Source organism: Colossoma macropomum, unplaced genomic scaffold (assembly GCF_904425465.1).
Source record: "Colossoma macropomum unplaced genomic scaffold, Colossoma_macropomum, whole genome shotgun sequence".
Lineage (NCBI taxonomy): Eukaryota > Metazoa > Chordata > Actinopteri > Characiformes > Serrasalmidae > Colossoma > Colossoma macropomum.
The window spans coordinates 27892531-27964619 of NW_023494787.1; the positions used below are offsets into that span (position 1 = coordinate 27892531).

General features: G+C 38.2%; 3 protein-coding genes across 4 annotated transcripts; 2 read left to right on the top strand and 1 right to left on the bottom strand.

The window, feature by feature from the left end:
* The first annotated feature begins 2742 nt into the window (after positions 1–2742).
* Positions 2743–26395, top strand: snx8a (sorting nexin 8a). The gene is made up of 13 exons (XM_036566750.1): positions 2743–2865; positions 5032–5159; positions 5431–5560; positions 6812–7002; positions 10921–11041; positions 11326–11462; positions 15550–15630; positions 15740–15900; positions 18344–18473; positions 18556–18624; positions 20387–20536; positions 21837–21986; positions 24736–26395. The coding sequence occupies exons 1-13, from the start codon at positions 2829–2831 to the stop codon at positions 24826–24828; spliced, it is 1578 nt and encodes a 525-aa protein (XP_036422643.1). The 5' UTR covers positions 2743–2828; the 3' UTR covers positions 24829–26395.
* A 1481-nt stretch (positions 26396–27876) lies between these two features.
* Positions 27877–31420, bottom strand: nudt1 (nudix (nucleoside diphosphate linked moiety X)-type motif 1). The gene is made up of 4 exons (XM_036566753.1): positions 31298–31420; positions 30609–30760; positions 29000–29145; positions 27877–28888 (listed from the first exon to the last, which is right to left on the bottom strand). Exons 2-4 carry the CDS (start codon positions 30758–30760, stop codon positions 28716–28718), a joined length of 471 nt encoding a protein of 156 aa, XP_036422646.1. The 5' UTR covers positions 31298–31420; the 3' UTR covers positions 27877–28715.
* A 290-nt stretch (positions 31421–31710) lies between these two features.
* Positions 31711–42677, top strand: mrm2 (mitochondrial rRNA methyltransferase 2). Of its 2 annotated transcripts, XM_036566752.1 has the most exons (4): positions 31712–32180; positions 37218–37429; positions 41102–41224; positions 42320–42677. In XM_036566752.1, the coding sequence occupies exons 1-3, from the start codon at positions 31877–31879 to the stop codon at positions 41174–41176; spliced, it is 591 nt and encodes a 196-aa protein (XP_036422645.1). In that variant the 5' UTR covers positions 31712–31876; the 3' UTR covers positions 41177–41224; positions 42320–42677. The 2 variants fall into 2 exon arrangements, with proteins under 2 accessions (XP_036422644.1, XP_036422645.1); XM_036566751.1 differs by lacking the exons at positions 41102–41224; positions 42320–42677 and having other exon boundaries at positions 31711–32180; positions 37218–40243.
* Positions 42678–72089: the final 29412 nt, after the last annotated feature.

A 72089-nucleotide genomic window follows, 5' to 3' on the forward strand; every position in this document is an offset into this window, starting at 1 on the left:
GTTCTGTGTAGAACCCTTTGCATGATTAAAGGGTTCTTTGCATGGTGAAATGGTTCTTCAGATTGATGGAGAATGTGTTGTATATATTTCTATATAAAACTTTTTTGAAAAGGGTTCCATGTAGCACCAAAAAGGATTATTCTACTGTTACAATGTCAATCTTGAAACAATAAAAAAATACCATAACAGAATTGGTGCTATGTAAAACCCTTTTCTAAAAGGTTCTATATAGAACCATCTGCAGCACATTCTCCATCAATCTGAAGAACATTTCACCATGCAAAGAACCACTTAAGCATGAAATGGTTCTATATAGAACTCATGGTCCTAAATAGAACAATTCTCTTTACTAATGTAGCTAATTGGCAACAAGCAAGCTTATGCTTCACTTATTAGTGTTGTGCAAACTGCATGACTAAATCATCAATACAATATTGGCTCAAAATAAAATGGACAAATCCTCTGCAGGGACATACTTTGCACATTTTAAGGCACAATTACTCTTTATTTGCTAAATTCGACATACTGTGAGGGATAAATAATAAATTGTGGCCTATGCAAAAGTTATGGCAAACATTTTATCTTTTATTTTTTCCAATATGTTAAACTCAGCAAATAAACAGAAATTGTACTCTAAATTGAGCAGAAAAAATATTTAAGTGTGTTCTCTGTAGAGGATATGTTAATGTATTTTCACTTAGAAAATCAACAGAACGTGTAATTTCTCCAGAGGTGTTCAAACTTTTGCAAACAGCCGTATAATAACAAGGTCATTTAGGGACAGTGACCCTCAGTTCCTTTAGTCAGTATGTTCTGCGAGTATGACACAGCATCCTGTTCTACTACCTCATTGTATTACATATTTTATGGAATAGAATGTACTTTTACTCAGTTGCATTTTTGTCATTAACATTTAGTTACTAATTCTTTTTTCTGTTTAATTTTATCAAGTTACACTAGTGACAGCATCGATCACACCTATGACTATGACTTTTTTTGTGGAAAGGCACTTTCACTTCTTCTCAAGTCATTATTTCACTGAATTAACACCACTTTAACACCTCTTTCAACACTTTTATCAATATCTTATAAATGAACGCAAACAATAAGAAGGCCTTCAATTAAGCAATGCCTAATAAAAATTGTCTGGTTTTGACTGGTGTTGGTGTGATCGAGTTTGCAAGACACTACAACCCTTCCAGCAACACTTCTACTCTTATCAGACTAACATAAGCATCTGGTGTTCACTAACCATCTCTGGAACTTTGACTGGAAATGGGTTCCAAACACCAAACACCACCGCCTGTTCTTTCAGAGACCTTGTGAATATTGTTAGCATTCATAGTAGGGATGTGCAATATTCCAATATTTTATCAATATTGTGATAAATGATGTTACAATATGCATTTCTGAGTCTATCCTGGATATCGTCAGTACCTAAAGAACACTGACCAACTGCATGTGTCATTACAAAGAGGGCAGGGTGTGACATGTTGAACAACAATCATTGTATAATCACCATATTCATTGTTTTCACAGCATTTCTGTAAATGTGGCACTGCTGGGGCTGTTTGTCTGGTCTAACTTATCAAACGTATCTGTTCTACTTATCAAAAACATAATATTGTGATATGTATCATGTATCCTGAAAACATTTTCAAGTATTGCGATGCTGTGTTTTTGGCATATCACCCACCCCTAACAGAAAGCATCATGTTCTTTCTTACCTTCCCGTACTTAGAGCAAAAAGGGCTGCTCCTACAGAGTGGCTAAAACTGGGTTGTCTTTGGACTCTCTGGTCCTTTCTGGAACAAAGATCCAAAGCATTCATCTAGATCCAAACCACAGAATAAAGCTTTTGAAGTGACCATCCCAGTCAAATAAAGTAAACTCAACTGAAAATCTGCAGAGAAAATGAGCTGAAAAGGAAAGCGCATAAGCGAGGTAATAACTGTGACATGCTTTTTTCAAGAAAAAGTTTTTCTTTCACACATAGCCATGAAAAGGGCCCTGTTATCCACCTGACAGCAGCCTCTAGCTGCTCGGCAAAGAAGTCTTTCAATACAGTGAATTTTATCTGGTCTTTTGATTATTTTTATAGGATATCACCTGTTTAAACAATAACCTGGCAAAAGCACATTATTACAAAATATTGACTAGGTAATTATAATGAACCAGGGAAATATCTATTTACAAATCAATTGCAAAATATTACAGCAAACGTAAGTGTTTTCATCCTACAAACTATTTTATAGCTTTTAAAAATAGCTTAAAGTAAAGGAGGCTTAGGAGGCCTGGAAATTTTTAAAAATCCCCCTTTTCATCGTGAACAGGCCGTTGATTGTTTGGCCGCGGTAATAACACCACAGAGTGGTATTACCTCTCTGCACCTATGACGTCTTGCTTTCAAATCCACATCAGTGCACCACAGTCAGTCGTTCAAAAACAGATGTGAAACTGCGCACAGGATGGTGAGAAACTACCACCAGGCTCTTCACGCGCAGTGACGAGGCGAGCTGGGTTTTCTTTAACTTCTGCCCTGCGACGTGAGACTCCGCCCACACACTGTTTTCCCCACCCATTTTCCGGTCAGGGCTGGGATTGGGCTTGGATTGGCTGGCGTAAGCCAATCCTAGCGCTGGAGAGGGGACGCTAATGGTACTAGCCAATCGCAACGCAGGCGATGGAACACTCTTAGCCAATCCTGGCTGAGGGGGCGGGGCGTTTCTGAATGAAGGTGGGGGAAAAATAACCGCCGTTCGTTCCAACTCCAACTGCTTTTTTTCGCTTTTCCTCAGGAAATCACATGGAGGTGTCGATGTACTCACATGACAACCTGGACTATGGAAGGAGAGATAAATGAAGGTAATTCGTAAAAAGAGCTCGTTTTGGGGAAATTGTTTTGCCATGAGCGATTTGAGCTGGGGTTGGGGTCGTTTTCGGTCGCGAGGGCGTCTGCACACTTTCTGGTCGTTTTAGTGCAACGTGTTCGACCTATAATTGTCGTTCTTGAACTGGCGAAAAAAGAAGATACGACTGTTATTGTAATGTAACAAAGCCGTTATACAGCTGGGAAAGTGAGGGGAAACTGCACTGTTTGTGTTGCTTCTATAGCTTCACCTGTTGAAGAATGTTGGCGATCAATAGGCATTGAAATTTAAAGGTAGTGATGACTAGACTGGGCTTCATATGAAAGAAGTGTAATTAATCCAGAAAATATAGAGAGAGGTGTACAGAGAGACTGTGACGCATTGGCAAAGCGTGTGTCCTGGTGTTCCAGGAGTTTGCGAGAAAGAATTTGTTCTGGCTGGCTCGGCTGTGTTTACCACAGTGACCTGCTGGTTGTCATTCTGCGAGGGTCTCATCGGCCTATACGTGTTGCCAGGGTTTCCACAGTGGGGATCTATGCAGGCAGTGAAGATGCATTGAAGCGCGGGAGGGGACAACAGACAGTGTCCCCACAGCGAGAGCGCCACGAAACCAAGAAATCCAGGACCTGTTGCGTAACCGTGGATCGGGATGAACGTTCTGGTCCAGAGCTGAGATCACAGCACAGAACACAGACGGATTTACAGGCAGCTTCAGCGTTACGCTGTGACACAGTTGTTGTTTCTGTGCAGAGGTTTGGTTTAGCAGGCGTCATAGGACGGTTAACTGTGTGCCTTCAGGATAATCATTATCAACACTGGGTTAGTTAACTTGGGACACGTTCATGTGGACTAAACAGCTTTTGGGTGTCATTCTTGTGTGTGGTGTAGCCTTTGGCTGGCAAATACACACTTTCTATTTGTGGTTTTTATTGGAAATTAAGCATCTGTTTCACTTTAACTCCTGCAAGTAACTCCTGTTATATATTGGGTGTCATTAAGATTAAAGGGGAATTCCGCCAATTTTTCAGAAATTTTGCATAATTCAATCGTTGAGAGTCATTCAGAGTGGTTTGGTGTGAAATGGTTTGTTGTAGAGATTTAGATTTCTTTACAGTAGTGCTGATAGGAACCAGGGGTCACACTGTCTGCAACACTAATATAGCCATTTCATTTACTGTCCAAGACCACCAGTGAACCTGCACATGTCTTCTGAGTTTCATATGTAACACTGATGATGGTAAAATAATGAAAAATCTGAAAATAATATGTTTTCTTTTGGGACTATTTTGCCTTACAGCACCCTGCACGTATCCTTCCGCCATAAATGGATTAAAATACATGGATTAACAAGATGTTTTAGACCAAAAACAATGTCTCACACATCAGGCAGTGTATGTAGACCCATTTTGTGTAATAACTCTTCAGACGTTTGGTTCCTATCACCACCAAATCTGAATAATTCTCAGTAAGTGTCCCTAGAACGGAGCTGTTCATATCAGCCCCCACTCTGAATGACTTTGTTTACATATTATCCATTTTTTTTACATAATACATCCATTTAATTAGATAGAAATTTTGAAAAATTGATGAAGTTCCCCTTTAAGATTAGGGTTCATTATTTACAATAAGATGTCATTTGGAGCAGATTTACAGATGTTTTCAGTAAATAAATATTAAATGCAAAATTACATCATACAAAAGCTAAAAGTCTAAAATCTTAAAGTGGCAGTAATTTAACTGCGTTCACAGTAGATAATATGGTAAATGCCCAGGGTTAATAGCTAAGTGCACAGTGGTGTAGATATACAATCCTGCCCACTTTTGGCTAAGTGAATGGTCATAAATGCAGTGTACAGTCTTGTCCAGTAATGAATTACCACAGAGGTATTCATGGTAACAGACACAGTATTTAAACACAGTATTGCACGGTGCCATTAAATCAGGGGTGGGAACTGAGAGATGGAGTTTGGTGATTATCCTGCTCAAACACATCAGTCAAACCTGGTAATTAGCTGTTGAGTTGTATCAGTTGTGCTTGAGCAGGAAAGTCACCAAACTATGCAGGAATCTGGCCCTCCAGGACTGCGTTATGTGTACTCAGGTATAGAGCCTGTTATTGCAGTAAGTCACTCATTTTTTAATGTCTGTCTCCCAATATCAGGATCTGTCCCCCTGTATTATCGGGAAGTGCATCAAGCTATCAGCAGTAGGACCGACGAACGAGTGCAAATCGAAGTGTTCCACAGACTTCTCAACAGAACCGATCTCTCGATAAACCAACAGAACCAGGTTGGTTATGCAGTAGTAAAGCTATTAACTGATCAACGGTTGTTATTTATGTTATTGTGTATCTAAAGAATATATTAGCAATTCTGGAGAAGACTTAGTAATTCAACTTCATGCATTCTCTTATTTACATACACTCTCTAGAACATGTCATGAAGTTCTGTGCCATGATGTGGGATGTGTATGAAAGCTGTAATGTTCATTACAGTAGCTTGGACGGTTCTGACACTTATCCTTATTCCAGATAACAGAGACACTTTTGTCTTTATTCCAGATAACAGACCATATAGATCATGGCGATGGCTTCCTTAGCAAGGTATCCTTCTATAAAGCCTTGGCTTTGATTGCACTTGCTCAACAAGGGAAGCAACCAAGTCCTAAACTCCTGGAGAACTGCATACAAGGTAAGCAGCAGCTCGTTTCACCTCTACAGCAGAAAACTGCATGGCATTTTATGGACAATAGCCCCAGTCACCCGCCATAAATGAATTACTCCATATAATATGTCATGTGGTACCGTAGTGTCTTGCTAACTTGTTCTGGCAGCGTAGTTTTCTGCTAGTCAGCATCCAGAAAATGTTTCATTGTCCACGTGTCCAGAAAGTTCATACGGATATTCATAAAAATGAAGTTTTTTTTTTTTATCTGAAGTTGTGTAATCACTCCCTTCCACTGCCCCCCCTCCACCAATTCTGAGTAAAAAAAACAGCCAAACATCTATGTCAGCACTTTCTGTGCCTTTGCCTGACTGTGCTCTCATCTCACCTTGTGGAACTCTCAGCGTCACAGTGATTATGTTGCGGGCCGTTTTGATTTGCTGTGAATTTGATATTGGACTCTGCCTTCTACTATTTATAATGGCTGCTTTGATTTATGTGCTTGCGGTCGGACAAGATTTTAAGTACAGTTTCCTCTTGTTTTTAAAAGCAGGCATTGTTTCTGAATGATGGGCTTTTTTGTCTTTCTCAGCAACCTCAAGTTGAAGCTCTGTTTCAGAAATGCATAATTTTAGGGCCCCTAGTGTTATTTCAGGTGCTGCCCGTGTGGCAGCTCAGCTGCGTGTAAGTGAAGCTGATGTGTCATGTTTCTTCCTGAAGCATGAGATTTCCCGTCTGTCACATGCCGCTTTACTCCACCCCGGAGTTTGCGTGGAATGCGCATGGAAGATCAGGCTTTGCATCACTAAGTACAGCCTCGGGCTGTTGTTTGGCTCCTGCATCTTAAATAAATTATTCTCTAAGTTTAATATCTTTAGGTTTGAGGTTCAAAGCCATTGGGAAGTCTGGTGAAATCAAGACAAACCAGATGCTTGTACAAGATTGAAAAGGCCTTTTTTTACCTTTACCCTGTGCCCTCTTTGGGACTTTTGCAGAGTCAACTTCCCATCTTGCTTCTCTTGCCCTCTGAACCATTATTTTATGCTGTCCCACGGCTGCCATGGATCCTGGGTTAAAGTAAATAAGTAAATACAGCATTAATCAGCATCTGGGAGGCTTTCTGATGGCCTACACTAATCAAATGTGACCTTATGACTCCCTGCTGTGTCATGTAGTTATTTCTGTCAGTCATACTTGAGTGAATAGTGCTTTATCAGCACCTCTCTGTTGGTTACAAAGAGAACGGGGTGTGGGTGTGGTGTTTGTGTGTTTCTACAGAGTTCCCTAAGCCCCAGCTTGGAGAGCCGAAGGACCTGCAGAACTTGAGGATGCAGCCAGTTCAGGAGAACCCTCTGCTCCTGTCACTGACCCTGACCAACCTGCTGGGCAAGGACACCATAAAAGTGGAGCTCATCCCAGAGAAGAAAGGCCTGTTCCTCAAACATGTGGAGTATCAAGTCACTAGTCAGGTGAGAGGTGGTAAAACCTGTATTATGTCTATCACAATCAATTGTAGTAATCAGTTATATTAAAAATGCTCATCCATTATATAAGTAATGTGCAATGTTTTGATGATTAATCAAGTAATTACGTTTTTTTTTTAAAAGGCTAAATTATAAAAATGGGCTTAACAATGATAAATCATGTGCAGCTTTTCAAAGATTCCACATACCTTACTGGAAAAAAGATAAACTAGGAAGACTTAAAAGAGCCTTTTTTCCAAAAAATTAAGAAATACATAAAGCATTGTGGCAAAAAGCTCAATTTCTTACCGTAAGAGTGGCACTTATAGTACTGTACAAAAGTCAAAGACCACCCTTCATTTAGGTGATTTCCAATCAAAATTTTACAGGAGATTGGATATAAGATAATCCAAATAAGGAAGGCATAAAAAAGAGGAAGTCAAAGGAAATGAAGTAAATAGGTAAGTAATAAGTACAAATAAGTTTACACAAGTTTCCAAAACGACAGTTTAAAAATGATTGTAACATACAGAGTAAATGGGAACCGTGCAAGACCTGGTAGACTACCAAAACTGTCACCATCAGATTACTATTATGCATAGCCGTTCCCCATTATTGGGAAAGGAAATGCACAAAAAAGAAGAAAGCTTGTCAAATTAAACAAAAAAGTTGCTGGTGTTCTCAGAACAATGAAATGACTACCCCAGAGTCCAGACCTCAACATCACTAAGCATGTTTGGAATTACTTGGACTGTCAGAAGCAGAAAATGTAACCAACTTCTGAGACTGAACTTTGGAGGTGTGAAAAAATATCCCTGCAGATTTCTTCGAAAACCTGAAGCAAGTCTCCTGAAAAGAGCGGAACCTGTAATAAAGTTAAAGGGTGGACTCTTATTCGGTTCTTGAGACTCTGTGTAATTTTCTGTTAAAGGTTTTCTCTTTTATTTCTGGCACTAAAATATGAATAACTTGTACTTGAAGGAAACTGAAATAATGAAGCGTGGTCTTTGATGTTTCAACAGTACTGGAGGAGAATTTAAAATATGTAATATCACATTGCATCAAGATTCACCAATTTTAATTGATAATGTTTCAATCGAGTATAACGTTTATTGAGTTATCATGACAGTACCTTCCTTGAGATGTTTTATGAGTCATTTTAAAGTAAGCATGTCTTTAAAATGTAAAAAATGTTGGAAAGCCTTTAAAGGCTTATTAACTAAAGGATGGACAAGTTGTTGGACAAGTGTGGCTGGTTTATCTACAACAGAGAAAGTAAATCAGTGCACATTAGCTGGAACTACAGAACTTCCTTTCTTGCCAGTCGGGGGAGGGGAGGGGGCAGTAAAGAAGAAAGTTGACAAAAACATGAGTTGAAATGTCACAGCTAATATAGTGCTACCTCTTTTTTCCCCCAGTTACAGAGTGCCTGGGGGTTTTTGGGTACATTCCTCTGAACAGTCTTCATGGTTAGAAATGGATTATGGATTTTGTGTGGAATGTTCTTGTTTTTACAGCAGGCTTTTAAACACCTTTGCCTTAAGAGAGACAAGAAAGGCATCTTTTAGTAGAGCTTAGAGAACCAAATAAGTCATACATACACAGTGAAGAACAGTTACACCCTAAAATATGCAGTAAGTATCCAAAAGACAATTCCTTTGGGTTGCCATTACAGGAAAAATGCAGCATTCTAGGTTTCCAGTCTTGTTCTCCAGTTAAAGCAATAGTTTGGCTAAATATTTAACAGCTTTATCCCCAACCCAAATGTACGTGATCAGCCAAGATATGTTTGGTATCCAAAGTTTGTTTCTTTGGTTTTGCACTGAATCTGCAAGGCTAATGTAATCAACAAGAAATGAAACTCACACAGCCAGGTAACACTGTAAGTTGATTAGAAATTTTTAATAAACTTGCTGACACTGCATGACTGTCTATTATCTATCAACATGGATAGAAGTCAAGATCATATTCAGACATCAAAGATGGCTGCTGCTGCTGCTTATAGCTATGCAGCATATTATTTTTATTGCAAAACTAATAAAGCAAACTACGGACGCCAAATATGTCTTGGTTTATCGACCATATTCTGGGCATCATTGCATGACTTGTAAAATCGAACGAGAAATTAAAAATGGGGAGCATCCCATAATTAATCCCATACACTCTCAGACTTATTACATTCTAAATCTTATTATTCAGTAAGTACATGGACTTTAAGTAAACTGCCTGTGTTATTCTTACTTAATAGAAGTGTGTAGTAAAAGTCATTTGTGTCAGTCTTTTGAAGAATGTCTTGTCATTTTGTCACAAGGCCACACAGACAAAAACAGTATATCTTACAGATAGTGAGTTTTATCTATGGCAAAGTACTCAAAACCCCACATTTTGCCATTGTCCTGTGACATAATCTAAGCTAAACTGGACCAGACTGTTCATTTTTTGCACACACAGAAGCACAGTGAGAACACGACCAGGGTATAAATATGTGGATGAGAAAGATGGATATCATTCAGTTATGCAGTGAGAACTGGAGAAGCATTTTGCTACAGCCTGACAAATTAACTTGAAGTTGTAAAGGGAGTGCATTGAAGTTCTGGTCACTTGCACATCAGTGTTCAACAAGCAGCTCTTCTCCCTGTGGTCCTCAGCAGACACTAGGGGTTGGCAGTATGACGCTATTTATGGCTGTTGTGATGAATTACACCATATTATGTAACCAGGTCAGAGTTTTTTGGACCACATCATAAGTCTTTCCATATTATTGTCAAACACACAGACTCATAAAGAAGGTTCAGCTTGATGTTTTGGTTTCAAATGCAAAATCAACATTATACTGATGAAGATATGATGACAATAGTAGATTATTACACATTTCCACCAGAGAGGTCTCTAAATCCCAAGGTCTTATATAGTGTAGCTTTAAATTTGGTTCTACGTTACAACTGGTTACAACCTCAGAAACACAAAAGTTTATGATAAATAAAATGTATCATGAAAATACAGTATCTTAAAGTATCAAGATGTTATATTTTTGTCATATCGCCCACCCCCTCTGCCTTTTTCTCTTTCCTAGCTCTCTCATTGGCTATTGCCTGAATGTTAAATACCTCACCATCTCATGCTACAGGACTCGTTTAAATGTTTGAATAGAACGGTAGGCCTCTGATCACTCCAGAGCTAAGGCTGAAAGATTAATCATTTTTATATCAACATTGCAATTTGAAAGAGTGCAGAAGCTGCAATTTTGATTATAGCCTATCTTAACAACAGTGTTGTCTTAACAATTTTTAAGTGGTGAAATTTAGCCTAGTAACATGGAGCTTATACACTGCCTGTAGATGAGTAAGACTAATCAGCAATCAAACATCCATGTATTCTGACAACACAGGCACACTACATTCAGCTCTCAAGCCTCCCACCAGTGAAATAGGATAGGATGGGCTTTTTGGCCAAAAAAGGCCAGGACCTCAGTTTATAGAAAATATTCACAATTTAAATCGCAAAATTGGTCAGAAAAATTGCAATTAGATATTTTGCTGAAATTGTTCAGCTTTGTCTGGAGCTAGATTGAAAGCCTAAAGACTGAACTGTTTTCCCTCTCACATCACCACAAATTGGGGATAAAATAGGGCTTAAAATAGTGAAGTGTACACCTGGCTGGAGGAAATTGTGAAATCCAAACTATTCTTTAATGGAATAAGTCTGCCAGAGCCAGTGATTATCATATGCAAATGACAACAGACATCTGTTTATTACAGTTCACATTCTGGGAGAAGGTGCATGTAGACAAGTTTTGCACTTATTATTCTTATGAAATTTATATAGATTTCATGTTTCATTGACTGCATATTTGCATTAAAAGCTGCACTTGAAAACTTTGTTTTTGCCAGTTTATTGCTAATTTGTTTATGTGTTTATTTTCAGCGCTTCAGAATTTCAGTCTATCGGCGGTACAGTGACTTTGACGTCTTCCACGAACTTTTGCTGCAGAGATATGCCTACAGGATGGTGCCTGCCTTACCACCCAAAAGAGTACTCAAGGGAGGTAGGACGCTGTAGTGTGTATTGCATGCTGTAAAAACATGAGAGGTCGATGGCCTGCAATTACAGCTGTAGATTATAGTGTTTTGTAGTCATTGGCATTGGCTGTGGTTTGACACAGCTCTTTTTGGGCAGCTCACAGAAACACAACTATCAGTGCGTATTTCTAGCATGAAAAACAGTATTTCTGTACTTTCCTTGTATCTCAGTTTTGCTATGTTTGAGTGATATTTAAAGGTTCTTGTTGAGGGTGAAGTTGAATCGTGGTTCTCCTCCTCTGTTCTGCAGTCTTGGCCTCAGTGTCAGAGCGAGAGTTCATTGAGGGACGGCGGCGTGGTTTGGGCAGGTTCCTGAACCTTGTGGGAAGGCATCCTTTCTTCTCTGAGGATGAGCTAGTGAAGACCTTTCTCACTTTCAATGGCTCGGTTTGTCTGTTTTTCTATACTTCCACGTATGAGGCAGCTCAGATAGCTAAACCGTGAATAATTATGGTAACACTGTAGGTCATGTTAATAAGGCTGTTAATGTTAATAATAACTTTTTTAAGTAAAACAATATACATGACACCTACATAAACCCTTCATGGTAACTGACACAGACCTACATAAACATTTATATAAACATTTGGAAATGATGGCAATCATTTGTCATAGTTATTGCCAACTTTGTTGTTAAGTTGATATAACATCTGTGTCAGGTGGCATTTATTAGGTTATGTCATGACATTTTCTTGGGTGAAATGTCACATGACATGACACTGATAATATGACAGCTTGCTAAGTGAGACTGGTTGAACACAAGTGTGCTTTTCTGGCCTTTAGGTAAAATGTTTTACCATTATAAGATTTAAGCTCCACTATATGAAAGTATGTGGACACCTGACCATTACACTTGTATGGGCTTGTTGAACACCCCATTTCAAAAACATGGGCATTAATATGGAGTTGACACCCTGTTTGCAGCTATAACAGCCTCCAATTTTCTGGGAAGACTTTCCCCAGGATTTTGGAGTGTGTCTGTGAGAATTTGTGCCTGTTCAGTTAGTGGGGGAAGTGAGGGCTCTGTGCAGGCCACACTCATCAAACCATGTCTTTATGGAGCTCGTTTTGTGCACAGGAGCAAAGTCTTGCTGGAACAGGAAAAGTCCTTCCCCAAACTGTTACCACAAAGTTGGAATCATGTAATTGTCTAAAATATCTTTGCATGCTGTAGCATTAACATTACCCTTTCACTGGAACTAAGAGGCCGAGCCCAGACTCTGAAAAACCGCCCCAGATCATTATCTCTCCTCCACCAAATTTGACTGTGGGCACAATTCATTCAGGTAGGTAGCGTTCTCCTCCAAACTCATATTTGTCCATCAGACTGCCAGATAGTAATCATGAGTCATCACTCCAGAGAACATGTTTCCACTGCTCCAGAGTCCAGTGGTGGCATGTTTTACACCACTCCAGCCCTCCAGCTCCTCTGGCAGAAATTAGTGTGAGAGGGGATTTTCTAACGTGGCTCAGTCACTTCCAGTGCATAATAAACAAACAAATGTTTAAAATGAAACACCAGGTATTTGTTCTGCATTTTTACAGGCACTTCTAAATTGGAAATGTGAAATCTCTTCATCTGTATAAGTTACTCAATAGTCAGATTTCTTTCAGATTTTTTGTCTTTTGCTAAGCACCTCTAAGATTGCCAAGCAGTTCGCCAATAAACTCAACAAAGAAGTAGCATGTGACATAAAATCCAAACTTCTTGCCGCAATTTTCTTTTTACATGGTGCTGAATAAGATGAATACTGAGCTACAATCCAGTTGACTTTATTGAAATTCTAGAAATCTGATAGTGGTTCATTCTCATCTAAGAAATCAAAGTATGCTGTTTTTACATGGCTATTTAAAAAATTGGACAACTGCTGGATGACTCAGATCATGATCATATTATTGGTGGCATGTAAAACACACTCAGTGGCTTTGAGGTGAAAGTGCAGAATGTTCAGTGTGAGGATAATCAACTCATGTTCAGTGTTTTTGCACATGATGACTGCCTGACGTTTGTGGCACACAGTCATCACTGAATTCTCGGTATTTTCCCTGGTGACGTTTTGCCAGATCTGTAATACAGCCATTTTCAGTTCCTGCTTATTTTCTGGCATTTTGCCTTCAGTCTTCAGTAGAGTGTAATGCATTCTTGGTGGGGTTCAAGTCAAATGTTGGCTGACCAAGCCAATTAACATTCCACTTTTTGGCCCTGAAAAACTCTGTTATTGCTTTAGCAGCATGATTCTAGTCACTGTCCTGCTGCAGTGAAGCATGTTTCAGTAGGTGTTGGGGCATATTGATAGTTCTGAGCAGTTAACCTGCTTCTGTACACTTCAAAACTTATCTTGCTCAACAGGCTTTTTTGTACTTGTCAGCAAACCGTAACCTGCCCTTTCCATTCTTTCCAGTAGCTTGGTGAGGTAATGTTAGTGTATGACCAGCACTATTCAGGTCCTGAATAGTGTTCGTGATCTGTTCAGTATGGTCATGTTTGCAAGCATTCTTTGGTCCCCTGTGGTCTTTAGTGGTCTGCCAAGTTGTTTGCTGTTTCTAAGTTCACCAGTTCATTCTTACTTTTTAACAATGTAGGTAATGTTTATTTGACACGCCTGATGTGAGGAAATTCTGTACTAAAAGGCATTAACCAAATCTTATATGCACTACGGAGCAAAAAAACAGGAAAATATCTGCCCCCATGTTTGGTACTTGGTCTAAAAGTTCTGTATATTTGTGAATCTTTCATGATCTTGGTTATGTAACCTCCTAGAAATAAACTTCCATGGCTCAGCATAAAAAAAATGCTGCTCCAACAAACCTCTTGTCATTTTAAAGTGACATTGATTGGCTCCTTTGTAGACCTCAGTGACATTACCAACTGAGAGAGACGCACACATACACAGCTTGTGCAGCCTGAGGTCCAAAGCCTAGCTGTACTTCTCAAAATGAAACAGTGCCAGCTAACACATTAGTAACAGTTTACAGCAAGAATTCATCAGTAGCAGTTATGTAGCTAGTTTTCCAAGATATCCTAGCCTTTTTTGTCAGTTTGACAGTTGCATAACTGGCTGCTCATTGTCAGGAATTCATTATCTAAAGGGGTTATAGATGTAGATGTGGAAGGATGTTCTATAGGCATATTAGGCTATTTAAAATTACATTGAGCTTTTTTTTTTTATTTATATTGGTAATAATATCAAAGAACTTCAAATTAATAACCAAAAACAGATCTACCTAATGTTTTGTTTTGTCTCTTGATTCATTTATTTAAGTACTTCGCATCAGTTTGCATCAACTTTTGTTGTCTCATGAGTCAAAATGCATATTATTGTGTGTGCTGAATGAATGAGAGTAAATTTATTCTGATTTTTAAGTCTCATGCTGGCCTGCCTTACTGGTATTGACGGTTTTTGGTCCTCATGATGAGAGACAACAGCAACAGACTCCAGGTGCTAATGCCACATCTAGAACCAACTCTACATCATTTCCTTATTCTCTTGTGGATGAACTAATGATAACACATGGCTTGCCAAGAAACAACTGAGCAGCCAGCTGTCCAAGTACATACAAGTACATCGTTTCCAAAAAAGTTGGGACACTGTCAAAATGTAAATAAAAACCAATACAATGATGTGCAAATCATTTAAACTCAATATTTAATCAAAATTAGTACAAAAGCAACATATGAAATTTGATACAGAGAAAGTTGATTGTTTTTTGAAAAATATGTGCCTGTTTTGAATTTCATGCCAGCAACTTGTTTCAAAAAAGTTGGGACAGGGGTAACAAAAGACTGGTTGTTGTGTGATGCTAAAAAAATACTGGGTGGAATGTCTCACAGCTAATTACATTAACTGGCAACAGATCAGTAACTAACCACTAACGTTTCTGTACGTAAAACAGCAAAAAACTAGGGGATGTGATCATCTACGGTACATAATATCATTAAAAATTTCAGAGAATCCAGAGAAATTTCTGCCTGCAAGGGACAAGACTGAAAACCAATAATGTCTGGCCATGATCTTCGGGCCCTCAGGTGGCACTGCATTAAAAACAGACACGATTCTGTAGTGGAAATCACTGCATGGCCATGGAACATTTGATATCTTGACTATTTTCAAATAAATACAGGGTTTAAATGATTTGAACATCATTGCATTCTGTTTTTATTCACATTTTGCACAGCATCACAACTTTTTTGGAAATGGGTTTATACAATCAGCAAAAATGGGAAGGCTATGTATAAAAAGGCCTGTAAAGCTAATATGGTGCACACAATATGGACAAGCTATTACCTTAAATTAAGTCTACAGTAACGCACCAATACAGAGCCAATACAAAAAAGCAGGGTGTAATTTGCTCCTGTCTTTGTTGATGATGCTAAATGAAGCAAGCCTTTTTAAGTGATGCTATAACAGACAGGGGAAGTAGACACATTCTTATCCAGATGAGCATTATTTGTCCATTTGTTCATTTATCACAGGATGTCCAAACCAAGCTACGTGACGCTTTTAAGAAAATGGGGGACGAGTTTATGACGTGTAGATATGCAACACAAGCCAAGGTTCGAATCTGCTTCTTCTTCAGAGCTTCAGCCTTTTACAGTTATTAGAGCTAAACAAGTATTCAGTGTTCTAATACGTTAACTGTAGTTGTGTTTGTCTGTTCTATAGGAATACCTCCCTGCAGACATCCAGTCTCGCTTCTCTGTGAGCAGAGAGCTGATCAGAAACATTCACAACAGCTTCCAGAAGTTGCGGGACCGAGCAGAGAGAATGGCAGAGCGCTCGAAGGATAATGCCACAGATCTACTAATGTTTGGGAAGGAGATAAGGTATACCACCCCTACCTCCACATACGCACATACTCAGGCACAATTATCTATTTTTATTCTGATCTGAAGTGATTTATTATATCACTAAGTGTGTGGCTACTATATTTACAATAAATATATTCTGCCATAAATAGATTGTGAAGAAATATATTTTAAGCCAAAATCTTATCTCAAAACTATCAGAATACAATGTCTTGGGCAGCACTTAGCACATTCGCAGCCATATAATGCAGTAACCTTTTGTGAGGGAGCCTTTAGGGGCATTAAACTCTTAATATGTCTGGTTCCTTTCAGTACTGTAAACAACTCTGACTCTATAAGTTTCTCTAGAATGGAGTATTTCATATCAAACCACTCTGAATGACTTTGCTTACATCTCAGTGATTTAATTATGCAGAACTTTTGGAAAAACAGTGGAATTTCCCTTTAAGTCTTTAGAACAAGTTCAGCTTTGTATGTTTTAAAATATCTTTGAATATTACCAGCTACTTCCCCTTTTACTCTACTGCTGTAGACTTGTGAGAAACTTGGGGAGGTTGTATCATTGTCCAGAAGGAAGAACACAGATATAAAGGAAGTGTTACTTTTTGTGCAGTTTTTAGCTTCATAGTTTCAAAGTTTCACTTTTTACTTCTCAGGATATTCTTGAAATGTTGCATGTTTATCAAAATATTTCAAATGCATCTTCAAAATATTGTGACTTTGCTCTGCAAAGCATATTTTGTCATTTTTAGCTTTAAAGTTATCTTTTAAAGAAATGTTTTGGCAACAAAACACAAGTTACACAATTTTCTCTTCACCCCAAATGTAGTCGATCGGTGTCCAGAATTTGATTCTTTAGTTCTGCACTGGCGCTACGAGGCTAACAAAGCCAATGAACAACAGAATCTTATAGCCCACCAAGTAGCAATTAGCAACTCCACTTGCCTCAAACCACAGCAAATTGTTTATAAATTTCAAATAGACTTACTTACGTAGTTACTAAAACTGGGCAGTATGATCATTTTTGTGATATTTTGACACAAACACAATGCACTAGTACAGGGGTCGGCCACCCAAATGTTAAGAAGAGCCATTTTGTCTTGTTAACAAAAATCAGACCACCTTGGGAATTGATTTATTGAAGTAACATTTTACCATTTTGGCTGTAATTATGTCTCAGCATGTTCTAACATCCTAGTGTAGGCTAAAAAATATAAACAAAAAAACACAGACTTGCTCTGCTTTAAGCTTTAGCTCAGATATAGCCGCTTTTCTCACATCTCCGGCAGTAAAATGTCTCCCAGTGTTCGCATTTTGTACGAGGCTGAAGTCAGCTTGTCATTCTCCAGCTTCATGGTCTAATTTTCCCGTTCCACCTTAAATGGTGCCTGAGGTGCCAGAATGTAACTGCTGCACCATTTAAGGTGGAACGGGAAAATTCGAACGAGAAGCTAGCTTTAGCATCACGATTTTTTAGTGTTTGACAGTTTCTCGATGCAGATTAAACATATCAGGAAACCAACTGACTGCTCATGAACGCAAATAAGTCCGACCGTCTCCAAATTATTCATGTTAAATATTTCTCTTTGCCTTGTTAGCTACTAGCTAGACCGATCTTCAGGGTTAAAGGTTGGTGAATTATGGTGAATTAGCAGTTATACATTAACTCCAGCGTTTAAGACCGCTTATTGTTAAAACTGTGTTAGAATGATCAGCAGAGCTTTATTTTTACTGCAAAGGAAGATTATTTTATTTTTACCTAAAAATCTACTGTGGAGCCGCAACAGGCCAGTAGAAGAGCTGCATGCGGCTCTGGACCCGCATATTGCCGACCCCTGCACTAGTAATACTACATTTAAAAAGTATTCTAGGGAATTTTGGTTTGGCTTTTCATATCCTGTAGTGCTCTAAATGCAACTTAACAAGCCTAATTTTGCTCTCTGTTTAATGAAACATGCAGTTGGTCAGTGTTCTTTAAGCATGGTCAATATCCACAAAATGCTCAGAAAAGCATATTATCAGGACAACAAAATGTTTTACGTTACCAGTGAAATATCGTCATATTTCCCAACTCTAGTGGTCACTGACTGTATGACATACTGCTGTCTGTAAAACCTGACAAAATGGTGGACAGAACTCAGGCTTCAGCTACTACTACTGTTTTTAGCTATGCGACACACTTGTGTCCATTTTATTTTGAAGACAAATTCTGTTGAGGATTTAGAATTGCCACTGCAAGCTATATTCACCTTGTAGCTTCACCCCAAAACTAAATAAGCAAATTTCAGACACCAAACATGCCTTGGCTAATCAACTACATTTGCGGTAAGAGGACATTTGTATTCATTTCATTTGGACATTTTGTGTTTTTATGTTATGGCTTAAATTAGCTTGCCTGTAAGTTTTCTCTTTCACCATGGATCCCAGTATTGATTTACTTTCTTTTAACGCCCTGCTCCAGTGCCCTGGGTTCCGATGCTTCACCCGTGCCTGTCCTGGACTCTTCAAAAAGCATGTGGGGGGATCTGAGACACTCTCTCCGTGGCCTGTCTGCAGAATTCTCCCTGCTGGCAGAAAAAGCTGCTGAACAGGTACAGACTCATTCATTCGAACTGCTCATATGCAGAGCAGAGCTACTGCAAGGCCCTTATATGTGTGTTTTTTTTTCTACAGGGAAGAAGAGAAGAAGATGACGTGGTGGAAAAACTGAATCTCTTTTTGGATTTGCTGCAGTCATACAGAGTAAGTGGGTTTAAAATGATAGCACGACCAGACCTGTTCACTTTGCGTACAAATGGAACAATAAGAAATAAAAAAGGGCCAATGGGGCATTGTAAATGGCAGCATGTGTGGAATACAGCTCTGCATGTACTGAACTTAAGCCAGCTAGAACACTGGTACACAGGGAATTTTTACAACAGACACAACCTCAACCATGTCCTCATCTGGTAAGCACTGGGCGTTTTTATCATTAATTAAAATTGGAATCTATTTATTTTACAAACCCCATTCCAGAAAGTTTGGGACAGTATGTGAAATGCTAATAAAAAATTTTGTCTTATACTGTTTTCAATTTAATAGTAGTAGTTCAATTGATTTGAACATCATTCCATCCTGTTTTTATTCACATTTTGCACACCGCCCCAACTTTTTTGGAAACAGGATTGTATATAGAGCTGGGTACAGGTGTAAACAGAATAGTCTTCTGGTGATGATCTGGAGGATAGGAAAGGATGATTGGATGATGGCTGTGACATAAGCATCACATGATCTCTTTAGGGATTCTGGGAAAAGATCAGTGAGGAAAGTGTCTGAAACTACAGAGCCAGAGGGAGGTGTGACAACTTCATTGGCATATTTTGCACTTCATAATATGCCACATGTTTTCAATAAGAGACAGCCTGGCTAGTCTAGCACCCACACTCTCTGATTACACAGCCATGCTGTTGTAACACGTACAGAATGTTTCTTGGCGTTGTCATGTTGAAATAAGCTTGAACTTCCCTGAAAAATATAGCGTATGAAAGGCAGCATGTGTTTCTCCAAAATGTGTACATATATTTCAAAATTAATGGCGCTTTCATAGATGTGCAAGTTAACCACTAATACCCCCACCATGACAGAACCTCACTCTTGACCTGTACGCTGGTAACAATCTGGATTGTCCTTTACTTCTTTGGCCTGGAGAACATGACATCCATAATTATCCATAAACTCATCTCATCACGAGACTCATCAGACGCATTTGTATACAGTATAACAGCATTTTGAATGTTTGTAGTATCTGCCAGTCATTTTCAGACATAATCATTGAATATATTGTCTTATATTGTCTAAATTAAGCCATTTTGTGTAGTAAGTCAAAATAATGAAAAAGTTTCTCATAATTATAATTTAAAATCACATAATTATGAGTTTTCATGAGATGCTGTCTGATAACTACATAAAATAAATTGTTGTTATTTCAGTTATGCCACACATTTCTATTGAGCGCATGACTATTAGTATTTTCTCTAATGACATAATGTCTTAGTATTTCAGATTTCTGAAATAGTATCTTATTATCATGAGCGATTAGATCGTAATTATGATAGCGAAAGATGTAATAATGCTAATAATACTCATAATATTTCAAAACTATTATAAACTTTCTTATTATAATTTACTAAATAACTTCATTTTTGCTTTTATTTAGCACTAAGAGCTGTTGATTGATTGAGGCTACTCTAACTTACTGGTTTAACTTAGCAACTGTTTTCTAGCAGCCTCATGGCTCTGAAGGGCACCCTGCATAAAATGACATGTTACCATGAGATGGCAAATCCAGTTAAGTTTTAAATATTAGCAAAATATATATATATATATTTTTTTATAAAAATGCAATTTAGAATTTTTTTCCATGTGCATGCTTTTGGACCACTGTGCTAGAGTGATGCATTTTAAATGTGCAGACTGCTCGGACTGCATGCATTTAAGAATAAAAATAAACATGTTACCCTGGCAGGACTTGTGTGAGCGGCACGAGAAAGGCGTTCTGCACGAGCACCAGAAAGCACTGCAGAAGTACAGCGTGATGAAGAGGCAGATGATGAGTGCAACCGTGCAGCCAAAAGAACAAGTGTCTGTAGAGCAACTGGAGTCCCGCATTGTCCAGGTAAACCTTCTCCCACACAGACACACATGAATGAAGACAACAGAGAGGTACTTTTTTCATACGTTTACTTTTCTTCTTAAAGGCCCACAGTTGTCAGTTAAAGGATGTTAGGTGGGTCGTTGTTGATTCAGCCATTAAATATGAAACCCAAGCCCCTAAACAAGACTTCTTTGCATATTCATTGTAGAGGAGCTGGAACTGTGCTTACATTTGAAACAGGATTTTTCATTAAGTAATACTGTTCAGTGTTGGCTAGTACAGTTGTATGCAGACGTTTGGACTGGTCATTTGTAAAAAATTTGTAAAAAAAAAAGTGAAAATAAGTTAACACATCCTCTATACAGAACACACTTCTGTACATTTTGTTCGTTTGCCAATTTGGGGGGAAAAATAATACATAAAATGTTAAAACATTAATATGCATATCTGATTTTTTATTTACTTTGGTATGTTTTCTGAGCATGCCTGAGCACAAATCTGAGGCCCTATTTAATGTAGTCCTTTGGTGACATGGAATGATTTTTAAAAAACAGTAGAAAATCCTAATCTGACTGTGAGGATAATTCTAAAAGGTACATGTCATTAAAAAGGGGACTGTTATATATTCATCCACAGTAATAACTAACTATACAAAAATGTTGCCCATTTTTGTCAATATTTTGTATCTAGTCTCCTCAGAAATATCTCCTTAAGATGGTCTCTGATTTTTGCACAGTACTGTAAATACACATAGCTTATTATTCAAACAGTAAGTTACTATACAGTTCAGTTATAGTACAGTTACTATAATCCCAGCTGTACTGGTGAACAAGGCACTCAGATCTTTTGTGTCATGCTGTAATTGGAGGAGTAGTATTATATTTTATTGAAAGTTTATTATTTTGTTTGTAATAGTAATCTGAGTAATTACTAGAATGCAGCCTGTTCCAACATCTATGAAGCAAGTTATTATGAAGCCCCTTCTTACTCCTTAACGACATGTTGCTTTTACAGAAAAAGCCTCCAGAGTAAATGAGGAGACAATGAAAAGAGAACGAATAAAAGTGGCAGTTTCTTGCTTCCAGCTGTTGATTGATATCTCACCATAATGCCAAAACATTCAGCCGCATTAAGTCTTAACCTCCTCATAATGTGCTGTGATCCACTGAGTGGCTCGTTAAACGAGGGAACATCGCTTTTACGAGCTTTCCCTACTCAGTCATCATTCACCATGCTGGGACATGACACAGAGGGTAGGATGGGAGGGGGTCTTTCTCAGTGACCTCAATGTGACCTCTCTCTGCATCCTTGCTCCCTGCAGCAGGAGAATGCCATTCAGACAATGGAGCTTCGCAACTACTTCTCGCTGTTCTGCCTGCACCAGGAGAGCCAGCTCATTTTCACTTACCTTCCCATCACCTCGCACATCCTGGGGGCCTTCATCAACTCCCAAGTGCAGGGGCACAGAGAGGTGAGGACCGCTGTGAGAAAACAGTGGTTACTGTTATACCGGTATTCCATGAACAAACACAGATAATGTGACATACATACAGTGCAAAACACACTAATTCCCATGTAGTGAGTTGCAGACTGAGAGGTAAACTAGTCCAGTTTGTTGTCAAAGGAGCAGAAATTAAAATGAAACAAGTTTAATGAGTCCTAGGGGGAGAAGAGAGTGCCAGCCGGTCTTTTGGGGTTAGCCTCATATGGACAATAGCCCCTCGCTTGGAGTTTTTAAAAAAACTTTGTTGAATTTTCAACAATGCAGTACAATACAATGTATCATGAACATGTCAGCTGCTTAAGGCAACGCCACAGTCTTGGGCTACAAGCCAAGAGGCTCTGCAAATACTTTACATGCACCTGCCTTTTTCTCATTAGGGTTAGAAAACATTATTGACATCTGTTTCTCTGTTCTTATTGAAAGTGAAGGGACATCCCAGAATATATACATAAATACACTATACTGATATATATATATATATATATATATATATATATATATATATATACTGTCAGCAATCTTAATTATACAGTAACATAAATTTTTGGCCATACTGCCTAAGTGATGATGCTAATTTCTCTAATAATAATAACAATAAAACATGGGGAGCTGAATAGTGAATTCTTTGGCAAAATATTTCAAAGTACATACTTTTCTCAATTAATATGCAGTTTTTACTTTCTAGAGTTTTGCAGCAGCTCTCATGATGCCCTGTTATTAAGAAAGGCATTTACCTTGTCTGAAAGTCACATGACCTGTCATTCTATCTCTAGAATGGCTTGAAAATACAAGATTAATTTCCTCTGTGCTGTGTGAACTCTTAATATGTGCACATAAAAAAACTGTGTATTCATTTGCCATTAAAATGTATGCACATTGATCACTTCCTGAGTAAATCACACTTTTCCCTGGTTCGGACCATTTTAATAATATCAAATATCTAATATTTTATATAAAATATCTAATATATCGTCGTCCAAAGAAAACCAAGTATCTCCATTTTAATCGATTTTTATTTTTCTACATCATTTCAACACACCAGCTGTCATTCACACTGTGTGAACATTTCATAATGCATGGACCAATAGAAATGCTCTAAAATTACTTGGAATAAAATCTCTTTATATTGACTTACATTGAAAGGTAAGAGTGTTTTTGCCCTCTCCTGTAAAATTCCTATTTTGGAGATACTTGTTTTTCTTTGGACAGCAACGATATGTAAACCTATCCAGTGTTTACCCAAAGTACCCATTATATTTCATACTCATCTGACATCAGAACACAATGTGCCTCCTCCAGATAGCCTATCAGACCATATTCTGAATTGTTTGCACATTGCAAGCATTTACATTCGTCTTTAAGTCGCATTTTTTTGTTACGCGACATGCGCTTTGCATACTAATGCCAGGTAAATGTCTGGCTGTGTACCAGCCGCAGATTAATGCCTTGTGCAAATGTTAATATGATTAAAGTGGAAAAATGAACCATACTGAGAAATATACAGTACATTGTGGACCTAACAGCATCAGCCTCAGACTGAGTCACACAGGGCAACTTACCATAGTGTTTGCTCTGTTCTATGATGTAAGTATTATATTACACAGTTTTCATTATTAGTTGCTAATGACATTTTTTAAAGTAAACGTTTAGCCAGTAAAATGTTTTCCTTGGATCAAGGGCATCCTTAGATGATCAAAATATCATTAAGCAAGACTTTAACTGTCATTTAATTCAAAAATAATGTTTTCCCATGGTTTTTGCAGAAGAGCTGACTACAGTTTTCCCAAAGAAAATATTGTGGGGATTTTGACTCTAGTCTCTGCACTGCTGAGAGCTGGACTTCATTTAAAGCTGAACCCATTGCCATGATTGATAAACATATTAGGCACTGTGAATATGTATTTTGTAGGGAAGTAACAATGTATGCATTTTCAGATTCAATACGATTTTAAATGCTGAGGTCAAGATTTAGTGTAATAGGTTGGTACTTTTGTCAAAGAGAGGGCTCTAATTATATACTACCCAGATTGGTTTTGTCACGCTGGTCCTTTAACAAAATTAACCACCCAAATCACAACCCATAGAATTTTAAGGGACTACCAAAAAATTATCAGTCATTTGAACAAGAGTCTATGCATAAGCCCCTCCCTGCTTTTCCCCCCACTTGATTCAGATACGTTGCACTCAGATGGCTACTTTTGATCATTGTCTGTGGTTTCCATGAAAAACAGGAGACCCTTTGGAGAGACAGAGGAGTATTTTTATGATACTGCTTTAAATTTTGGTAATTTTTTTCAGACATTCTTTTGCAATACTAAAGATCATTTAGATCAGTTAGAGGATCTTGACTCCTCTCTTGGGAAATATTTAGGTTTTCACCTAAAGTGGGTGTGGCAAAGGGCCGGCAAAGCAGGGCCGACAAAGCAGAAGCAGATAGAATCTTTTGACTGAGACTGACTGATTAAACAAGTGGAATGAGGTGTTCAACTGCCTGTTTGGAACGAAAACCTGCAGCTACACTGGACGTTTGTGAATAGATTTGGACACGCATGACCTAAAGATTAAGCTTTTCTATCATTGACTCTCCAGCCAAAAAGTTTGCCTGCTAACATAAACATAAGCTTTCCATAAAGTGGCTTTCCATATGTTCCAACTAGTACAAGTTCAGTTACATTTGTGTGTGTTTTGGCTCTTAACCTTGTCTGTCTCCTCCTAGATGGGCCAGGTTTGGAACAACCTTCACTCCAAGCTGAGTGGTCTTTTCACTGGCAATAATGGACTCCAGTCTCCTCCCCTCACTCCAAAATAGGCAGAAGGCTTTGAGGAGGGTGAAGTGGCAAACACAACCCTGCTTGGACTGCCAGAAGCACCTTGGGCAATTTCCCTTCTTTTATGTAACTTCCAAAAAACACTACTATGCATTTCATACAGATGGAAGAGAACTACTCCTCTCTGTTTTTGTACTCATTTCCACAAGGATTTGTAGCATGTGTGCCGAGGACTTTTTGATTCTTTCAGTGCTTCATGCTGAGCTTCACACAGAGCTGAACTGATAATATATTTGGTGGAAATTATAGTCATGAAATGGCATCTTAAATGACAACAGAGATATTGGCTATTGCTTAGAGTACTATATGCTACAAATGTCAATATGGAGCTAAGGATGCTGGCAGATATGTAATTTTCTTATCACAAAGCAAGAATTATGCTTTACATTGTACAGCATCATACTGATAACACATTTGGTGTTATAGGTGCAATATTATCCATGCAGTATGCTGAAAATACTGTATGATAAGATATTCACGCTTACAGCCAGAGGAGGGCAGTGTTGCTGCAATGAGTACTTCTAGTGTCCACATAAAAGACATTGGTTACTCAAGAATTACCCCAGACTACACTTGCAAGAGATCTGGGGGTAAAAATCTAGAAACAGTGGCACATTATGACAATATTACTGTTATAGTCTTTCCTTTATGAAGCTGGTTAAACCAGAGCATCATATATTCATATTTTTGCAGTTCTCGGTTTCAAATTTTATAGTCGACCCCCTTTGAAGGGACTTTTAAGAAGCTAAGATAAAGGAAATTAGTTTTATATCTGATATGTTAGCTACCAGTTCTTCTAACTCATACTAGACTGTGAAGTATTTGTAGTTGCTAAGCCTGAGCCCAAAGCTAGAGTACGAGTCTCAACTCAAAGTCTATTTGCATATTAATGTGGATAATAGTAGTGAAATTAAAGGAATTGATGAACCAAAGAACTGTTCTCACATCTCATATTATGAAGACATGCCTAAATTCCTTAGATTTGAAATGAATACACCTCAGGTTGAAATATGAAGGACAATTAGACTAAAATTATGGGTGTTAAATGTTGGAAATGTTGTTAACTTACAATTTGTTGTAATTCATGAGTCTACATAGTTCACTAAAGCAGAGAAACAGATTCTATAGTTGTGAATCTATATAATATATAACACAGACCATTAGTGCCACACTATGTTATAATCCAATATCATGATTCTTCCATAAAAGCATCAGCAACAGATCATCAGTTTTTCTGCATAGATTCAATATCTATTTGCTTTGTAGCACATTCATTTTATATGAAGAATATTTTTGATTACATAACTACTCTTTTGCAAACAGATTGTATTAACAATATCGTTTTGGATCAACTACACCATAGATTGCCCTCTACTGGCATTATGGGCAAATTACAAGATTTATATCTTGTTTAAGGCATGGAGTGGGGTCACTGAGAGATGTAATACACATTTCTTGGCTGCTTCTGTGCTTACACTTGATATATGTCTTAATATATGTATTTTTTGCTAATGAACAATAAAGCAATAAATTGCTTCAGTGTTGTAACTTTGTGTTTTGCATGTTTTTGCATGAAGGGGTACGAATACTAATATTCTCATTAGTCTTGGTACAGCACAACAATAATATATTTATTTATAATGTTTATATTATTTATAATAATAACAATAATAATGAAAACATTCATACTTTTGTTAACATTCTGACCTGTGTGGTATCATTTTGAGGGACAGAAGCAGTATTGAGGAATATATCCAGGCTATATACAGATTTGCATATTTTTTCCTGTGATTACGAGTTTAACTTCTTGTCTTAAGTTATCTTGAGTTATTTATTACCACAACAAAAAAACAAACTGTTTTCTCAAGAAAACAACATAATTAATTTGAGATCTCACAAAATTATAAGACCTTTTTATTACAGTCATTGTTGTCTTTAGGGAAGTTTTTTTTAATGAACATTGATACAAAGCAGCATAACACAACAATAATAATCATAATAATCTCTCTCAATAACAATCTCAAACGATCAGAAATCTGTGTGTACATCAATTATTTCTGTGCTGTATGTTATGTGAGTTTACAGTTGTATAGTCTCATGGGGCCAGACCTGATCACATAGTGAAAATACACATCTGGGGACAACTTGTTAAACTTTTGGTGCTGGATTGATGTAAAATCCACCACAAATTAAAGTACAACCCCTTTAAAACCCATCCCAAGTGGGTCCAGATTACAGTCAATAACACAAGCACAACAAGCTGGCTAGCGAAACGCTATCATTAGCTCATGGAACTGTTTTTTTGGTTTGTTTTTTTTTTATTTTTAATGTATCTAATGTGTTCTCTATAGACGCAACACATCCACAAGCTTAACTGGAGGTTTTCAGGAGGACTTTTCAGCCATGCTAACTTACATTACATCCAGGGGCTAACGACTGATTGTTGTTCTTTAGACAATGCTGACAAGCACATTGTCGCCTCCTACTTTGAGCGCTGCTTTCATGAAGCGTTGGATTGGTTTAGAGTTTTCAGTTCAGTTCATTTGTTTGCCCCCCCTCCCCAATAAGTCTACATTTTGGTTATTCCCACATGTTCTTATTACAAGACCACCACTGGCTCCTGAAGACTGACAGCTCTTAAGCAGAATGTCATATATTCCTGACACTGTGATCTTTACAGCACATCTACACACTGAATATTCTTCCATACTTACGATTGAACTAATGGAACACTACATTCAAGAGGACGTGTGTCATTGTGGGATGTTTAACTGCTGTTTTCTCTTGCGTATCTTCCAGTAGCCTGTTTAGATGTGAGAGGGCTTTATTATGAGCAGCTGTATTGGTCAGTTTTCTGTGAAACGAAGTCTCATGCAGGCAAAGCGTTGTCAGGCCATCTATATGTTTAAAAGACAAGGCCTCAAATCTCAGCACAACGCTTTGATATTACTTGATTTCAAATGAATTATGTTATTATCTTGAGAAAAGATCCCTGCCCATTTATGTTAAAGTTATGAGGAGCAGCGTTATTGGAGTAGAAGGCTGTCGGGAGGCAAATCCAAAAGGAATGACTGAAGTTTATTTCTTCTACCAATTTTCCTGAGAATGTCAGTCCAAATGTAAAAGATTGTTCTGTACATTTCAGCCCAGACTGGTTTTTGAATTATACATGGCAACCAATTAGAAAATAGACATTTACATATATCAGTCTTACAGGCAGAGTAAAAAACAAAACAGCCAGATTATTTATAAAGGATAAAGAGTCAAGTAAAAATTATGACTGTTTTTGGTACATAAAAACACAAAAAAAGGAAAAACATACAAGAAAAATGCAAATCATGGCCCCTTTAATGTTTTGTGCTGCACTAAAGAAAAGCAATGCTAGAGCTAAAAAGCATGAAAAGTGCAATCTAGTCTATAAAACTGTATCATAAAATCAAACAGTAACTGGGATGTTGAACAGATGCTCTATGATTACCATATTATTGTGTGAAAAATGAACATTACAGCTTACGATTAAGCTAGACTACAGTGATTTCTTATATACCCTCTTTTATAGTCAACAGCTATAATCAACATGTACTTTATGAATCTACTGGTCTCCTCTGCTTTTGTACTAAATAACAAAACAACAACAAAGATGAAGGGGAGGTACTTCCACTTCATTCTGAAAAAAACAGTTAATTTAGTAGTGCTGTTCCTCTGTTTACATTTACCAGACCTCAGCCTGTGTATGTCACCTGGGTCACCTGAGGGCATCTTGGTATGAGCCCGTTCCTTCAGCACATTCCTACAGCAGAGTGTGAATAGGGCCGTCACTTCCTCTCACTCCGCGGAAATGACAGTCACTACAGGTGTGAGAATCTGATCACAGCTCCTGCACCTCGTCCAGCTTGTGTTCCACTATCACATCGTGACCCTGGAATTTGAAGTAGCCCAAGAACTTCTTCTTTTGTAACATCAAAGGGAACCACAGCACATCATCGGCCCACATCTCACTGAAGGGGATTTTGTCAATGTCAAACCACTGAGGCCTCATTTCTAAAACAGAGAAATGTAAAAGATGAGCAGTGTGTCAAAACTATTATCTCAGCTCTAACTGTACAATTTGTGGTAGACTCTGTATTGTAATGCTGTGTTCTGCCGTTGTACCTTCTGATTCAGTGGGCTCGCCGGTGTAGGTGTCAGCTCGGAATATGTGGACATCCATCAGCTCTGTTTCCCCAATAAATTCAAACGTGATGTTTCCAATCTTGTGTAGAATGTCTACAGTAAGACCACTTTCCTCCAGCAGTTCCCTGACAAAAGACATGACATTTGAGTAAATACACTACTCTGCGAAACTTAGGAATCACTTATCATAATAATAATTGCTGACATTTCATTCAATAATAAGTGAAATACCCTTCAATAATGCACTGAAATATCATAAGCTAGATAGTAGAGTCACTATATAAACATTGTTACTGTTGTTATTATTGTTAGTAGTAGCGGTAGTAGTATTTTGTGCATTTAAAAAAATAAGATTCAACGCAATATTGTGAACAGTCAAAAGCAACTAAAAGACCAAATAAATAAGTACATAACATTTTACTCCACTATGCAGACAGTATTAGATTTTATTAACTAAAAAATAAATTAAAAGTTTAATATCCTGTACTTTTCTTGCATTTTATTGTTTTCCCTGTGGTCTACCTGCGACAGCAAAAGCAAAAGAAGATGCAAGTCAATTTTACATGAACATTTTTCCAACTTCCACTTGTCTTATTGTGCCTTTAAAGCACTATTTGGATGGGATAAGATGTACATGGAGAGGTGGGATAATGTAACTTTTTACTGATTTTTTTTTATGGGATTTTAGTCACGTCTGAATGCACCATGTCAGTCATTTTTATGGACTGCGCACTCCATCCATTTCGCGGAATGTAAAAGCTCCTTTTACCTTCCACAAAATGAACCATAGAAATAACCTCAGGTTATCTTAATCCTGTGCAAATATGTCATATTCTGTGAAAAAAAGAAGTATGGAGGCTCAAAAAAGTGCTTGCTTGTGTTCTCCGTGTCTAAAATCAAGCCGATATGTAAGGCCCTACCTCAAGAGTACAACTCTGACGACTAAAACATGTGAACTGCAAACGATAAAACTTAAAGATTACAGAAAAAGTGTTTGATTCTATGCAGTGGCATTGACTGTTGGTTGTGAATTCACGTGTACTACACAGAAAGCAAGGAGCCATTTGCAATTCAGCCTAAGTGATCATGAATTAAGGGAAGCTTGTGTTGAGGCCGTGCCGTGTAATCGATTGTCAAATCAGTAAAGATTCACACCTGTGCATGCTTACAGGCAGTCCAGCAGCGGATTATACTTTAGCAGTGAAAAAGCCAAAGATGTTACTATAAATAATATAAATATAAATAATAGTTTCTCTGTGAAAAATGGTCTCTCTCATCTAGTAAGAGATGTTTAATCCACTGTTTACTCCCGTACTCAGTGTGGCTGCACAGTGAGCTGAAAGTGTGGGGGCTAAAATATGACATATACTGAATACACAGTATATGTAAATACACTGACATCACAAAAACAATACTGTCTGTTTTTGCAGCTCAGTTTATATAGACTGGGAAGAGAGATGTACGTTTTAAAACTTTGACAATGTTTACATACAACATCAAACTGGTTTTAAAAAACAAGGTTTTCCATTTCCATGATATGGGCCCTTTAAACTGAGAAAATTGATCCATGCTTTCTTGTGTAACCCACCGTCTAGCAGCCTGCTCTATGGTCTCTCCTGACTGGACTTTGCCCCCGAAGCCGTTCCATTTGCCCACTCCGAAGCCCCTCTTCTTCATGCCGAGCAGCACCCGCTCGGACTGGACCACCAGCACCAAAGTAAGCAGCTTCCTTGTGAACATCTAATAAAAGGCAGACACTTTCACGTTTACTGACTTCCTTCAGACACTGGCTTCTTAGTCTGTGCGTTGTTATAAACTGCGTGAAATGTTGGGTTAACTTTATTCCAAAACATTACTCTCTATTTTCATATTCACCATTTACTATAACTTAGACGGCAGATAATTTTCGCGTCCCAAACCACACACTTCTGTACCTCACCTACTTCACTAATGAGTGCACTTGTAATGGTATATGCGATATTTTTACACACTATTTAGTGTGTTAGTGTGCAGTTTGGGACGCGAAAATGTCTCCGCAGAAATTAAACCTATTAATTTACTTTAAAGCTGCATTCAAAACCGAACACTACCACATTAAATAATATATTAAAGATATAAAGTAGACCACCAACAAAAGTCCATTCATTAGTGTAGTATGTGGTTTTGAACACAGCTCATTTCTCTACCACCTAGCGTGAGCCACATCTACAAGAATTCGTACCTAAGCAGTCTGTACATAGTGAATTATGAAAATAATCTCTCAAACAATTCGCTTACTTGTACTGAGAACGAATACAGGCGTATTGTCAGCAAGTATTAAAACCGTTAAATGTTGAAGTAAAATATGGTCCAAAGAAATAAACCAGCAGCTACAGTTTCATTCCCGCGTGTTCTTGGACAATCACGTGACATGAGTAGCGCTTGCGGGCACTGTAGATTTCCATAATATAAGGATTGACGTCACGTAAAAACAATCGGTTCTATGAACGGCAGCTTCTCTTTACAGATCTGCGCAGAAATGTTGTGGGGTGTTACATTCAAATAAACCCGACCGGAATTATTATTGGAATTAATCAAAATGAGAATGAAATGTTGACAGAATTTTGTTGACCGTTTCAGATGGTACAGCGACATCAAAAATACGACAAACATAATCTTTTCTTAGCATAACGTTCTGATATATGAAATAAGGGCTGTGTGGAGCCCTCAATATGCAGTCCTGTAGATTTTGACACCGGAGGCATTTTACAGGCTGCACTAGAAGTTTGGCATGTTCGTGTGTTTGAGGTTTCAGTCTGTAGTTGTTCGGGATATTCGGGCTATTTTCGGTTCGACGCCGCTCCATTTCTGTAAAACATGTGGAAATGTCTGTCTCTGCCAAAATCCCGTTTTCACATCTCAGCCACGGCGCTGAAAAAGGTACCGCTGAAGCTGAAAGGAAAGAGCGGCGCTGAGCAGCGGTGGCTCGTCAGACAGCTCGGTGATCCTTTCGTGAAAGCCGCTCATTCCCAAAACTACCGCTGCAGGAGCGCCTTCAAATTACTGGAGATCGATGACAAGTACGATGTGCTGAGACCTGGTCTCAGCGTTATAGACTGCGGAGCTGCGCCTGGAGCGTGGAGCCAAGTAGCAGTGCAAAGAGTCAATTCAGCAGGGGAGAGTAAGTCTCTTGAATTTGGGAGTTTTTTAAGCTTTCGGTGCCTCTTCTTTGAGCTTTCATCACCAAAAGATAAAATGGAGGGTTTTGCACCCATGTTTAAATTCAGTAACCAAGTATTGGCCCATATTTTATATTTTGCTTTTATTTTATTCATTGTTATTTATTTATTTGTTGTGTTCAACAGTCATAAGTCATTTTTACATGGCCATTTCCAGCCTTTCATTATTAAATGAAATTAGAAATAAACTATTAAACAAGGCTGAAACAGTTCTTATAAATGAATGGGTGTCTCTAAACTATCCTAGGCTGTATATGCAGACACACACACACACACACACACACACACACATATATATATATATATATATATATATATATATATATATATATATATATGTATGTGTGTGTGTGTGTGTGTATATATGTGTGTATATTTATATATATAAATAAATGTATCACTGCTGTCAGAACCTTGTATCTCCATTTGTTTTTCAGTTTTGGACATAATTTCAAAATGTATGTTGTGCTTTACATTGTGTGTAAATTGCATGATGACTGGACCAAAAGATATTACTTGAAAAGATGTCTGGTTCCTTTGATTTTCATTAAAGCTTCTTCTGTAAAGTTACCATTCTGGAGATACAAGGTTTTGTTCTGACAGCAGCTGTATATATGTATATATATATATATATATATATATATATATACATGTGTGTGTGTGTGTGTGTGTGTGTGTGTGTGTGTGTGTGTATATATATATATATATATATGTATGTATGTATGTATGTATGTATGTATGTATGTGTGTGTGTGTGTGTGTGTGTGTGTGTGTGTGTATGTACACTTACTCTTTCAGTGTAAGGGAAGAGATTTTATTCCAAGCAATTTTTGAGTATTTCTGTTTGTCATGAAATTGTCACAGAATATGAAGAACACCTGCTTTGCTCAAATGATGTACAAATGTTAAAATCGGTACATGTTTTTCTTTAAACAGTGACGATATGCATTGTACGGACTGGGGGATGAGTGATATGTTATGAAACCTTAACACTGTTTACATACTGTATCAAACGTGTTGATAAGGCTGTAGGTTGTTTATTTGTAACCAGTTTAGATTCACTGACAGCCAGTGTTAGTCACCATTTAAAAAGTGGTCAGTAATCAAAATTGGTACATCACAACAGAGTAGACATCAAGTTTGTATGCGAGCTGTTCTGTCAAGATAAAAAGTCTAGCTTGTGTTACTGTCTTCAGCTGAAAATCGAGACATAACAGAGTGTGCCGATAGAGAGGTAGGCCAATAAAGAGCACAAACTATGGGTGTAATGTCACCACTTACACACTTTCAGTAGTGATGGTTAATAAGACACAATTGAGCTGTAAGCACACTGGTTCATCGGTTCCATTCTCACAATGCACACCATCTGTCCAGAGTCGTTTGGATCTCCAGACGGTCTGCAAATGGTAGCTTTTAAAGAGCAAATCCCACCTACTCTAAACCAACATCAAAACACCTACATAATGGAGAATGAACTGTTATTTGTAATGCATTTAGAATAAAGCTACTCTGCTCTCCTCCAGTGGCAACACATTATCTGTTGCTGTTAAAAAAAGTGACAAGACAACATAATTATATGTCACGAGTCAATAAAATGTAAGCAGTTTACTACAATGAGTAATTGCAATGACAAAGTAATACATTTAAAGACACTTAGGAACACTGACAGTATCCCCATTTCGACACGAGGCCAAGTAGCAGACAGACAGTAACATCTCTAGACATTCAAAGAGTCAAAAGAAAGACTTAGAAGTACCCTGACAGACTCTAACAGTCAACTTACATCAGAGGTCAAAGGTTAGTTTCTATTTATTGTGCTAGCTTAGAGGGTTTATGTTTCACAGTGCAGCTCATTTTAGCTCATGTATTGTGGTTGGTGTCATATATACATATATAAGATGATCTTTAATACATTCTTTATGCATCTAGAGTGAAACACGATTAAAAACTTGCATCACACTTTATTTCGATGGTTCCTTGTAGATGATCTACAGATATTTAATTATTATCAAGCTTTCTGGTGATACTCTGTTAATTATTAACAATATTATGCTTTGGGTCAGGTTTAACCAAGAGGTCAGCAACCAAAATGTAAAGAAGAGCCATTTTGTCCTTTCAACAAAAATCAAACCACCTTGGGAGCCACAACAATTTTTATTTATTATTTTTATATATTATTTTATTGAAGTAATGTTTTACCATCTTGGCTGAAAATATGTCTTAATATGTGCTAGCTTATGTCCTAGTATAGATTAAAAAATATAAATGAAAATGCAGGCTTAATGTTACTTTGCTCTGCGTAAAGGTGTAGCTCAGCTATAGCCACTTTTCTTGCATCTCTGGCAGGAAACTTTTCCTTAAAAGTAAAACAGTTTCTTCTAAATTGTCTCTCAACGTTTGATTTTTTTACCAGGCTGAAGTCAGTTTCTCACTCGCCAGCTTCTTGTACGAATTATCAGCAGAGCTTTATTTTACTGCAAAAGACGATTCTTTTATTTTTACCTAAAAATCTAATTCTGCTGTTGAGCTGCAACAGGGCAGTAAAAGAGCTGCATGTTGCCGACCCCTGGTTTAGCAATAGGTGTAAGTATTGAATTGAAGTTAAGTGTAGCGTTAGGTTTAGACTTAGATTTAATAGAATCCTCACACCTAACTTGAAGTTCAGTTGCATTTAGTAGATATTTAGCTGAATGTTAGCTAAAGACAGACTGAGCATCTACAAAGCATCTGCAATGGACCATCAAATTACCAAATATGGTACTAAAGAGCTTGTGTACCTTGAAAACCTGTACCTTGTAACTAGATGCAGATTACAAATGGGTTTGGGAGAGTCTGACCTCAATAATTAGGACTTTAACCCTCCCAAAGGAAGTAAAAACCATGGATTTGGGGGGGTCCTTAAAAATTACAGTAATTTTAGTATTAAACACTAAAATATATTCCCCAGCAGTGTAAGAAAGACATGTTGTACAGTTTTAAACACAGTGTTCTGTACTAGTTCTTAGCTTTTGTCACTGCCTCAAGCTTGACCCCCTTAATATCAATTCATTGTATAGAGAAAATGGATCTTGGTAAACCGATATGCACTAGGTTAACTACCTCTATCATGGTCACTCACCTTCTCATTCAACACTATTTTTATGTCTTTTCAGTGACAGCCTTTAACACACATGCTATTCCCACTGCAGATTAAATACAACAGGTTCTTTATTTCATAATTGTTATCATAGAACTGACAAGCTAAATTTATCTATGTAGAATTCCACTCATTGAAAAAATAAGAGTACAGCTTGCTTGACAGCTAGGTTGCTAATTGCCGTTTACAGTTCACTGAAGCGCACGTTTGCGTTATGTAGCTAAGAACGCTGCAGCTAGGCCTGCTCAATAAATCGTATTTATTGACAGAACGTGATGACAGAACGAATCAAATTACAATTACCTCACAGCCACGTAATGAGATTGATCAAATGGGTGTCCTTGTTCAGCCATATAGTAGTAAATAGAAATACATTAGTATTTCATTATTTTTATTTTGCACAATAGTAAATGGTGCTTCTGTAACTTGGGATTTTTTGAAGTTTAAAGTTTATTTGTTTAAATGACTGTCACTGTATAATTCGCTCTAAGATAAGATGGCACAGTTCCAGCATTGGGCCAAACATCCTTGATGAGATATCAGAGGGGAAAAAATTCTGTAACAAGTCTAGCCTGAAATTGCACACTTTCACATTGTATGGTGTCCTGTTTTTCAGCCTTCCTGGAGTAATAGAGTATTTGACCAGGTCAGCCTACTTTTAGATTCTCATCCTAAATGAAGAGCTTTAGTTAAAAATAGTCGACTTTAAAGCTTATAAAAAAACAATAAATTGATATTGACCAATACACAAGTTTCAATATTGTTATCAGTTGTGCCCCTCCAATGACCCTTTTTTTGAATTGCCAGTTATTTTGTGTTCTATTTTATTTACTTTTACATTAAAAAGGCAAACTCTGCTTTATTTACGTTTTAGTGACGTCCTTATTTTAAAGCCAAGGCATTAAAAAATGCCATGCTATGCTTATGTAATTTTTACCAAAACGTCACATATATTGTTTTTCATTGCAAGGCCTCAGTTAAGAAATGTTATTGTGGCATCTCTAATTCACAATTTGCTTGAAAGTATACCAAAAGTATTAATAAATACATTATTAAATACAGAGTCGAACCACATTACAGAGGGTTGTGCTTTAATCATGGGATGTGTGGGGGCTGTAAAGCGCTGAGAGCTGCTCGAGCAAATATTAACTTCACTGCACGTAGCTGAGGTAGGTATTCTGATCCTGACTTATTATCAGAAACTGGACATTGACATTGAGAAGCTGAGCAGCTTATTCCTCAGATCATTTTGATGAATTAGTGAGCAGTACAGTGCACTGAAGTGAAGGGGTCAACAGTTATTTTGCATTAACGCTATATATGGGTTTTCTTTTACTTCTGTGAACGCAATATTTGTGAATTCCTATTGACTGTTTATGAATATTGCACAGGCAATAAAACATTTTAACGTTTTATCAACCTATGCACCTGTAGTGAATTGCATATAGTTTCTTCTGATTAGAATTGCAAAAACAATGTATTTTGGGTAAGAACTAGGAGTGCACAATGATATCAGAATCAAATCTGCAGTTATTTGCTTTAAAAAATGATTAGCTTCAGGCAGATGTTTATACTTCACAAATATTTCAAACTGACTTTTGATGATGTTAAGGCAACACTGGGCTGCTACACTAAAATATCTCCATTTTATTCATTTAACTGCATTTGCCCTATAGAAATAAATGTCACATTTTTCACTAATGCTAATCTAGGTGTATCGGCCCACAGTTTCAGTATTCGTGCATGCCCAGTATAAAGACTGAATATTCTAAATCAATGCTTTCATATACACATCCAGTTGTGACTCTATGATGAGATAATGGTTACTGTTTTGCTGTTACAGGGCCAGATTTACCCAGAGGAAGTGTCATAGGAATCGATCTGCTGCACATTGCCCCTCTGGAAGGTGCACACTTCTTGTCCAACCAGGACATCACTGATCCCGCCACTCACGCAGAGCTGCAGAGACTCCTTCCTCAAGCCCATGCTGATGTCATTCTCAGTGACATGGCACCCAACGCCAGTGGGCTCAGAGAGCTAGACCACGAGAGACTAGTGAGCATGTGTCTTTCACTCTTGGAACTGGCTGACAGGGTCCTGAGGCCAGGGGGCTCCCTGGTGTGTAAATACTGGGATGGAGGGCTCACGCATAAGCTCCGGGACGGTCTCACTCGTGCTTTTCGGGACGTGAGGACTGTGAAACCCAAAGCAAGCAGGAAAGATTCAGCAGAGCTTTATTTCTTGGCCAGGACGTTCAGGAAGACATAGTCATTCTTTACATGCTCAAAAATAAAGAGATTCAGATGTACAATTTACAGAACAAGTTCATTTTTTAGACACAGCTACTCAGAAGGTTTTTGCCTGTTCCTTCTATTTTCCATATTGTGGAATAGTAGTAAAACATGGAATTACTTCTACCCAGCACTGTTTAGACCCAGTTTTGTCACAACACAAATGATTGTCTCAAATGTATTAACGAGAACAGACATTCCACTAAATAACTTTTAACAATATACACATAGTAATAACAATGATACGGTGCCTCCAAAAACATTTGGACACTTTTAATCATGTACCAATTGGTAAACCCCGAAGGAGTGATTGGGCCCCTGCTGAAGTCTTTACACCATGCCTTGAAAACTGTCACAAACATGCATTCAGGGTGCACCACTCTTTTTAACAAGAGCCAGTTTCACTAGTGTTGCACAAAGAGGCCACTCAACCAACCATCCACGGTGCCTGATGTGAATGTTTGGCACTTTTTCATAGGTGCTCATCACATCAGTTTGTGCTTAGTATAAAGAACTTATCTACTAATGGACTGGATTGAGTTTACTGGATGTCCGTGTTTGATTTCAGAGCCTTTGATACCTTTGCACACCCTTGATGTAGACTGACCATAGATTGCTTTGCATGCCAAGTTAAACCAGTGTGTACAGCTGAGACTGATCCTTTCTTGGCTAATATATGTATGTATATTTTCCTGCACAGAATTACTTGAAACAAAAGTTGTTTTGGTTCAGTCTTGTTCATGGGTCTATTTCACAGAATGCCGCTACTAGGCAACCACACTGTAGATGATTTTGCTTCAGCCATGAGACGTTTGGGGGCTATAAAGCACTGTGAGCTGCTGGAGCAAATATTAACTTCACAGCACGTAGCTTATAGTGATTCTGATCCTGACTGTTATCATCGGGAACTGGACATTGAAAAGTTGGGCAGCTTATTCCTTGGGTCATTTTGATGAATTAGTGAGCAGCAGTGAAGGGAAGCGGTCAACAGTTCTTGTACTATGTCATTGTTTTGTTGAGGTATTGCTATGGATGTATTTAGTATTCATCCTATTGAAGCATTCTTTGAGAATGCATACCGATGTTATGAATAATGCACATTTAGAGCGTTTTATCGGTGTGTGCAAGGCTGTGCTGAAATTGTGTGTGGCTCCTTTCTTTTTGATAAGAAGTATAAATCCCTGGAGGCCTTTGGGTGAAAACACTAGCTAGGTTGAGGCAGTGGCTGCCTGTGCCTGTGATGTGGAGTTTGTTTGGGCAGCAACTGGCTGCATTCCCTGGGGAAAAGGACTGAACAGTGGGACTATTTCCCCCTCACAGAGTAAAGATTAGTGCTACTGACCTCATATATTGAGGAAAACTTAAAGGACTTGGAATCGGAGATGACTAAACTGAGCTAAAGGCAAAACTATGCTCAGAAATTAGCATACCCCAAAACACAGTTATGCTTGTCTGCTAATAAACTGGCTTTTGGCATGAATAACTTACAAAACTGAGCTCATTGTGTTTGTAGGTATTCAGCCTACCAGCGGATGGAGCTGTTGAGTTGTCTGAATGGAAAAAAGGAATGCATAGGATTTGAATGGTGTACCGACTATGAGGTCATTTTGAAATACATAAATACAGCACCATGCAAGCATTCATTGTGAACACATACTGACAGTTTATGAACAATGCACATTTAAATCATTTTATCACCCCTAGACTGGGCTGAAATTGCATTCAGATCCCTCTTTTTGATGGAGCTCTTGGGCTATCAGTAGGGAAAAGCATGGAATCTGAATGGGAAAACAGCTTTGAACACTCCTGTACAGTGGATCTACAGTTAAATGTACACAGAATACTATGAATATATTTTATTTCCAGCCTAGGACCAAGCCCTTAATGCCATGTGTTTGAATAGTTGCTCTATTCAAATCTCTTGGATCTTGAAACATGTAGTAATGCTCTGTATCACCAGCTAACTATCAGTGTTCCATATTTGATAACTGCATTCATTCTGTGTCTCCCTAATAGGAATGCTAAATTGTTTGCAGGTTGAAACGCAGATAATCTGTTTTGCCAGTCGTGTAGAAATGTGCAATCATTCTCTCATTATGAGCTCATGAGCAGGAAAGTGGATGGATAAGTGAGCCATAGACAGCATGACTAATGAGAAGGCTTTGTCCCTGAAGCAGCGCATTTCCAGAAATATTACGGCATTTCTCTCAACCTGGTCTTAACCTTAAGGTTAAGCGGCCCAGCTGTCAATGATAAGACGCAGGAATTCCATAGAGATCTGTTATATTAAAAGGACGCTCCTGCCAAAATGAAAAATGTAATCATCACTACATCTGTTGTAAACATGCCTACTCATATCCTACAGCCGTGCTGCAGCAGTCTCCACAGCGAGATTTTCAGGGTTAAAGACTAGGAAAACCCCTTCTGATGATGTTTCTTGAAGCTGGGAGGAATTTTCGAGAAACTAGAAGTGCTCGAATGTTAGCACTGGTGTTTGTGCCTTCATTAAAAACAAAGGTTTCAAATTTTTGGACACTGTGCAATGCAACACATCCATTGTATGGTGTCTTACTGCTATAAAGCCAAATACAATGTCTTTATTTATTAGTTGCTACAGTGGCTATGCTATTTTTTTTATTGCTAATTCTAAGTGATACTATGATATATGTGTGCAATGCATGCTTGGCAGGGCTGGCTCTAGCCTTTTGGGGGTCCTAAGAGGGATTTTTGGGGGCACCTTAACTTGCTAGCTGTTGTACTGTAAAATTAGGCGCTAACTAATAACAGTGACTACCACAAGCTGACAAAATGATGTAAATTTATAACTGACTAATTTGTGTATTGCTGATGATTGAAGTTCTAATAGGTTACAGTTAAATTTCAGATGATTTTCTCAGTACTCTCGATTCAGAAGACTGACTCACGACGCAGAACTTCTTGCTGACCCAGCTAACATTAAAAATAGTCTATCAAGCTAACCATTCTGGTGGCAGGGTCAACAAATGTTTTACTTTCTACATATTTTGGTAGCATGATTACTTTTTCTTTCCTTGGTGACTCCTCCGTGTGTTTCATGCGATTGGCTGTTTATCATAAATGTTATGCTTATATGTGCACAAGCATAAGGATTAATCACAGCCTGAGTATCTGAACCTGGATTAACAGAGAAGGTTGTTAACCGCTGTTGTCAAACGAGTTAACCGTGTTTGTGTTTGTTAGGTTTTGTGAAGCTGAAACTCAGTCAGAAAGCTTGTCTGAGTTGAATCTTCTTCATTAGACAGACTCTAGATCTGGCATAACACTAGTGCTACAAAAAACATACCTAAATCTTGAAGCCATTTCTCCTCATCTTCTAATTTTCTTCTTCATATTTCTATTCCAGTTGCATATGTTCTTTTTTGAGACTAACTACTTGCTTTTTTCTCCCTCACTCCAGCGTCTTGAACAGCATAATAGCGCAGTAATAATCCAGAAGTTGTTGGGAGGTCTTCTGGCATCCATGGGGTCCTAAGCAACTGCTTATGCTGCTTACTAGGCAGAGTCATCACTGGGTATTGTGGTGAGACAACATTTACGAAAACAAAAACTGATACGGGCTGAGTTTGGGCAAACCTATGAGGCTAAAGGAAGCAATGCTGTGCTGAAGAATATTACACAGTAAAGATGGTTTGTCAATTGAACTTCAGTTCAAAATATATCATGTGGTAAGAAGCTGTTTAACTGGTTTAAGTCAATAAAGCAATGCAAAGCAAAATAAATGGTTTAGATCAGTGTTTCCAGGTTCTTGTCCTGGTGGTCCACTGTCCTGCACATTTTAGTACTTTTCCTGCTCCAACACACCCATTTCAACTGAGTAAGGGGTCATTAATGAGCTGATAAGTTGAATTAGGTGTGCTGAAGCAGGGAAAACACTCAAATCTGCAGGGCAGTGGGACTCCAGAAGCACAGTAAGGAAACACTGGGTTAGATGTACAAAATTTTACATCAATCCAAATGTCAAAAACACTTAAAATCAACCTCATAACATGACAAAGAACATATCAAATGCTAATTTTAGGCCAGATTCACAGATCTAGTATATTAAAACAGTGATAAGTGTTTTTTTTTTTGGTTAGTTATTCTTGCTGGATATCGCTAGACTTGCTATGTTATAGAGATGAATGGGATTTGAAAGCATTAGAAGGCAAATCTGCTTGAAGTCAAGCTTGCTGTAGGCTTAAGCTCACGGAATCTTAAACAGAAGGAATCAAACATAACTGAAATACAGCCTGGAAACAGTCCTGGCTTGTGGGCATGTTTGATTCCAACAGTGAATGTACAGTATGAAGAGTCCAGCATCGTGCCTCTGCTGATAGTTCAGTAGACTGTTTTAGTTTTACATTTTATCCATGTTCATCATGTTTTCCAATCAGGAAAACGTTGCGTCAGAGTGGCTCAGACACTTTTCCGTTAAAGAAACAACACAAATTCAAGCATTTGCACATAGTTATGAAATAGCATACATTTGTAAGACTGATTCTTATATACCATGAGAAAAAATGACAATGGATCTCATTCACCAATGACAAGAAATTTCTTCTTATAACCCACTTACGTAGTTTTCACAAAGATTCTGACATTCACCAGTGTTTTCTTATTTGGGATTTGTTCTTAGGTGAGAACAGAATCTACAGACACTCAAGAGCACAAAGGTGTGAACAATTCTGTGGTCTGAGAACTCGTCATGAACCTGACGTAGACCTTTTCTTAGGACCTTTCTCAAGAACACATTTAAATGAAAACATGGGAAGATGTTGGTGAACACAAATTTTAATATGTTTCTTTAATTACTCATTTGCTTAATTATTTAATTACTTATTTACTCAATTATAACCAGAATTTTCCATGTGCTTTATTTCTTTCCCCTGATCCATTTCTAACTTTTGTTTGAGTTTATGTACCAAAACAGTCATAATTCATTGTTACATGACCATTTACAATTAAACAGACTGTTTTTGTGACCGTGCTTTTAAGCCTGATGTATGTAAATGACCTCTATCCTGATTGGCTATCCTGTATTGTGCCTAATTTGAAAAAGCAGTCTGGGCTGAAACACTACTTATAACTTCAGCATGAACGGGCGGAGCTAAACTGCTGTAGACTGAATGGGCAGATAAATGTGTTGTTTTTTATGACATCAGTCAGTTTACAATGGGAAAATGAGGTTTTCCATTACATGGGCCCTTTAAAATGTACATTATTGACAAATCGTCAGAGATTACTCTCCATAATTTGTTATTGTTCAGTTCAGACCAAAATCTTAATACTCGATTAATCAAAAATTAAACGAACTAGTCAATTACTAATAAAATCAATAGTAACACCTCTAAAAATGGAGGGTTTTAGGCAAGGTATTCTATTGCTGTTCAAAAGCCCTTTAAAAGGTGACTGTATAATGTAAATGACTGTTGCATTAAAAAGAAGTCTCACTAAGCACGACAGCTCCTGCCTGCAGAGCCATCTCTAATAACAAATAATGTAATTGAGCTCATTATATGATAATTTATCTTGATTATCAGGGGTCGAGTTATAATGACCTTGACGTTAAGACTGTTCTTGCTCTCTCTTTTTTGTCTCTTCTCTCAGCTTCATCATGTAGTAGAGTCTCCCCAGTGATCTTCTTGAACTTAGTCATGCATAAATTTTAGGTGTCTGGCTTCATTAAAACAGCCTGATGTCTTACATCTTCAGAGATGGTTCTGGAGATGATCCAGGTCTGAGCTGAGGAGCAAACTTTTCTCACAGTTGATGGCAAAGTGCCTCAGCGCCCTGCGATATAAAACTTGGCACAAAGATTTTTTATCACTCTAGTCATGTGTGCCCTGTAAGTTGCTTCCAGACTGGAGATGGATCTGAGTAGATATATGCATACATACACTTTAGACATTATTATGCACTGTATTGAAAGGATTTTTGAGTAATCCAAAAATAGATGACTCCAGTAAAAGCTGTTGTTATGATGCTTTAAATGAATGATAATACAGATGAAAAATAATGGCAAAAATCGTGGTAAAAATTCATTAATACTAGTTCATCTTGTTGGTATAACAAATCTCTCTTTATAAAAAGGTTTAGTTGTGGTGCATAGTGGCATAGTCTAAAACAGTGGGTAATACTATGACTAGCTGTTAACGGGACTAGCCTAGCCAGCATTTAGCAACATAACTAAACCACTTTACTATCTTTGAGTGTAATTCGCTTAAAATATGATCTTGGACATGCTTGATTTAGTATAGCAGTATCTTCCAGTAATCCCTAAGTTATTGTTAATATGGCTCAGTTTTTCTTAATATTCTTGCTCACAACTAGAAGAGCCTGGGTTCGATTCCCCGGCCAGGCGACCAGGGTCATTTCTGTGTGGAATTTGCATGTTCTCCCCTTGTCTGCATGGGTTTCCTCCCACAGTCCGAAGACATTCAGTCAGGCCAGTTGAAGATGCTAAATTGCTCCTAGGTGTGAGGAAGGTAGATCTTCAAGACCAGCATTGGTGACCACTGTTTTAATGGCATAATATGGTGAATATGATCAGTCTGGTAAGGTCTGATTTCAGACTGCCTTAATCTTGCACTGCTCCTTTTGAATCTGCATAATGATGATATCATATTCATACAAGATATGTGCTTTCCTAATATCTTTTACTGATACTAGTGTCTATGTGTCAGTGCTACCTCAAGATGGTTGAAGAGGCCTCAGGGTCACTGTGTTCTGATGAAGATAAACACTTACAGACTGCACTGAGGCACAAAATTACCTCTCAGACGGAACTAGATAGAGTATTATATTACAGCTTGAAGCAGAAATCACAAGTATAATCACACAAACGGGAAAAACGAGGACAGCTACCTCATTATTTACTGCAGCATTTATGCTATGATGTCCATACACTGAGCTGAGGCCTGCTACATACAATAGCAGCCTGTGAGGTAGGATGTGTATATAAATAGTGTTAGAAAGTTATACAGTTGTTGGCAACACTAAATTAATCTGAGGTAAACATATGTCACATGACACGGTTTCATCATTGTGGTTACAGTCTGTAAAAGTGCACAATCAAGCTTTTCCTCCACCCAGCGATCAGGTTGTGCAAAAACACTGCATCTGAACAAAAGTCCTCAATGGTCGAATTTTATTCAATTAATCAGCTGCTCAGACTAAGCCTGAATACACTTTACATGAATAAATGCCCTTCAAATTACCACAGAGCTAATATCCTTGTTGAAATCTGATTAGAACCTAAAATTGAGCTTTTTGAAGTCTGATTATCCCATGAAATGGAATTTTTAAACCTAATTACGGGTGAATTTGCATGCGTTTGTGACACGACTGAAAGAGATAGTTCACTTAACATTTTAATGAAAATCTGCTTATGCAGCATCTGATGGCTTTTCTGTCACTGTGCTGATGTGATAACTGTATCTATGGGCCACTCTCCAACCCAAGTTCACATAAAACAACCACTGGCTTTTTCTTATTGGCTAAACCACACAATAAAGTGCTAATAAGTCAAGTTCAATATATTAACTCATACCGATCATTTCTTTTCACTTTGATGTTAAGATCATGCTTTTTACTATTCCCATGGCACTCTATATAAATATAACTGTAGATTCAATCAAGCAGTTCCCCAGCAGTTGCTTCCGCTATGGCTCATGGGTGCGAGTTGCGTATTTTGGTTTTAAATGAATTTGTTCCAAGAGCATTCCAGGGAGACGGTGCGTTTTCAGGTTAATTTACTTTTGTTGGGACAGCTGGTGGCTTGTATGTAAATACCAGTCAATTAAGGGGAACAAATCATTTGCTGAGACTTGTGAATACTCCTTCAAATTTAATTATGTAAATGCATGATCACCTTCTTAATTTTACAGTCTTTTTTTTTTTTTGAGCAGAAACAAAACAAAGCCAGAGGAATGTAACTCTCAAAAAGATCCCCGAAAACTTCCAACTTTCTGAGGGCTTGTTGGCTGAGCCACTCATGCATGCAGTGACTTTACAGAGCTACCATAGAGGCCTTTCCCTGTGAAACCTAATATATGGATACCTGCTCCACTCAGTGATGAATGAATGAGAGCCCATTTCCTGCAGGGTTAGAGGTCAGAGATTTGAATGCATTCATGCAGACTTTGTGAATGAGACCAAATGTAGACTAAGGCAGATATCCGCAAGATTTCAGCTGAGATACAAGAGGGGTCCCATGGCAACTGTACCATTTTTATTCTGTTCTATTTATAAACCCAACTTTAACCCTTTAATGACATTGCAAAAAGCAGCTATTTAATCTAGTATGCATCTTTAAGCCCTTTACAGGAGAATTCCACTGATGGAATTCCAAAATTTCTGCATAACTTAATCTTTAAGATGTAAACAAAGTCACTGAGTCATTTGGTGTGAAATGGTTCCATATACGGAAACTTTCCACTTCAGAATTGTTCACAATGGTAGCAATAGAAATGAGGAGTTGCAATGTTTACACTCAAAATATAGCATTTTTTTTACTATTCAAATTAACTATTCAAATCACTTAATCCAGATAGAGTTGTGGTAGCAGTCGGGAGAGCAGAGAATCCCAGACGACCCAGTCCCTCACAACTTCCTCTAGCTCATTCCGGGGGACCCCAAGCCACTTCCAGGCCAATTTAGAGATATAATCCCTCCAGCGGCTCCTAGGACGACCATGGGGCCTCGTCCCAGTAAGCCGTGCCTGGTAAACCTCCACCAGGAGGCAGTCAGGGGGCATCCTGATCAGATGCCCGGACCACCTCAACTGGCTCCTCTCAATGCAAAGGAGTAGTACCTCTACTTTGAGCTCCTCTCAGATGACTGAGCTCGTCACTGTATCAAGTAGAGTGTAGCCTGCCACCCTGTGAAGAAAACTAATTTCTGCTGCTTGTATACACCATACATACATCATATAATGTTGATAATGATAAATAAGCAATTTATATATTAACTTTCTGTGGGGGAGCTTTTAGAGGCATTGAACTCTTTAAACGTCTGGTTCCTATCACCACCACTGTGAACAATTGTGACTCAGTACGTTTTCACAGAATGGAGCATTTCATATCAAACCTCTCTGAATGACTGAATGAATCTTAAATATTGAATTATGTAGAAATTTTGAAAAATCAGTAGAGTTCCCCTTTAAGGGCCCCTATCATTGAAAACCAAATTCCATTCACTTCCCAATCCATGCAGTCCATAAATGGAAACAAAGTATATGGAAACTAACATCTTTTATTAATTGTTTTGAGGATGTCATGCAGGCATATGCACAGATAGACCCCAAGGGGGGCTTAAGCCCCTGCCCTTTGCCCCCAGAAGTGCCTTCTTGCAGTGTGTATAATAACTGTATTTTATAATGCCTCTGCCATTCTCCAAGATCTATTTCAGTGAGATGAGGCTCAGCAATAGAGCTCATGGGTCAGCTTGGTTCTATGACATTCATCGCTGTTGAGCAGCCCCTCTGGTGCAGTACCGACCACCTGAGGAGGTTTCCTCTCAGTAACCCCTTCCTCTAATGGAATGACTCCAAACCGTGATCCTGGAGTACCCTGTGTTGCACATTTTAGTGCTTTCCCTGCTCCCAACATACCAGATTCAACTAAGCAGTTAATTAGCAAGCCTTTCCTGAGATGAAGAGGGTGTTTTAGATCAGGAAAACACAAAAATTTGCAGGGCACGGGGGTCTCCAGGACCAGGGTTGGGAACCTGTGCTCTAATGCATTACCTCAGTGCTGGAAATCCCTCTAAAAAACACTAGTAACCTCTTTAGGAAAGCGTGACGCTTAATGTGGTTATTTTGAACAACAACCAAACTTGTCGGCAACAAGGGATGTTAATAACCACACCATGTTTTTGTTATCGTACATTCATACCAGACTCTGTGGAGCTCTTAAACAGAATTATAACTAAAGGCAGAGTTAAAACTAGTGTTGTAATGAGTATTGCCATTGCCATTGCCATATTTGCACACTCACAGCTGGGTTTCAAATCTCTCCATAGACAGTAATGTTGAGTTTTTTGGCTGCCTTTGGAAAAACTCAACAGTATGTTTGGTTTTATCTGAAACATAACGGATTGTCATAGACTGTTTAAACATTTTAATTAATTTAAGTTTAGTTCATGTTCATCTCCATAAAGATCCAGTCAAATCACACCCTCCCACTCACTATAGCATTCTAAACTATGTTTACAACAACAATTTAATAAAATGTGATTGTGTGGGGTATTTGCAGAGCAGCTCCTGCACTGTGCTAACTGTATGAGGAGGCCTCGAGGAGCACAGCATGAGGATCACAATTGGCCTCACTCTCTCTGGGTGGGTAAGAGGTCCCTCTCGCCCATCACTCAGCACGATGCTAGCCAGCGCATGCATCTGTTAGCTGATGTAACAGAACGGGTGGTTAGTGCTCTCCTCCAAGCAAGTTTAGCTGTCCAATGATGATGCGTTAGTGGCAGTTAGAAAATATGCGGTGACTTGCTTCACAGGACTCAGAGAAAACTTGTGCTGGTACAAGTGGATCAGACACAGTGCTGCTGGAGATTGTAAACACTGTGTCCACTCACTGTCCACTCTATTAGACACTCCTACCTTGTCAGTCCACCTTGTAGATGTAAAGTCAGAGACGATATCATCTGCTGCTGCACAGTTTGTGTTGGTCATCCTCTAGTCCTTCATCAGTGGTCACAGGACGCTGCCCACAGGATGCTGTTGGCTGGATATTTTTGGTTGGTGGACTATTCTCAGTCCAGCAGTGACACTGAGGTGTTTAAAAACTCCAGCAGCACTGCTGTGTCTGATCCACTCAGACCAGCACAACACACACTAACACACCACCACCACGTCAGTGTTACTGCAGTGCTGAGAATGATCCACCACCCAAATTGTACCTGCTCTGTGAGGGTCCATAGGGGTCCTGACCACTGAAGAACAGGGTAAAAGGGGGATAACAAAGTATGCAGAGAAACAGATGGACTACAGTCTGTAATTGTAGAACTACAAAGTGCACCTATACAGTAAGTGGAGCTGATAAAATGGACAATGAGCGTAGAAACAAGGAGGTGGTCGTAATGTTATGCCTGATCAGTGTATATCTGATCTAGGACCACAAATGAAAGTGGCTTAAATCTGACTTGAAAACACCAGATTTGCATGTCCACACCGGCCTCAAACATCAAAAAATAGGATTTGTGCCACTTCAGCCTGGCAATGTGAATGAAGCCTTAATCAGGCCAGCTGAACATAAAAAATGTAGGACATGAGGCCTTTAAATCCCACACTTATTATTCAGTTATTAATATTAAAAAATATTCAGTGACTACTAAGAAACTAATATGCAAGTTATGAGAGTGAGGAAGTGTGAGCCCACATATGGACCCCTAGAGGTCAAAACCCAATTAATGACAACAGTGATCACTGACGTAAATGCATTAAAGTGTTTTGATTTCTGTGGTGCACTTTAGATGTGGACATGGCAGAAATGTATGACATATTCATAAGCATAATCTCAGCATCAGGATTCCACAAAGATTTTGACAGCAATGCGAAAGCCTGCAGGGGTGCAATGTTAGGTTTGAACATTTCTTGGAGATTTTAATAACACCAAGGTATCAGCATAAACTCAGCAATGTCAGCTGGCTGGGTTACAGTCAGAGGACGGCGAAGTGTTTTTGGAGAGACTCAGGATGGAATTATTGAAGAGGTTTTGGGCTCAGAGCAAAGGCTCACTCCTGAATATCAGCTTCAGAGTTTCAGAGCAAACTTTTCTGAGACTGTCTTTGGCTCTGACTACCAAAGGTACAGTAGATAGCAAGTTCCATTAAATGTTCATAAAATATTGATGGAATACTTGGCAGCAGTGAGCATAAAATGTGACACGTAATAAAGGCTCAGCCAAGTCCACAGACCGGGACAAGTCTCTGTTTTCTTTACTCTCACAGCATTAAATATGATTAAAAAGTTCAGCCCACCTTCTCAGTTCATTCGTTTGCTCATGTATTTTATTAAAATAGGGCATATTCTCTCTCACAGCTTAACAAGCGAACCCCTTTAAACTCTACGGACCTGTCGGCAGGTCTAAATTTCCCTTCCACCCTCATAACTATAGATCGTATATATCAGTTTCATCCACTCTTAAGTGCAGAGCACATTGACCCAGCAAACACTAATAAACGCCGATAAAACTTAATGTTTGGTTAGTGTGCTATAACGTATATGTGAGGGATTGTTTGAGTTTCTAAAATGTTCTCACTATTCACACTGCTCTAAGTGACCTCAACAATTATTGGCACCCCTGGTAAACATGAGCAAAAATTTTTTGCTTATTTATTGCTTTGTTAGGAAATTGAAACAGATCAGACGCTAGCAGATTAAAAAAAAAAGGTGGTAGTTTATTTGGAAGTTTTGGAGAGTCACAAGGAGGGCAGTCATAATAGTCCAAAGTCAAAATCAGAGAGCATAATAACCATAGCAAAAAGGACATCAGTAGAGTGAAACCAGATGCTAGACCAAGTTCAAAAATCAAGAGAACAGGAAACATCAAACAAGCTGATGAGGACAAACACAAAAAGGGTAGGTCAAAAAACACAAAAGAGCTCATACAAGGACAGGCTTAACAAAGACAGACCACCCAGTATGCAACAAGAAGGGTTGGCAATACTTTGCAATGTGCTAGCGTAAAGCCTGGGCTTAAATACTGACTAGCTAATGACTAGAGATGACAAACAGGTGTGTGAGTTCAGAATTCTGGTGAGGAGGAGCGCAGAAATGAACGTTCATTGGTGGATGGTGAAGTGAGGGGAGTCACATGATCTTGGATCATGGGAGTTGAAGTCCTCTACCCAGTCAGGCAAGGGATTTACCCAACAGGCAAAGGATTTGTCCTCGGCAGGTGGCGGGACACGCTTATGATCTTTCATTCAAAATACTAACAAAAATCTAAGCTTTATTTGAAGTACAATGATTGAAAGAAAAAAAAAAAAACCTTAATCTTATCTGAAATATTTTTTGTCAAATTTGTGTGTGCCATAATTGTTGGCACCCCTTCATTTAATACAGCTATTTATGCAGCCTCCCTTTGTAAAGATAACAGCTCTTGTCCTATAATTTTAATGAGACTGGAGTGTGCTTTCGTCTATTATTGTCTTCCAGGAAAATTCAACCACATCCCAGTTTAAGCTTCCTAGCTGAGGCAATCAGGTTTTGATTTAAGAATCACTGGTACTTGAGTGCATGATCTCATGTTTCCAAACAAGTTGTCCAGGGCCTTCGGACGAAAAATATCCTCACATCACACATCCACCACCATACTTCACGGCATCTTTCATTCTTTCATTCTGGCATACTTCATTCTTTTCAGCATCTTTGTGTCTATGCCAAACTCACCTCTGTTTTGGTCTCATCTAACCATAGAACACAGTCCCACTAAAAGTTCCACTAACATCTGGCAAACTGTAGGCGATTGAGTTTGTTGGTCCTTGACAGCAGAAGTTTTCTTCTGGCAATCCTCCCAAACAACTTGTGGTTATGCAGGTGGAGTGTGATATTTAGTCTGGGAGATGTTCTGATCCCAAGACCTAGCTAAGGTCTGCAAGTCCCTAGCTGGGATCAGAGGAGATTCTTTAGCCACTCAAACCATCTATAAAGGCCATCCATGAGGACGCTGTGTGGTCAACATAGACATATGTTGATACACAGTTGCACAGTTCTACAATGTTCTCCTCATTCACACTGTTCTACAATGTTCTCCTCATTCACACTGTTCTACAATGTTCTCCTCATTCACACTGTTCTACAATGTTCTCCATCATTTGCACACATCTACAATGTTTTCCTCTATTCACACTGTTCTACAATATTGTTCCCCATTCACACTGTTCTAGAATGTTCTCCTTCATTCCAACTGTTCTACAACGTTCTCACCATTAATACTGTTCTACAATGTTCTCCTCCATTCACAGTCTTCTACAATGTTTTCTTCCATTCATATTGTTCTAGAATGTTTTGCCACATTTTCTGTTTTAGACCATTCACCCCCATTCACACTGTTCTTTAATGTTTCCCCTCATTCACTCTGTCCTACAATGTTCTCTCTCATTCACACTGGTTCACTTGCTTTATCTGTTTCTTTTCTAAACATCTTTAAACAACTGTCCACATCAAAATGTTTGTGTTTGTTGGTGGTTTTTAAGTCATTGTGCTCTGGGGTCAAATGTGCTGAAGGTCAAATTATTACTAAACAACTCACAAGATGTGTGAGTGTGGAGAAACGTTTAAAGAACCACATATAGGTCCTACAATAATCAAAGGTTTTGCTTAGAACCAACCAGACATTAAGGGGTGAAATACTAATGCATCTAGTAGAGGAAAATAGGTGGCTTTTCTGATTCAAGAGCAGTTTCCTTCTCTGTGATCGAACTCAAAGTACAAATCAACTGGTGCCTTGTCTGATCCGGCTTGCACCATTAGGGCCGAGCGGTCTGGGAGGTACAGCTCTGCAAAGGCGAGCACAAAAGGCCCCCTCCAGCAGGGCAGGAAGAGAAATGGAGCATGGGTTTGAATATTCATCTCTTCACACTCGCTGGGTTACACAGTCACAACAGGCTTGTCTTCAAGTGAGTCTCTACACGGTATAGCAGCTTGAAAATCGCAAGGAGACGTCCTGATAATGTTTCCCCGGCCACCCTCCGATTGCAAATGCACCTCTGACATTAATGTGCCTCTCACAACTGCACATGTCCAGAGTAATCAAGCGTGAAGCGGGTCTTATAGCCTCATGAATGAGAAAACGGCATGGTGCATTTGGAGGAGCATGCAATAATCCCAAAGACCCCTTTACATTTTTCATGCATTATCACATGCTGATGAATATATATATATATATACCAACCATCCTCCTTCAGAAATGCGTGTGGGGAAAAAAATAGACAGATTTTCTCAATTTCTCAAACGGAGATACATCTGAGATAGAAAATAGACTTTTGTTATTCGACCTAGGACACAGCTGCCAAGTTTTAGGGGGGACGGAGGGCACGGCAGGGCACACTCAGTTAGGTTTTCCCACATGGACGGCAATGCTATCATGACAAGCAGCTGCTCGCTCTCAGTTCAATTTGAAGACAGTATGAACATCACAGATATAAACTTTTATTGTGAATACACACTTATTGTGTTTTTAATACTTTATTCAGTGTTTGTTGTCTGTTATTACTGCACCAGCAATGAGTTAATTACAATCTAAATAGTTGCACTAAGCATCAAACATTTGGGGATACCTTACAATTTTATTTATTTCTTTTTTTATAATTCATTTTTTTCCACTGTTATGTCACTGGTTTTGTTACTTTGGGCATATGTTGCATCCCTCAAATTTATGTTCGTCAGTTCTTTGATGTGATAAGTGGGCTTTCCTAAATGATGCAGTTAATGTTGTGCTCACTGTCCTTTGTCTGTTGTGCTAAATTATCATTGTGCTAGTAATGGTTTAAAACAGTTTTACCAACATGAAGGTTTTTTTAATTAATTTTTTAAGATATAAACAAAGTCATTCAGAGTGTTTTGTTGTGAAATATTCCATTCTAGAGAAACTTATGGAGAATTGTTCATAGTGATGATAGGAACCAGACGTCTGGAGCATTCAATGTCTCTAAAACCTCCCTCACAGAAAGCTATTTTATGAATTGGTTATGAATACATTGCCTGATGACTGAGACATTGTTTTAACATAGATTTGAGATAAAGTTTAAGCCTAAAAACCCATTCATGGCACAGAGGTGCATGCAGGTCATTGTAAAGCAAAATAGTACCTAAAGAAAACTTGTTCTTTCTGAACTACAACTCATTTCAACATTACATTCAAAAACTGATCAGACACGTGTAGATTCACTGGTGGTTTTGGGTGGTTGAAAAAATGGCTATACTTGTATTGTAAACATTGTGACGCCTGGTTCCTTTTACCACCACTGTAAAAAAGTCTGAATAGGCAAGTTTCTCTACAGTGAACTTCACATCAGACCACACTGAATGACTTTGTTTACATCTCTGTGACTCAATCATGGACAGATTTTGAAAAATTGGTGGAGTTCCCTTTTTATGTACACTGCCTATCAAATGTTTGGGGACACTTTGCTCTTTGGTAGTTGCATTATCTTGCTAAAAAAAAAGCACAAGATAAAGTCATACTAAAAAGGTAAAGGTTCTGTTAATTTGGCTATATTTTGCAGCACTCAGCTTGATGTTCATCAGTGCATTGCTTGCGATGAAAATTAATTTCTTCATGAAATAATTTTTTTTTGTCTTTTTATTACTTTGCTCACTGTTTATAGTCTGTTTGTTAGAATATTGTCACTGTGCCAGTAATGGATTAATTACACTTTGAATAGTTTAGCACACACTGTCTGTCAAAACATTGGGGACAACGTTTTTAGCTGGAATTGCCTCACTCTTATCTTTCAAATACCTGCAACGATTTTGCTACTATATTAAAGCTATTTACTGATAGCTTATATGCTTAACTACATACTTACATACTAAATACTGGGTATATTTTCCAATCATTCATCAAACTGTCTTACTTGGTATCAAAAGTAAGTTTTTGCCTAAATTATCATTTGCCCCTTTTATTTTGCTGCTAAAAGCACATACTGAAAATCTTTTGGCTTAAAGGTAAACATCTGAAAAGCCAATGAGTCACTCAACATCACAATAAGGCGCTGAAATGTGTGGAGTTGGGCATTATTCCCAAAGTAGCAGTGCTACAAATACTATATAAATAGCATGTGCTGTACAGCTTTCCTTATATTGCAAACTGACAAGGAAAACATGTTCAATTATTAAAAACATTTTGAAAAGCAGAAAAACAACATGCAGTGACCAGTTTGAAAAACAAGGCCTAATCGCTAAACATCCCTAGTGAATGAAATACTTTCAAAAACCTGGCTGTTTGGAAAGCTACAGTGCGTTCAGGACCCTCCATGGTGGAACAATTAGTCTCCTCTTTTAATTAACCTGCAGAGGCACAGGTGTGGGGCTGTGTCATGGGGTCAGCAGACGGGGTCTCTGAGTGTGGAACGGGTAAATGAGAAGTTACAGCAGGGCTGAACACAGGGAGGGTGACAGCTGGTACAAAAGCTCATTTCGAGACATCTCACTTTATTGAAGTGGTAACCTGTCAGGCAAGACAACCTGGATCCACAGGAAAGGTGAGTTGGGAATTATTACCGAACAACAGTTCACACACAGTGACCAAGTGCTTGGTTCTTCTAATGTCTTAATGGTCAGGGTCAAATAAAAGTTTCTTTAGGGCACACTCTTAAAAATAAAGGTATTTAAAAGGGCTTTTAGAGCAATACAATAGAACAAGAGGTCTTCAGATGGGTCTTCAGGCCTCCAGACGTCTGCTTTTGCTCTAATCTAACACACAATGCATAAGGATGGAGCTAAAATGTGGACCATCTGGGGGCCCAGAGGACCAGTTTAAAGACCTCAGAAAGAACAAACTTAGTTACCAAACCCAAACCTTTTGGCTGATGATTATTAAAAGAAATATTTTCATAAATGAGATGTGTGAGTGTAAAGAACTTTTGTTTTTATTTTAAAGGGGAATTCACTGATTTTTTTTTTTTATATTTCTGCATAATTGCATCATCGAGATGTAAACAAAGTCATTCAGATCTGGTGTGACATACAACTACACTGAACCATTTCATAGCAGACCCCTTTAAATGATTTTGCTCACATCTTAATGATTTATTTATATAGAAATTTGAAAAACTGGTGGATTTCCCATTTAAAGTTTAAAGAATCTCCACGTAATGTAAAGGTTCTATTCCAAGGGTGCCCAATCTTGGTCCTGGAGATCTACCACCCTGGAGAGTTCAGATCAAGCACAGTTGGCTCTAATACTAAGATGATCCTGAAGGACTTCATTAACTAGATCAGATGTGTCAGATTAGGGTTGGACCTGAACTCTGACGGGTGGTAGATCTCCAGGACCAGGACTGGGCACAGCTGATCTATGCCAAAAGTTTTACCTACAACCATAAGTCCAAGCCAAGAACTGTTTAGGTGCCTTCATTTCAAATGGTGAATCATCGCTATGAGAACAAAACCAGTCCAAAAGCTTTACAGGAGAAAGAAAAACATTCTTAACTTTTAATGTAAGTCAATGTTGTTACATCCAAAGCTCCATCCCACATCTCTCCCACGTTCAGCCTTGCCAGACTTCTTGTTGCTGGCCCAGCCTTCCTTCACCTTGACCTCATGAATCCTTGGTTTTAAAAGCTGGCTTGTGACTTTCAGTCTCGGCGAAGTCTCTGGCATCTTTACTAGATTCTGAGTTACGTTTTACTGTACTTTTGCCTCGTTTTGTTGTGTATTTGCAGCCAGTCTCCTTCTCCTGTGACAAATGTATAAAGATTTCATTCTATATCATTTCAGACTGATTCTGTTGCCCATTTGTCATTTGAAATTTGAACACAGTGTACACAACAGCTGGTATTTTTGAACTGCGTAATAAAATAATGACCAAAATGCAGATACAAGGTTTTATTCTGAAAGCGACTCTGTACAAGTGTTGTTGCATACAGTACAGTTACATAAAAATTCTTAAAGAACGTACCTAGAATGTCATGCTGGCTGCATCACTGCAATAAGAATAAAAATCTTTGCATTTACTAGTCCCCTAGAGCTCCAGCTTTCTCCATGGAGAAGTGCCCCAGGCCTGTCTGATCACAGTTTTATTTTTAAGGATGTTATTGACACCTTACGAAAGCGCGCTGGAGTTCATCACCTTCATGCCAGCTCTTAATTTCAGTAAATGATCGCTGTATATCAAGCCTGCGCCCCGTGGAGCCCAGCACACCCACTTAGCGTTTTCAGTTATGGCTGAATAACCCTGTGGCTTGCTTAAGAAGCCAAGGCGGAGGCTGGGGAGTCTTTTTGGGAGCTCATGGTCATTAATCTTTTTAAAAGATGCTGAAGGAGTTGGGGCTTGACACATCGCTGCAGTCAGGTCTGTGGGGGTCTCTGGGTGTGGAGAGGCGAGTTCATCACATGCCGGGAGGGGTGCCATGAGGGAGGGAAAGCCCTGAATGATTCAGGAGGTCCACAGCTAGTCAGGGGCAATGAAAGATGCCAGGGATGAGGCTGTATACTTTTTAAACAAATATTATTCTACGTTATTTGTAAGCTTTTCTCAGGAGGACTTCTAGCCTGTAATCTACATGCAATCATTCCTGCTCAGAAGGTTGAGCAGTCTGCATGGTGTTTTTGACAACAGGCACAACCCCAGTCTCATTTTCTGGGAGTTAAAGGGATTTTTGTCTTAATGCATAATATATTTAGCCTATAATCTATTAGTTTCATATATTCTGCATGCATGCACTGTGTACACTGGTCTATCGTGAGAATATTCAATTATTTTCAGGCATACAGTCTTATGTAAATATTTGAACACCCCAGGTCAAATTCCATGTTTTGTTGATTTTTTAAGATTTTCTAAGTTAACACATTCTCTACAGGGAACAAAGTTACATTTTTTTTCTGCAGATTTTTTTCTGCATTTTCCTGCAGATTTTAGTGCACGATTTCTATTTAACATATTGGAAGAAATATGACAAAAATGTAAAATGTGCCATAACTTTTGCACACATCTCATTTTATTTTTATTCCAGTATGTTAAATTCAGTAAATAAACAGTAATTGTGTTTTCAGAACATGCAGAAGTTACTTACTTTCACAAAGAGAATCAATAAAACATAATTTTACCTGGGTCGCCAAAACTTTTGCATATGACTACAACTGCTGAACTGTTTAATGAGTGTATATTTAAATGTTTATAGGCCTACACTGGATCCTCTGAATTACGAGGTTGTTAAGTAGCTGAAGTATGAACATTGATGCGCTTACATGCACTTAATAATCCAATTTTGTCAGTAATTCTATCAGTGTGTTTATATGCACTTGAGTAATCAGATAATGGGGAAACTCCAGGTCTACATGAATCAGGCAGTAATTCGATTTCTGCTTTGCAACCAGCCAGTAAACTTACAGAAGAAGGCGTGACGTAAATGTAAAACTCAAACTTTGTGCCGTGGCTTCTTTTTGTAAAAACATTGTGCCACTTTAAATGAAAATTTGAGCATACATGAAGATGAAGAAAATTTAAATCCTTCATTTCGTCAAGCATATATTTGCTTTCACCGTCGCTCTGAAAGTGTTTTGCTGCCGTCTCGCGGCAACACTGCTTACTTATTTCTGGTACCGTGATCTGTTTCATGCTGGTGCAGACCGAGAAATCAGAAAGAAATCAGAGTAAAAGGATACATGCACTGAGAAATCTGATTACTGAGCTAAAATCCAGCTCTCTTTATTGGATTTCTTAATCAGATTTCTAGACCTTACTCGGATTTAAGAACGTATGCTGTTTACACAACCATTTGAATAATCAATTAACTGCAGAAATCTGATCATGATCGGATTATTGAGCGCATGTAAATGCACTTATTGCTACACCTGTGCTAATAGCAATCTACCACATGCGCACTGAAATGACACTGCATTAAAGTAAGTCTACTACTAAATTTCAACACTGATGTACACCAACATCAGCTGCTCCTAATGTACTTTATTACTGCTAAAGCAACTTAGCTACCACACTTGTCAAAGCTAGCTGGTTTGTTTGTGGTATGTCAATTCAGTGTGCAGCAGAGTTAGCTCGCATATCTGATCCTTTTCTTCTTTTGCCCGGAGAACCTACGCCCATTAATAATCTGAAATATTGACTCGTCAGACCACTTCATACATTTCCACTGTGCATCAGCCCATTTCAGATGAGCTTGAGCCCAGAGACAGTGGTAGCATTTTGGACACTGTTGACATATGAGTTCTGCTGTGCATAGAACAGTCTTAGCTTGCCCTTGTGGATGCAGTGATGGATGGTGTTTTTAATAATGATTTTTCAAAGTATTTTCAAGTAAGTTCATTCGGAGATATTCATCACAGAAATATGTCGGTTTTTAATGCAGTGCTATCTGAGGTAATAGAAGTCATAGGCATTCATTTGTGGTTTTCTGCCTCTTCCTTTATGCACATTAGATTTTGGAGAGTCTTTTGATGATATTATGCAGGGTGAAATACCTGAAGTCCTTGCAATTCTTGGCTGAGGAACATTATTTTTAAATTGATGATATATTTTTGGCAAAGTGGTGGGCTTCAATCCATCCTTGCTCATAAAAGACAAGGTGTTTTTTTTGGATGCTTGACTGCATCACCTGTTTAAGATGTTTTTGAACATTTCACGATATTCCTACTTTTAAATTGCCCCTGTCCCGACTATTTTGTAATGTGTTGCAGTCATCAATTTCAAAATGATCATAAATTTACAAAAAACAATAAAGTTACACTACGCTGTCAGAACAAAACCTTGTATCTCCAAAATGGTAACTTTACAGGAGAAGAAAAAAACATACTTCACTTTTAATGTAAGTCAATGGAACCAGACTTTTTACCAAGTAATTCTGGGCCATTTCTTTTGGTCCATTCATCTTGAAATTTATGCACAATGTAAAGGACAGTAGGAATTTGTAAATTATGTCAAAAACTGACAAACGGTTTTGGTCCGACAGCAGTGATCTCTTGTCTTTGTACTGTTTTTGTTCAAATACAGGTCAAAGCACATTTATTAATCAATTAATGCTTCCTGTTTTTACTTCATTTCAACTACTGTCCTAACTTTTCTGGAATTGATTTTGTAGAAAAATCAGCTCCCTAACAACCTCATAATTCAGAGCATCCAGTGATATTCAATGGAAAAATGTCCATAGCATAAAACATATTGAGTTTGGAACCACTTTGCTAACAACAGGGTGTGATAGCAGTGATTGTTGAAAATCCCATTCATTTCTGCCATAGAGAAATCCCAGAGTTTCTAAAATGGGCATGACACCATCTACAGAATGACAAGATGACTTCAGTGGTCTGTAACACATACTGGCGCAGACTAACAGACCTTACTTACCAACAAACAGATAATCTAACAACACAGGTGCTACACAAGTACTAGATTACAGGCAGCCATGAGTGCTCACAGTTGCTCGCAGCAGCCTGTGAGAGCTTTTACAGTGCTCACAGCAGCATGTGAGTGGCTAAGTTTTATAATTAATAGTAAAGGAAATCATTTGCCATCAATATTTTTATGTAAGGATCCATTTTCCAAACGAAATGTCAGGATAAGATGTAGCCATACTTCGGCATTAATCCGCCCGTCCCTACTGCTTCTAGATACACTGAGCTTTGAGGCTTTGAGAAAATGTTACTTTGTCAAGGCAAGTCCAGTTAAGTATTGAACTTTATAATAAATATTACCATAATATTTGTTAAGTTTTATAAAAGTGTACTTTCTACCAGATTCCGTGAGCATGATAAGCACATTTTGCGGCACCAAATGTCAGCGTGCCCATAGCCTACTTCCGGACAACTGGTCTCGCAGGATGACTGGAGACCCTGGAGGGTCTCACCACTTCTCAGAGGAGGTTGTCTGAGCGAGTCTTCCTGCCACCAGCAAAGGACCCGCTGCACGACATTTGGCACATCATCTAGCACTTCCTTCAAGATGGGTGACAGCAGGGGGCTATGCAGAAAAGGAGAGCTACTGCTTGAACTCTTATGTAACAATCCTAAATTAAACATTTGGTCTGTCTGGGGCAGAATTCGTCAAAGTCTCCATTTGGATATTAATAATTTGTGCTTGATATTTATTGCCTAGCGTTTGTGAGTGATCTAGCGCTCCAAGACAGATAGCACACATATTCAGCTAATGACCATATACAGTAGCCCTGTGGCTAAATCAAAGCAACTGAGCCCAGCATGAAGTGCTTTATGATTTCATTCACGTTGTCAGAACGAAAATGTCAGGCTTGCAGCCGGAATGCTCATTACACTGAATTTAACCATGTTCATATATCACTTTACAGGCACAAAACCGAGGGAAGATTGCTCATTGGAGTCGTGGCTTCACATAGAGATTCTGATGTGAAAAATGTATACGCTTTTCACACCCAATTAGCATGAGTTGTGGAAACCGATCCAGCTTTGTGTCTGTTCTATCACATTTAGTGTTTTTTTTTTTCAACGAATGTGAAATAATTAGACTTTCTGATCATAAGAGTGGTTTGAACTGTGTGTACATCTGTGTAGAGCAAAGCGAGGCAACAGCGCTGGAAGACAGAACTAAAATAATTACACAAAAATGCACACAGGGGTTCCAGCTCAGATAAGAAAAGCTGATGTTATTCTGATTAAATTGGCTTTTTTTTACAGTTCTGTAGTCAGTTGAGTCAGCTGAATGTGAGTTTCTAAGAGGAACATAAATTCATTAGTAGATACATAAGTATGTGCATTTATTAGTAGGTGAGCAAAAATCAAAAAGCTTCCCTCAATTTGAGGGAAGAGAAAACTTGATGCCTAATGTTAACTTTCCAGTGTTCTAGTCATGTGTCATTTGCAAATGTGCCAGCTTACACTAAAGAGCCATTTTGTTTTTTCCTTTTTTCCTTTTCTTTGGGTAAATTAAGAGAAAATAAACAGTTAGATCTTATGACATTGTAGATGAAATTCACAAGACCGCCTTCCTGGGTCTTGTAGCATTTTAGCTCTGCTCCTCAAACATGTTGACTGTTTTATTGGCTTGTCTTGTTTTGTTTGTGGTAGTTTTCATATGATTCTTTGCTGTGTTCATTCTTCAGATTTTTTTTTCCCCCCAATTTAGTCATACCCTATTCCACCCAGTAGTTAGGACTCTCCCAGTCACACAATACCTCCAGCGCAGGAGGGCAAAGGCTAGCACAGGCTTCCTCCGAGACCAGTGAAGCCAGCCAGCATGTCTTTTCGAACTGCCGCTCACACAACGTCACTGGACAGCTGAACACACTTGAAGGAAAGCGCCAACCGCCAGATCTGTTACGTCAGCTAACAGATGCCTGTGCTGGCTAGCACTGCTTCTGATTTTTGACGTTTACAACAAGCCCATGTTTGTTGATTTGTTTTTCCTGCATTCAGTCCATCTGCTAATCCCTTCCTCTTGAAATTCATCCAGAGGAACTATACATCAACATCTGACTGACAAAAATAAAAGTTAATTAGTTGATCTGAAGGTAGGTTAAGGTTTTACTGAAATTTAAATGATGGATAATATCACTAACTCTCATATCAGTGCGTCAGATAAATTGGCTCAGCCTTACAGATAACATGCCCATTACTACTGTGCTCAACAGATTCAAATACAAACAATTTATCAACCTCTTATTGTCCATTTGTCACTAAATTTGTTGCAAAACAATTCCAGTTTGAATGCCTCTACACAGAGAACCCCAAGCAGCAGCAGGATGAGCACACAGCAGGAACAAATAAAGGAGACGATGAATACTTTAAGTACACCACTTTGTTATACAGCACAATTCATTTGGATTCATTTGTTTAGCGTTTGAAATAGGAATGGGCATAACCACACGAAGTCTGCTTTGTGTAGATTCACAAGCCAGCAATTCTGGTTACCACCATTCTGAATCCAAGATCTTGTGAATTTCAATGTGTTTTAATTCAGTGAGTGTCATTGTTGTCATGATGTGCAAAGCAGGAAACTGCTTGATATGATGAGTAGCACATATTTAACCTAAACAGATTATTTTTTTATTGTAGGCTAAATTAAAACAAAGTATACATTCTTATACATTCTAATTGAACATAAGACATCCTCTACAGCAGTGGTTCCCAAACTTTTCACAGACATTAAACCTCCTGCTGCATACCCACTCTAAATCTTAAAATGATGTCTCTTTAAGGGTTCTTTAGTAAATGGTTCTATGTAGAGCCATGAACACTCAAAGAACCCTTTGCATGATCAAAGTGTTATTTGCATTTTTTTAAGTGTGAACATATCACTGCTGTTGGAACAAAACATTGTATCTCAAAATGATGACTTTACAGGATATGGAAAAAACATACTTTACTTTTAATGTAAGTCAGCCTTCTTTTCAAGTAATTGTGAGCCATTTCTTTTTGTCCATTCATCATGAAATTTACACACAATGTAAAGGGCAACAGGCATTTTCACATGAGGTCAAAAACTGAAAAACAATGAAAAAGGAGATACAAGGTTTTGTTCTGACAGCAGCGATATGTACACATATTGTCATAAATCATATGTGAGACACTAAACCTTGTGAATCAAATATTTATGACACCAGACATTCTGTATAAATTATGTTAGGCCTGTATTATAACCATGCTGCTCAATGCTGCTTAGGGCTCAGGGTGAGGAAGAGGAGTGAATTTTCTTCATTTCACAAAGGCAATATGAGAGCACATACGCATGTGTGAGAGATTCTGCTGCAAAACTAACAGTGAATAACAAAGTGTTCACAAACATGAGCGGCAGAGCAAATACATCGCAGTTACATCCCACGTTCAGTTTTTAACAGCACCAAAACACACACCAGCTCTACAAACACAAAACTACAGTGCTAATCACAACAAGCTATTAAACTAATCTCACTGTTTTCTCACTGCTCACTTCATTCACACACACACACACAACAGTACACGATAAGCTAATGAATGAACTGTACACTCTCCTGAATGTGAGACTTGCAGGGGGCCAAAGTGAAACAGCTTCTTCTCCAACACAACCTTCTATATTTATATTTGAAGACATAAAGAGCAAAATCTCTAACTATAAGAGCTCATATTTATCATGCGCTGGATGTTACAGTATCCTTCCCACTCATCACTCATGCACACATTCCAGTACACAACACTATCCAGAAATCTGGCATTGACTTTTGATTAAAGATCTGCTTGTAGCAGTTTCAGTGAGGATCTGTTGCTCAGGGGTTGCTGAGGGGAGTATCTGTATAGGGGAGGTACCTGTGGAATTGCACAGCCAGCTAATTGTTTAACGAGGCAGATGAGGAAATGGGGTATAGGCACGAGCATCCAGTGTTATAGTCTTTATTCTGAACATCCAGAAAACAGGCAAGAACATAAATAGATCCATGAATTAAACAGATAATACAGAGAACTAAATGGACTAAGAAAAGCAGTGAACATTAACTCTATCTAAATACAAAGAAACCATGAGCAGGAAAAACCAAACACTATGAACACAAACTAAAACTGAACCCAAGTAGAACCATGAAAACTAACTTGAACATGAACTAGAAACAGAACTAGAAGCAAGGAACTGAAAACACAATGAGCAGGAGAGAACAAACTGGGCCCATGAACCAAGAACAAAGAGCAGAAGAGTACAAGAGTAATGCTGGCCAAGGAAATAGAGAGGTATACATACAAACACTCAAGATGAGGGACAGCTGAGAACAATGGTGGGGCGGAGCTAAGAACAAGAAACAGGTGTGGGCTAAGGATGTGACAGAACAGGGGAGGAGCTAACACAACAACAAAAAAAAAGGACTAGAAAATAAAGGCACATAACAGACATAAATAAAGGCACATGGCCCAGGAAAACAATGAAACAAAGGCAGAAACAGAGAAAACACAGATAAGGCACAACAGGATGTTACAAATTGAATGCAATGAAGGTTAAATGAGTTGTACGTATCAAATGTCAGAATGTTTTTCACGTACCCACACGGGCATTTGACAAACCCCTGGGGGTATGCCTATCCCAATTTAGGAGTCAACAGAGACTACAGGGAACAAACTTAATTTTTGCAAATTTTTGTGCACAATGTCAATTTATTTGCTATGTCTATTATATTGGAAAGAAGACGCTGTACACCCCCTACACATTTATACTACACATGTGGTGTTGGGGTGAACCCGTGGGGAATAAAAGTATGGAGGTGCTGTTTCCCTTCACTCTGTTCTCCTCCTACATGGCCTGCTGTTAGTGTGTGTGTGTGTGTGTGTGTGTGTGTGTTTGTATATGTGTGTGTGTGTGTGGGAAGGTGGACAACATGGACAGGCTGCTGACTGGCTACAGCTGCTAAAGGAGAACCACTGGCCACTTGTGATATTTTAAACATCTGGTGTTTTTGCATGGATTGTTATGACTGATTGATTTAAATAAACAATGATACGGTGGGTCCACCAGACCACTGAGTAACAAAAGCATGAACACCACACAAGGGTTACATGTGCAGTAGTTTGAGGTCTGTAGAGGATGTGTTCCCTTATTTTCACTTAGTAAACCAACAACATCATGTCATTTGACTAGAAGCGCCCAGAATTTTTTATATCATTGTATATATTTATATTGTAATAGCTGCCTCATTCACCATATAAGAAGGTCAGTGCTGTTTTGTCATTACACTGGTGCTATGAATAAAGCAATGAATACATTTAGCGGCTGTTTTGTCATTTTAGAGTAATAGATTACACGTTTTTTTACTCAGTTGAGTATTCTACTGTTCATGTCAGCTAGTGTATGGTGCATGATCAGCTGTAGATGGTGAAAAACATTATTTGTGATTGTGTTTTAATCTGCATTCAGTTTACTTACGATGCTCCTTAAATGTACATTAGTAAAACAAACTACTCTGAGCATATGTTTTAGGATAAACTTTACGCTCTAACTTATGATCAAACTTCTGTCCATCTGGTGCAACTGGCTACTGGAGTGAAGTGGAACAGTTACATCACATTAGCAAACATGGAAAATATATATATATATATATATATATATATATATATATATATATATATCTATATATATATATACATATATGAACAAGGAAGTAACACTTGGACTATTTATAGTTGTCTATGGTATGTTTATAGTTCATCGTTGTGCCCCTTTTATGTTTCTTGTTTCATTCATTTGTCAAAAGGAAGAACATAAAATAGAGCTAAGCTCAATATATTTGATATATACTCTGCAGAAACTAAGAGCTTTAATGTAGCTCATCTAATCTCATCTAATCTAATCCCTCTTTCTCTAATGGGGGGTGGCTAAATCTGCCTATTGTTGTAGGCATATATAATCATATAGTATTATGATCATATAGTGTTTGTCTTTCAGAGTCATCTCAAAAATTGCTCTCAGGGAGCACATGAAAATGTTCCATTTCAAACAAAACCCGTGGTTCTCTGCAGCGTACAGAAGACCAAAGCTGTCCTTGCCTGTGAAACACCTGTTCCACCTCAGCTGGCAGTGAACACTGAGCATCTCTCTCTCTCTCTCTCTCTCTCTCTCTCTCTCTCTCTCTCTCTCTCTCTCTTTCTCTCTTTCTCTCTCTAAGGGTTATACAAGCCACGTTCCTCACAACACGAGTTGTTTTAGAGAGAACAAACAATTTTCTGCAGCTCTGCTGGAGAACAAGCCACAGCCAAAAATAGCCCCAACCTACAACACAACAGTTAAATCTTTAACCAATATGTTTTTCCTTCCTCATAGTCTGGGGTCAAGAGACCCCTTATGCTGTAAGTGTTAAAAAAAATGTATTAATTAGTAAATAACACCACCACCACCACCATAACCACCACTAACAACAACAACAATAATAATAATAATGATAATTTCAAATTTTATCCATTTTTTCTTTTGCTGCATTTTCTGTTTAATTATAAACCCAGTAAACAGAAAATGATTAAATAGAGTAGATGTGCACATAAAACCTTTTTGTTAGAGAAAAAATTAATTTTAAAAATAAATCTTGTTTCTAGTTTTATATGCTATATGTACTTGACATTTTTCTTTTTTGGACAGCATTTGAAAACACCAGCTGCACTTTACCTTGTGTGAAAATTTCCTGACACATAGAAAAACAAAAAGGGTCCAAACCTCTTTACTTTAACTTTCAATCAAAATTCTAAATTATTGTTCTTGTCCTGACAGTTTTGTTCCACTGGTGAGGATATGAAAACACATTGCATTTCATGGCTTGAATCTTTAAGACCCCAAACAGAAGATGTGTGTTATTTTATGTACAGGACTTCTGAACCATGTCACCAAGTTAAAGTCATGTTTATTTGCAGTCCTCATAAAATGAAGAACAGTCATTAAGTGTGAAAACAATAAAACAATGTTAACCCCTTTAAAAAGCCAGGGCTCACCATCTGGATAATATATCTGCGATTTTAGGGGGTTAAGTTAGTTTTTGATCTTTTAAGGGGGCTTGGGTTTTACAGGACCCCAAACGTAACATGAGAGGTGAAGGGGTCTAAGTTTGCAACTAGCTGCCTAATATGAGGCTTTACACAGGAAAATGTTTATGCAGCTGCAAATAATTTCTCTGCAACTTGACAGTTACAAAACAAAGTTGCATGCAACACATTTGATTCCTCCAATAGTTAGCCAAAGTGCTGCGGCTGTATTTTGTGATACATCGTATCGTTTTTACTTCAAGGTCACCTGTGACATTTGTTGCATCATCTTCATGTATTTTTTTTTAGCTGTCATTACCATTTTTTTTCTTTCTATGTCTATGTATCTGGTGTTTATATATCTATCTCTGCATCTTTACTATACATTTGAATTTTTTATCTTTTGTGTATATGTTAAGCCTTTAAGTAGCCTTTACCCCTACAGCTTACATGATGTCTCACTCATCCTGTCCTATAATATCTTTCAACCTTTGGAACACAAATGTATCTGAGCTCTAATTCAACAGATTACATTAGCAGCAGGCTAAAGAAGAATAAATGGTGGCACAACTAGATGTTTAAACAGGTGTTACTGTTAGCTGGCTAGTTAGCACAGCTGGTGAAATGTTAGCTTTGAGAAATTCAGGTTTGTTGTCATGGCTCAGGTAACCAATAAAATAAAAACCTACAAACCTTAGGTCAGTGGGCGGGGGATCTCCTCTTCAACCGCCATCTTTAAACCATCTTGTGTTTTATTGTCTTGTTGTGAAAGTGTTCATGTGATGCCTTATTGTCATTTTGATTGGCTGTTTCTTGAAACTTGTTTCATGAAGTCGAGCCACACGCAAGGTTCAAGTGTATTGCAGAACGCGGTACATAATGCAACTTTAGTGCAATTTAGTTTTATGTAGGTTTTACGCAAGGGAAGTTGCAGTGTGGCATTTTAATTGGCTGTTTTATGCAACTTGTTTCATTGTGGCATTTTAATTGGCGGTTTTATGCAACTTGTTTCATGAAGTTGAGCAACATGCAAGTGCTGTGGCTAAGTTTCAAGTGTGTGGCAAAATGCTTTACATTATGCAACTTAAGTGCAGTTTAGTTTCATGCAGGTTTCAAGCAACTCAAGTTGCATTTAAATTTTACCATGGCGTTTTGATTGGCAGTTTTTTGCAACTTGTTTCATGAAGTTGATCCAACTGCACGTGTTGTGGCTCAGTTTCAAGTGTGTTGCAGAACACTTTACATTATGCAACTAAAGTGCAATTTAGTTTCATGTGGGTATCCAGCAACTAAAGTTGCGTCAAAATTTCTAATTCTGTTAGCCAGCCTAATAGAATTACTTGTTATTATTAGTATCATAGCCTTAGCACTAGAATAAACTTTTGAGACCTTCACTGATTGAATAGGCTTGACATTAGAAGTAAAATCTGTGTAAATCTGGTTTGTTATTTTAAGATTTATAATTTTTCAGACTTTTGAATTATAAAAAATGGTAACTCTTTATTTGACCTCTGCTATTAACCATGCCATAAACATGTTATGACAGATGTCATATGCTGTCTTGAGTCATGACAGATTATGTTCAGTAATATATTAGTGTCATGTTACCATTACCAGTTATTGTAATGACAAATGTCCTACTGTGTGATGTCATAACGGCTTATGTCACATGCTAATGTTTGTTGTACTGTAGTAAGCCGTGACGACATCAAACATTATGGCATCTGTCATGACAATTACCAGTAATGCTAACATGACACTGATATGTTACTGGGCATAATTTGCCATGACTACTCATGATATCACATGCCATCTGCTATAGCATGTTTATGACATGCCTATTTCAATGTTATATAGCAGGGTTCAAATAAAGTGCTACCAAAAGTATGTTAAGCTTGATGTGCTAGGAGGAAAGTTATGAAACAGAGAACTGTGAGGCATTAGAACCTGGCCTGAGGGTTTCCTTACCTCTGGGAGGCACTCACAGGCCTCTGCCCTGGCCTAAAGGTGTGACTGAAAACAGCTTCAGCCTGGTGAAACTGCTGTTTACCTCCATAGGAAATTAGAGCTGTGCTCTACTGAGCATCTGACAAGAGACCTGTGAGCTAGTCTCTCATTTCCACAGCCACTTTATTTTTCTTTTAACATTTATTTGTACCGAAATAAAGCCTACTGAGACATGTTTGACTTTCTGCAGGGCTCAGTCAATACAAAATACAATAGGACTTTCAAAACAGGAAAACAAATGAAAGATCACAGTTTGTCTTCTGTAATAAAAAGTAAAGCACTGTGATACACAGTTTACAGTATAGGTTTTACTGCAGCATCTGAAAATAATAGCACCAGCATCAAGAGCTAATAGATCAATTGCCTGTACAGTTTTCTGTCTAAACCAAAAGAAAAATGTTCTGTTTCTATAAAGAATTCCCAGCTCAGTTAGTTTGTTTTAAACTGCTACTCAATGTGCATCTATAATAAACATCAGTCGTGGTTTGTTTACAGCATTTTTTAAATATTCAATTAGAGCTGAACTTAGAAAATAGACAGATAAATTAGTTCATGCATTATTAAGACTTGGAAATTGGCACATATTGTTGTAGTAGGAAAGAAGTTCAAAAGTTGCAAAAGTTTGGGTGCTTTGGTCAAATTAGATGTCTTGTTGACTTTCTAAGTGATGATAGTTACACATCCTCTACAGAGAACATACTTCTGGATATTTTAATGCATACTTACTGTTTTTTTGCTGGATGCAATATTTTGGGAAAAAAATAACATGAAATGTGGCTTCTGCAAAAGTCATACACATGTTATATTTTACAAATAAAAGCCTGATAATCTGCTAATAATCCAACAAATAGCTCAATCGGAATAGAATACGTCCATGTATACACCTTAATTGGACTAGACTAGTCAGATTGAGGCCATTTGGAATACAATTTCTGTACGATTGAATGAGGTGGGTAATCCTGTAAATAATATGTTGAATAGAAGAATAATAACCTTGTAAATGCCTGTATTTGATTTCATTCCCAATCGGAAAGTTTGAGCATGTTCTGCACGTGTATGTTTGCATCATAGCAAATGTTTGTAATGTTCAATGTTCAATGGAGATGAAGTTTATGCTTTGAACTTTAAAAGACGGTGGTGGGACAGGCGCCCATCTTATGTATCTCAGAACATGATGTCTTCCTCTCGCCCTTCTTTAGTAAGTACATGTGAAGTACGCCATAATTTTAAAGTAATTAAAAACACAAGAGTGCCAGCTGAAAACTCAGGTAACACACTGCTGCTCATCTTACTTTGACTGGACTCACGTGATGCTCGTTGTCAGGGTAATGTCTACACTAAATGGTACTCTATGCATGCATGTAATTTTAGATCGGATTACTTGTAGTGTGCATGTAAACAGAGATTTTCCATCAGAGAGTTGAGTAGAGTGCATATGAATACCTCAGTCTTAATCTGCAATCAGAATATATTTAATCAGATTGCCATAAATCTTTGCATGTAAACACAGCCAAAGACAAACTGTGCATTATAATTTACAGAAAAATGACATATTTAAGTGTGTTCTCTGTAGAGGATGTGTAACTTATTTTCACTTAGAAAATCCACAAACCTGTACAACCCTACTTCCAAAAAAGCTGGGACGCTGTGTAAAATGTAAATAAATGTGAATAAAAAATGGAATGCAATGATTTGCAAATCTCATAGACCCATATTTTATTCACAATAGAACATAGAACACATATCAGATGTCGAAAGTGAGACATTTTACCATTTCATGAAAAGCAATAAGTCATTTAGAACTTGATGGCAGCAATGCATCTCAAAAATGTTGGGACAGGGGCAACAAAAGGCTGGAAAAGTAAATGATACTAATAGAAAACAGCTGGAGGAGCAATTCGCAACTAACTCACGACTGAGTATAAAAAGAGCATTTTAGAGAGGCAGAGTCTCTCAGAAGCAAAGATGGGCAGAGGTTCACCAATCTGTGAAAACCTGCATCTAAAAATCACAGAATAATTTCAGAAAAATGTTCCTCACCGTAAAATGGCTTTTTATATCCCACCATCTACAGTACATAATATCATCAAAAGATTCAGAGAATCTGGAGAAATCCCTGTACGTGAGGGACAAGGCTGACAATCCACAAATGCAAATTAAAGCTGTATCATGCAAAAAAGAAGCCATATGTCTTCTCTGGGCCAAAGCTCATTTAAAATGGACTTAGGAAAAACAGAAAACTGTTCTGTGGTCAGATGAATCAAAGATTTAAATTCATTTTGGAAACCATGGACGCCGTGTCCTGAAGACTCAAGAGGAGAGAGACCATCCAGCTTGTTATCAGCACACAGTTCTTTGATGGTATGGGTGTGCATTAGTGCCTATGTCGTGGGCAGCTTACACATCTGGAAAGGCACTATCAATGCTGAACAGTATATAGAGGTTTTAGAACAACATATGGTCCCATCCAGACAGCGTCTCTTTCAGGGACAGCCTTGCATATTTCAGCAAGACAATCCTAAACCACATACTGTATCCATCACAACAGCATGGCTTCGCAGAAGAAGGTGTTGAACTGGCCTGCCTGCAGTCCAGACCTTTCACCAATAGAAAGCATATCATAAAAAACGAAAACAAAGCTTTTCTGATGGGAGAAATTCTGAAGACAAACGGCAATTCTTTATCTTCCATTAGATAGACATGTGCATTTGCCAGGTGGAGATGGTTGTCTGAAATGGCTCATTTTTCAATTAGGATTAGGATGAACTGCTCAGCATGGCAGAGATGAGGATGTCCTTATCTTTGAGAAAACGCGTACTGATAATGTTTCCGAGGAAAGGCAAATGAACCTGGATCAGGTTTAAGTTACAAGAACCACCATCATTCCCTGCTTGATTACTGATTATTGTTACTGACAGTAGCAGCATGTCAAAATTTAAAGCCCACCGTATTTTTTTCAAGCATGGCTACTGACAGTCGTGTTCAAAGCCTGTCACTCAGAACACTACAGTACACTAAGCTCCTAGGGAACAGCAAGTGTAGCTCAGTATTCACAAAGTTTTCTTTAGAGATGGTCATAATATACCCAGGTGGTGTCATATCCACTGAAGTCGATTTACAGTTAAATGACTGTTGTAAAAGTCTGATGGGCCATTATGAGCCCTGCACACCCTCAGGGAGTGGAAGAGTATAGTATGACAACATTACATGAGGCAGCAGGACATGAGACAGCTTTTACTTGCTCACTTAATAAATGATATTGGCTCACAGGAGCAACAAT

Coding starts and splice junctions, on each gene's coding strand:
- snx8a (XM_036566750.1), top strand. CDS start 2,829: ATGACAACCTGGACTATGGAAGGAGAGATAAATGAAG. Junction 7,003..10,920: donor AGTATCAAGTCACTAGTCAG/GTGAGAGGTGGT, acceptor GTTTATTTTCAG/CGCTTCAGAATTTCAGTCTA. Junction 20,537..21,836: donor TGGAGTCCCGCATTGTCCAG/GTAAACCTTCTC, acceptor TGCTCCCTGCAG/CAGGAGAATGCCATTCAGAC.
- nudt1 (XM_036566753.1), bottom strand. CDS start 30,760: ATGTTCACAAGGAAGCTGCTTACTTTGGTGCTGGTGGTCCAGTCCGAG. Junction 29,146..30,608: donor ATAGAGCAGGCTGCTAGACG/GTGGGTTACACA, acceptor GTCTTTTGTCAG/GGAACTGCTGGAGGAAAGTG. Junction 28,889..28,999: donor CGAGCCCACTGAATCAGAAG/GTACAACGGCAG, acceptor TCTCTGTTTTAG/AAATGAGGCCTCAGTGGTTT.
- mrm2 (XM_036566751.1), top strand. CDS start 31,877: ATGTGGAAATGTCTGTCTCTGCCAAAATCCCGTTTTCACATCTCAGCC. Junction 32,181..37,217: donor AGTCAATTCAGCAGGGGAGA/GTAAGTCTCTTG, acceptor TTGCTGTTACAG/GGCCAGATTTACCCAGAGGA.